This window comes from Lycium ferocissimum, chromosome 5, assembly GCF_029784015.1.
Source record: "Lycium ferocissimum isolate CSIRO_LF1 chromosome 5, AGI_CSIRO_Lferr_CH_V1, whole genome shotgun sequence".
In the NCBI taxonomy this organism is placed as follows: domain Eukaryota; kingdom Viridiplantae; phylum Streptophyta; class Magnoliopsida; order Solanales; family Solanaceae; genus Lycium; species Lycium ferocissimum.
The window spans coordinates 68,486,039-68,555,947 of NC_081346.1; the positions used below are offsets into that span (position 1 = coordinate 68,486,039).

General features: G+C 34.5%; 7 protein-coding genes across 12 annotated transcripts in view; 2 read left to right on the forward strand and 5 right to left on the reverse strand.

Annotated features, from left to right (window-relative positions):
- Positions 1-1,830, reverse strand: part of LOC132058586 (uncharacterized) — a 2,238-nt gene extending 408 nt beyond the window's left edge. Inside the window, exons 1-2 of the mRNA XM_059451046.1 lie at positions 1,560-1,830; positions 1-1,230 (exon numbers count right to left, since the gene is read on the reverse strand). The exon at positions 1-1,230 is cut by the window's left edge and continues 408 nt beyond it. Of these exons, the coding sequence (XP_059307029.1) occupies positions 806-1,230; positions 1,560-1,830 (696 nt within the window). The 3' untranslated portion in view covers positions 1-805. The remainder of the gene's footprint in view (positions 1,231-1,559) is intronic.
- Positions 1-2,832, reverse strand: part of LOC132057182 (uncharacterized) — a 4,938-nt gene extending 2,106 nt beyond the window's left edge. The window contains exon 1 of the mRNA XM_059449650.1: positions 2,116-2,832. Coding sequence (XP_059305633.1) covers positions 2,116-2,738 — 623 coding nt within the window. The 5' untranslated portion in view covers positions 2,739-2,832. The remainder of the gene's footprint in view (positions 1-2,115) is intronic.
- Positions 2,833-3,740: 908 nt separating this feature from the next.
- LOC132057183 (soluble inorganic pyrophosphatase 4) lies at positions 3,741-8,978 on the reverse strand. The gene is made up of 9 exons (XM_059449651.1): positions 8,838-8,978; positions 6,677-6,821; positions 6,549-6,577; positions 5,945-6,010; positions 5,759-5,866; positions 4,824-4,889; positions 4,633-4,753; positions 4,396-4,477; positions 3,741-4,084 (listed from the first exon to the last, which is right to left on the reverse strand). The coding sequence occupies exons 2-9, from the start codon at positions 6,810-6,812 to the stop codon at positions 4,042-4,044; spliced, it is 651 nt and encodes a 216-aa protein (XP_059305634.1). The 5' UTR covers positions 6,813-6,821; positions 8,838-8,978; the 3' UTR covers positions 3,741-4,041.
- A 21,439-nt stretch (positions 8,979-30,417) lies between these two features.
- On the forward strand, positions 30,418-39,621 carry LOC132057184 (ras-related protein RABE1c). Its single transcript, XM_059449652.1, has 9 exons — positions 30,418-30,486; positions 30,609-30,728; positions 36,997-37,069; positions 37,663-37,763; positions 37,925-37,990; positions 38,382-38,479; positions 38,586-38,648; positions 38,726-38,818; positions 39,291-39,621. Exons 2-9 carry the CDS (start codon positions 30,656-30,658, stop codon positions 39,372-39,374), a joined length of 651 nt encoding a protein of 216 aa, XP_059305635.1. The 5' UTR covers positions 30,418-30,486; positions 30,609-30,655; the 3' UTR covers positions 39,375-39,621.
- A 6,861-nt stretch (positions 39,622-46,482) lies between these two features.
- On the reverse strand, positions 46,483-58,255 carry LOC132057185 (uncharacterized). 6 transcript variants are annotated; one of them, XR_009415088.1, is made up of 7 exons: positions 58,107-58,245; positions 53,692-55,082; positions 53,544-53,612; positions 53,260-53,458; positions 53,085-53,174; positions 48,123-48,322; positions 46,483-46,840 (listed from the first exon to the last, which is right to left on the reverse strand). XR_009415088.1 is itself a non-coding variant. In XM_059449657.1 (7 exons), the coding sequence occupies exons 3-6, from the start codon at positions 55,042-55,044 to the stop codon at positions 53,104-53,106; spliced, it is 1,692 nt and encodes a 563-aa protein (XP_059305640.1). In that variant the 5' UTR covers positions 55,045-55,082; positions 56,377-56,446; positions 58,107-58,246; the 3' UTR covers positions 46,483-46,840; positions 53,085-53,103. The 6 variants fall into 6 exon arrangements, 5 of the variants coding, with proteins under 5 accessions (XP_059305640.1, XP_059305638.1, XP_059305641.1 ...); XM_059449657.1 differs by lacking the exon at positions 48,123-48,322 and adding an exon at positions 56,377-56,446 and having other exon boundaries at positions 58,107-58,246; XM_059449655.1 differs by lacking the exon at positions 48,123-48,322 and having other exon boundaries at positions 58,119-58,255.
- Positions 47,276-49,636, forward strand: LOC132057186 (WAT1-related protein At2g37460). The gene is made up of 7 exons (XM_059449659.1): positions 47,276-47,519; positions 47,661-47,723; positions 47,803-47,919; positions 48,102-48,342; positions 48,407-48,568; positions 48,911-49,062; positions 49,133-49,636. The coding sequence occupies exons 1-7, from the start codon at positions 47,326-47,328 to the stop codon at positions 49,341-49,343; spliced, it is 1,140 nt and encodes a 379-aa protein (XP_059305642.1). The 5' UTR covers positions 47,276-47,325; the 3' UTR covers positions 49,344-49,636.
- Positions 58,256-65,141: 6,886 nt separating the features above from the next.
- LOC132057973 (DNA-directed RNA polymerase III subunit RPC2-like) lies at positions 65,142-65,995 on the reverse strand. The gene is made up of 3 exons (XM_059450547.1): positions 65,724-65,995; positions 65,383-65,442; positions 65,142-65,294 (listed from the first exon to the last, which is right to left on the reverse strand). Exons 1-3 carry the CDS (start codon positions 65,817-65,819, stop codon positions 65,142-65,144), a joined length of 309 nt encoding a protein of 102 aa, XP_059306530.1. The 5' UTR covers positions 65,820-65,995.
- Between the last annotated feature and the right edge of the window lie 3,914 nt (positions 65,996-69,909).

The window sequence follows — 69,909 nt, forward strand, 5'->3', positions numbered from 1 at the left end:
CCTTAACTCCTAATTCTGCTTCTTGCAGAAAATTAACATAAGATAACAGCTTCTCCTCATTTTAATTAACAGCAAGTCAACTAGAACTAAGATACAGAACTTTTTTGAGAAACTGGTGGATTTTCATTTATAGTGTTTTGACCGTTGACGATCTTCTACTCCCAAAATATGCACCAGAATTTGACAGGGTGAATTTCATTGTCGCCCTGGCTTCTGAAGACAAAATTCATTCACCATCCAATCTTTTCTTTTGGTGCTAATGGTCACATTTTAGAGCAGTACGCTGCTAAAGATCCTAACATATAGAACATAATTCCTTCAATGGGCTTTTTGTTTCTTGATAATCCTGGTGTCCCAGCCAACATGGATGCAGCTCGATTGATTCCACGGGTACCAGGTACTGGCTACTTCTCCAGCATAGGTATCAGTTAACTGTGTCCACCAAGGTTTGGACAGATGAAATTAGAAGCTGAGACCTCATGATTCTCAACCCACTTCATTGATCACAAGGTCACGCCCTTGGGTGCTTCAACGAGTCATGTTATCAACTTTGAATCAAAAGGCTATTGATGTAGAAAAGTACAACATATCTAAGAACTTGAGGCTGCCACAGACTTTTAGATGACAAATTCTCCTAATATAAGATACAATATTTCTATTTAGAACAAGCAAACATATCTTAACAATTCCTGATATTCATGCAAAAGCTAGAAACACTAATTCAAATCGAGTATCATTTATGCAGTACTCAAGCAAAACACCATACCAACAAGATGCAAATGAACTAGTAGAAACTATAACAGAATTAAAAGATGAAAAAAGGGTGATTCGATATAAACCTTGTATCGCCAGCATTCATATTTCTCCTAAGAATCCGACCCTCCGTATTCGATTCACCCGATTCTATCAACTCTCTTAACCCCAAATTCCGAACTTTCTCGCTCTCCTCTTCTTGTTTCTTCTTCATAAGCTTACCATTAACTCTTTCAAAATAATTCCCATAAATGTACTCAGGTGTATACCCATTTTCCTCATCAAACAGCATTACATGACCGTGCCACTCCCAAACCCGATAATCCGAACCAGTATCCTCATGAAACCCAACACATATGTAGTGCTCACCAATAGGAACAGCTTGGCCCGAATTGTGTTTAAGGGATTTAATTTCTCCAGTTAAGATTATCCGGATTATCTCCTTCTTGACCCTGGATTCTCCTAATATAAGATACTCTCACCATCTCAATTTATCTGACACTCTTTCCAACAAGAATGGCACATTCCTATACTCAGTAACAACTTTAAATTCCCCGTTTTACCCTTAATGAGATGATTTATAGCCCCACAAATATTTATGGCTTACGTTGTATTCAAGATTTCAACCAAAACACCATCCAAACAAGAAAAGAGCATAAATGCAAACGAACTAGTAGATACTATAACAAAATTAAAAGACCAGAAAAGGGGTGATTCGATATAAACCTTGTAGAGCCAGCATTCATATTCCTCCTTAAAATCCGACCCTCATTATTCAATTCACCCGATTCGATCAACTTTCTCACTCTCCTCTTCTTCATTATCAATCTTCTGTTCTTGTTTGTTCTTGATAAGCTTACCATTAATTCTTTCAAAGTAATTCCCATATATATACTCAGGCGTATACCCATTTTCCTCATCAAAAAGCATAACATGACCATGCCACTCCCAAACCCGATAATCGGAACCCGTATCCTCATGAAACCCGACACATATGTAGTGGTCACCAATAGAAACAGCTTGACCCGAATTGGCTTTAAGGGATTCAATTTTTCCAGTTACGATTGCCCGGTTCATCTCTTTCTCAATCCTGGATTCTCCTAATATAAGATACTCCCTTTATCCCTTTCTCAACACTTTCCTTTTCAATCAGTCCCAAAAAGAATGACACATTTCTATATTTAGTAGTAACGACATAACTTTAAACTTCCCATTTTACTCTTAATGAAATGATTTATAGTCACACAAATATTTATGGATTCAAACACCATCCAAACAAGAAAAGAAGTGCATATATGCAAATGAACTAGTAAAAACTATAACAAAATTAAACAACGAAAAAAGGGGTGATTCGATATATACCTTTTAGCGCCAGCATTCATATTCCTCCTAAGTATCCGACCCTCGTTATTCGATTCTCCCGATTCAATCAACTCTCTCAACCCCAAATTCCCACTTTTCTCCTCTTCTTCTTCTTCTTCTTCTTCATCTTTTTCAATCTCCTGTTCTTCCTTTTCCTCTTCTTTCTTCTTCATGAGCTTAGTATTAACTCTTTCAAAGTAATTCCCATAAATGTATTCAGGTGTATACCCATTTTCCTCATCAAAAAGCATTACATGACCATGCCATTCCCAAACCCGATAATCCGAACCCGTATCCTCATGAAACCCGACACATATATGGTGTTCACCAATTGAAACAGCTTGACCCGAATTGGGTTTAAGGGAATCAATTTTTCCAGTTAGGATTGTTCGGATTATTTCTTTTTCGACCCGAGATTCTTCTTTTGCCAGCTCGAATTTCGAGGAAGAGTCGTCGTTGTTGTTATCATCATCATCGTCATCGTCGAAAGGGAGAGTGTTGAAAAGGAGATCTTCAAGGGACTGTTTGGAAGGTGGATTTGGAGGGTTAATTTGGAGGCGGTTCATTAGGGATTGGAGAAGAAGGTTGTCGAAGTTTGGGGTGTTGGTGTTGTAGGAATTCATGGTGGTTTGGTGATTGGATTGGAAGGGTTTAGGAGAGGTTTATGGGAAGAAAGAGTGGGGAAGCTAAAGCCAAATTCCACTTTTAACTCACTAGTGAAATATCTTATTTTTTTAAAGAGAATAAAAATCTTTTTTTTTTTTTAAAAAAAAAAAGATATTCTCAAACAATAGTAATTTGTATTTTATCAAGTCATTTGACATATACTTTTGTTAGTAGTTTGTGTTTGATTCATATTTTTTTAAGAGTATTTTTTAATATTAAATTACGAGAAAAATAATTAATTTGATAAAGATAAGTTTATGATAGGAAAACTTGTTCTGCCAACTTAAAACACTTATCTAAGTAAGATACTATTTTCTTCAACTTTTAAAAGATTAAAAATAACTTCAATTACTATTAAAAACACTTAATTTTTTCCTGAAAGTCTCGATAAAATCAAATCAATTAATCTGATGTTGTTTTTCCTTCTAGATCTCTTTGATTTCCACATTCTTAATTTTCTTTTGACTGTATTGTGAAGCACTTCTTTTTTGTATTGCCTATTCCACTTTGTAAGATTTCACTAGGTATGTTGTTGTTGTTATTTTTGTAGGGAAGTTCTTCACACGATATGAATTTGTCATTCTGTTCCTCTACGTTCCCTAATATGCTAGTTTTGGTCTCTCAAACTGAACTAACTTCTGTTTGCTCACATCTCTCTCTCTCTCTGTTTTTTTTTTTTTTTGTTTTTTTTCGGTTGGATCTGCCTATCTCACTATAGCTACTTCAGTGTGCTTAATTTCCTTTGATTAACCTTCATACAATTAACGCAGAATTTCATGATTTGTTTTGGACGATAAAAGCTGTTACTGAGATAAAGAAGCAGAATATTTATGCCAAACGGAAATACGAAATAAACCTTAAGATACACCTTAATAAGTTTGAACAGATCAAAATAGACAACATCTGGTCCAATATAGAAGCCAATTAAGATTAGGGAACAGAACACAAGGCATACACACTTCGTATATAATCCATTTCATAAACCGGACAATTGAGATAGTTCAAATCTTACAAAATTTGACAAGGGGAAACATGAAGTTTCCTTTTCGTCATCATCTTGTACTGTATGGAATTAATTTCCCACGCAGTAGATAATACAAGCGTATTGTATATAGCATGTAATATGCACATGCAACATCGTATAACTGTGCTTTGCAGTACAGGTAGACAAAATATTAGAGCAGTCCTATTATATGGTATATTAGTGTGAAAAATGTAATATCGACCAGCATTCACGACTTGAGGAAGATGAAAAGACTATCATCTCCTCAGGCTCTCCACGATGTAGTCCGCATATAGATCCCTGAGAAGAAAGAACATAATCAATTAAGCAGCTAGTGGAAGCAAAAAAAGATTGCAATATGACTTTATATTAGAACCTAATTCACTAATGATAGCTACTCCAGATCTTGTTATCCTATGGCCAGAGAATATCTGATCTGGTCTGGTCAGGTTAAAAATTTATGATTCTGATTTTGCATCTTTAGTAATTTGAACACAATGCCCTCTATGCTTATTATATAACATCTATGTTGTTTGTTCGGTCTTACATACCGCAGAAGGGAGAAAAGTTGTACTTATGGTAATGTTTGAGAAAGTGCTAGGTAAACTTACTGGGAATGCTCGACTGCTTCGAAGGCTTTGGCGGCTGGAAGAAAGTCATTAACAGCAACTTCCTTGTTCTCATTTTTCTTGTCTGATACATTCGTCAAGGACCAAACGATATACTCAAATTCTCCTTATTCATGCTTGCACACACCAAACAGTAAACGAACACATCATGAAAAATTCATAAACATCTGAAATTAAAATGCATGTTGTCCTAAGATTTGTGATATTAGAAAAGGATACAATCCTCAAAGAAGCGACGGATCTCAGCCAAACGATGGGGTGGCAACTCATTGATATCAGTGTAGTGCTTATACTCGGGATCATCAGCACATACAGCAATTATCTTGTCATCCTTTTCTCCCTGTGTTCTGAATAGAATTAATATATGGCAAGATTGGGGACGAAATTTTTACTTTAAAAAAGATATATACCTGATCAATCATGGGCATAAGACCAATTGCTTTGGCCCTAAGAAAGCAACCAGGAAGAATAGGTTCCTGTAAATTAGCATGATAAGAATCAAGAGAAGAAATAACTGTTGATAGGCATCCTCTTAAAACTCGAAGCACAATTCATACAGCTAAAAGCCACAATATTGATAATTTCCTTGATTTGCAAGTATATGCATTGCAAAGGCCACACAAGGTTAACTTGTGCACTTCCTTGAGACCCATGCACTGCACTGGCAAACTATTGTAGGCTTGGCTTCTTAAGAAAACTCGACAGTTTTACAACATATAGATCAAAAACATATACTCCCCCGTCCCAATTTATGTGATTGTGTTTGGATTATGCATGGAGTTTAAGAAACAAAGAATGACTTTTGACACTTGTGGTCTAAAATAAGCCATAGATATTTGTGTGGCTATAAACCATCTTATTAAGGTTTAAATGATCATTTTAAAGTTAAATTGTTACTATATATAGAAAAGTGTTACTACTCTTTTGGGACTGGCTAAAAAGAAAAAAGTTTCATCTAAATTGGGACGGAAGGAGTAATATGGAAGTCAATAGGTTATACAAGGTAACATAAAGTTGGAGAAAGTTGTTTGAAGTCAAAAATCTATCTTAAAAGCAAACATTTTTTTCCAGAGCAAATACTGAGATCACAAATGCCTATAATAAGACCTAACACCAGAACCAGTTCAGCTTTTTTGCCTCCAGCACCATTTTAGTAGTAGATATAGGTTTGGAAGTTTAAAGAGTGATTTAGGTAAGTTACAACCTACCTATATCTTGTCCCTCCCTTACACATGAAACATGTAAGTTATAACGTAAGTTCTTAAACATAAGCAGCAGTTCAACAATTAGCTAATATCCGCAGTGTGTTGTTTATCAGGACAATGGGAAAGGATCATCAGCTTACCTGCATGATGACTAAGACATCCAGAGGGTCACTGTCCTCACAGAGTGTACGAGGGATGAACCCGTAGTTGTGGGGGTATACAACTGATGAGTAAAGAACACGGTCAACCTGGAATGACAGAGTGTTTCAGGTAACTCGGCTAAAAACTTTCATAATTTTACTCATTTCAAAAGATACAACTTATACCTTGATCAGTCCAGTTTTTTTGTCAAGTTCATACTTCACCTTGCTCCCCTTACTGATCTCAACCACCTTCACCAACCAATTGGTAGGTTAACATACAGAAGATATTTCTTAACCAAGAACTAACATTACCCATATATATAAAATCAGGGAACATAATAACTTGAACCATATAGTAGCCTCTAGTAAGTCCTAAGGTACCTAGGTGAAAAGCCACCTTATATAGTGAAGCTCTTAGAGATTACAACTAGAGAAGTAAAGCACCACTAACTAGGATAGCATAAAGTCAGAGCGTGGGCTAAAGAAGACTTCTTGGAAATATTTCAGTTGATTCAGATTTTGTCAGCTGCTCCTATGTGAAATTAGAGCATTGGCCTAGAAGACCAATCATACTTGCTTGCACATTTAGAACTCAAAGATTTACAATCTGTTTTGGACTTTATATCACCTAAGCTAAATATTAAAAAGAGTTAACATGCAGATAGAGCCAGTTATTATTCAGCTTATATGTGAAACATAAATTGACTTATTCGTATGAACTGATACAACGGTGTAACCATATCAAATAACAGTTCGAAAGTTCTGAAGCAATATAAAGAATCCTTACCACATTAAAAATCTTTGGGGCATCAGGTCCTGCAGCAAAACATAAATTTTATCTCTTGAATATTCCAGGAGACATTTCTTTACACAATTGTGAGAAAGGCTGTTGCCCCTTACAGAATGTAAAAATACCTATCTCGAGATCATGCCAAGGATGAGCTGCAACTGATCTCCGTGTCATGGAAGAAAGTATTCTTTCGTTAAGAGGTGGAATGGATAACTTGTGGGGCACTGAGGCCTTGACTGCAGTTTCGATCGGTGGAACCATAATTGCTAGCTGGACATCAAGGTATTAGTAGCACGTAAGAATCTCCATAGGTATGGGAAAAGCAAATGTTAACATTCGGAGCAGAGGCATCAAACAAAGTTGTCCAACAAAAACAACAGGGAAGAAATATATGCATATTACAGACCAGTGACCCGGACTCAGAATGAAACAAACAAACTTTTAACATCCAGGAATTATCAGTCGGGATTTATATTTCTATTACATCGAAAATCATTATCTTCCCGTGGACAAAGAAAAAAGACCTTATTCTAATAGATAATGTAAACATAGGATATACATTTGATATAGAGGTTACAATTTGCAGCTCTGATATATAGGTACAACCAGGGGCGAATCCATGTGTAAAATATGGGTCACGTGAACACATGATCACCCAACTAAACTCGGTATATTATATATATAATCCTTAAAATATATCTAATATTAATTGAAGGAACACATGGTCAAACTAGATTGAGTGGAGCATTGGTTAAGTGTTGGGTTTAATCCCTTAAGGTTGTGGGATCGAACCCTACTAAGTGCACTTTTGCATCATCATTTTTTTTTAAAAAAAATTCTAAGGTGGACTCATCCTCCTGAAATCCTGGATTCGCCTCTGGGTACAACCAGCAAGGCCAGATCTATCTCATTTTATATCTAGCTATGCAATACTGGTTGCTCGAATTACAAAACTGTTGTTAATATTTAAGTAGTAACAAGGAAAAAAAGGGGAAATTTTCAAAAATATACAGCCCAACATAATATATTACGCCATGTAGCCCAATATACAATATTATACAACATTATACCGGGGTGGAAAGCATTATTTAATGTATCAACCTTGTACAAAGGTGTATAATAGTGTATAAGAGGTGTTTATACACATATATGAGTTAAACCAGATAAAAAGCTCAAAATATGGGCTATGTGGCGTAAATATTTTCTCCCAGTAGATATAGAGCGTAATTTTCCCAAAAAGAAAAAAAAAAATCCAACACTACACGAAATGCAATCTGGAAAATAAGAAATACATGAAGTATACATATGGCAAAAAACGATAAAAAGCTTCAGAAAATAAATCAAAGCCTAAAATAGAGAATCTAAGGCACTTAAACTCATTAAACCGAACATACTAAAAGCTATCTATACATGAAGAAACAAAATCGTTTTCAAACAAAAAATTCTTCAAAAATAGAAATGAATAAGGAAATTAAGTCCTTAAACCATTAACAATAAAGACATTTATCCATCAACTACGAACAAAAATCAGAGTTAAAAAAAAAAAATATATATCAGTAAAAAGTGGGAGAAAATGCCGTGAAGAAACCGATCCCTAAATGCTAAAAGCATTACTAAAAAACGAAAAAAAAAAATGAAAAACATGGAAATCAATGACTGAAACAGGTAAATGAAGATCATGAAAGTACATTTACAGAAGAATCACTCGCACATTGAAAAATAACAGAATAAAAGTAAAATCAAACCATAACGTACGGAAAAAAAAAAGCTTCAAAAATAGAAATGAATAAGGAAATTAAGTCCTTAAAGCATTGACTACAAAGATATTTGTGTATCGACGAAGAACAAAAAAAAAAAAAAAAGAGCGAAACGAAAACCAAAATTACTACAAAACGAACAAAAATGAAAAGCAAAAAAATACACGGAAATAGAATGGCTGAAACAACAAGTAAATGAAGATCATCAAAGCACATTTACCAAACAATAACTCGCGCCTTGATAAATAACAGAACAAAAGTTAATGCAAACGCCAAAAAGTACGGAAAATGCGTTGAAATAAAAAAAAAATATAAACAACAACAAAAACAGAGTGAAATATAAACCAAATATATCAGTAAAAAATGTAGGAAATGCCGTGAAGAAAACGATCCGTAAAAGCATTACTAGAAAACGACAAAAAAATATGGAAATGAATGCCTGAAACAACAAGTAAATGAAGATCATCAAAGCACATTTACCAAATAATCATTAAGTCAAATCAAACGCAAAAAGTAAAACAATCTATACCTGAAGAACGAAGTGTCGGTGGAAAACACAACTCAGATCTACAAAAGAGAAAGCGTATGAACAACGGCAAAGGGAGAAAGAGTATTTATAGAGAATAAACCCTAGAAAGCTGTTGAGTAAAGGAGAGAGTTAGTACACTTCTCTTCTCTCTTTGATGATACAGTCAGTACACACTGTAAAACGCGTTTCCCCACCCCTTCTTCCCGCTCTAATACTCTGCCATTTAAGCTGCTCAAGCTATAAAAAATAACAAAAAGAAAGAGAAAACAAAAAATGCACAATTCTTACGTTTCAATTTGATTTTTTGTTTTTTTCCTGCAGACGGAAGATTCTAACGTGGAACGGAATATTATAAATATCCGTTACAGGTAAGAATTATGATACTTGGAATTAATAATAATTTTTTCGTCTCAATTTATATGATACTAAAATTTGAAGCTAAATTGATAAGATTAATTACATATTTAAGATTAAATTTTATAAATTCGAAAACTACATTAAAAAAAATACAATGAATTTGATTTGGTGAAAAAATACATCTTAAAATATTCGTTAAAATTAATACATTTTGAATCTTTGGGAAGCGAAAAATGTTACGGGGATATAAATAGTAGTATTTGTTTACGAGTTGAAAATGTTATTTAATTTGGAGTTGTGTTTGAATATGAATACAAATCGGAGCTGTTTTTAAATATTTGTGAGTGATTCGAGATCGTGAAAATAGCTTTTTGAGCTATTCGAATTTTCAAAAATTCTAGAATTCAACTTGAATTCGGAAAAGTCATAACAATTCTATATCCAAACAAATTTTTGAAATAATATTCTGAAAAAAAGAAAAGTGAAAATTATCCATAAGCAAATGGAATCTTACATTTCTCTTTAATTTTTTTTTTTTCCTTGAAGACGGAAGATTCTATTGTGGAAGCGAATATTAGAAATATCCATTACACGTGGAGGTTGTTTATTGGGTTATGGATGTCGGAGTGGTGGGACCTAAAACGTTGAAAGTAACGTAGTTCCTAACGGTTGCCTTGACGATTTGACGGGAAATGAAGGGTGGGAAGTTACCGTTATTAAGTTTGTGCGGTGGAGGGAATATTCGTGAGAAGAAATATACTCCTCATCTAATTTCATTTTATATGACATATATATGATTTAATAATATATTAATTTAATAGTAAAAAGTATTAACATAGTTGTAGTTATAGAATAAAGTTTATAGAAACAACATCTGACTTTAAAACATTTAGATAAACGACAACAACTATTACATGGGATGAATTGAATGAAAAATCTTAATATTACTTCCTGATATGAAAAAATCTTAATAGAGAATGATTGTTTTTTTTTTAAATGAGTTTTAGACGATGTGAATTTAAATTATTCAAGACCAAAAATAGCTAATTTTGAATGAAAAATTAATATACAAATGGAAATAAGACATGACTTACTTTTTTTTGCTTATACGACAGCAAAATGGAAATCCCCTCTTATTTTTTACGGAATTATAATTTTCATTGAAGAAAAGTAATTTCTAAAAATTCTACTTACAAATTTCCTGGGATCTTTCTTATTACAATTTCAATAGTTTTCAATAAATAATTATGCATATATTGTTTCCATTACAAATAGCTAATTACCATTAGTAATTGACACTTTTAGCAAGTTTGATTAGAACTATATTCGTGATCATATTTTTTGTCATATATATATATATATATATATATATATATATATATATATATATATATATATATATATATATATATATATATATATATATATTATTCGTCATCATACTATAAAGAAATGATGGAATTAAAACGTGAATACAATAAATAGTAAGTAAAGATATAGACATTTGGTCCAACTTTAGACGTGGAAACAACTTATTTTTCTTTAACAAAAATATATCTTGTGCATGTTGTTCAATTTTGATATCCCATGTTGGTACCATAAATAGTATTATTTAAAAGTCTCATTTAAAAACTGAGTAGATTATACTTACTTTTCTTTAACAAAAAATACCTCGAGTTTGGCGAGTTATTCAAATATTCTCGTGCTCGCAAGTATGAAACATAAGATATCATTTTAAAACATCTACTTTATATTTATTTTTCTCTTATTTTTGGAAAGTCGATATGGCCATATAGGAGGAAATTATTAAGATTTAAATTTTGACATTGCTATTAAAATCAAGATTTAAATTTAATAGATTCAACCTTAAAGATTTTTAAAGTCGAACTTATTGTACTTTTAAAAAATAAGTATGGATTTCAAATTTAATTGTGTTAAAATTTTAATAATTTTTCACACACACACATATTTAAACTTTGTCTTATAAATATTGAATTCAGTTGAACCTGCAACGAGACAGTGTATACCACTATCGATAGATGTATATTTCGTGATGTTATAGATCGTGTTCGGTAGGGCGAGTTTTTTCAGGTAGGGTTGGTCAAAATATTTTGAAAATTACTTCTTCTTTTTTTAAATAGATTCTTTAAAAATTAGAAAAATGACTTCCCTAATAAGAGTAGAAAAAGTAAATTTAATGAGCGGCATTCTACATTAATTATCTCTTTCCCAACCCCAAACACCTTGCTCCCCCTCTACCCCGACATCCACCATGGCACCACCACACTCGTAGTGTTTATCATAAATTATGTATAGACGCTTTTAAGAGATTAATATGTTTTGCTTACTTATCATACATTATGAAAATAGTAAAAGAATGTGTTTTTACTAAAAATATTTTTAATGAATAGTATTCTTCGTACCAAACATATAGTATGACATACCCATAATTTATTTGTTCTCAAAAATAAAGGAGAACGTGGAATATATGAGTGGGGATAGAATAAGTAGCGTTGAAGTAACTTCTAATTCGAGATACATTCTCCCACTTTTTCTTCTTTTTTTTTTTCTTTTCTTTTTCATTTTCTGCATGCATGTGACCTGGCTTTATAACGACGATTCCACCCACCTTTCCTTTATGTTAACACATCTATTCTTCTCACCTTTTTTTCTTAAGAAAATATGAATAAAACCGGTATAAGAATTGTTCCAAATTTGAAGAAATCCAAGTTCAGTTGATACATCACAATCTTCCACTATATAGGAATATTATAAGGATTTAAGTAATATATACATTTATTTATAGTATAAGATTTCTTCTACCATTAGTACAACTTAATCGATTATAATAGGCGATTGCCCTCCTATATCATATTGACATATCAGAGTCACTATTAAAAGTTACCTATTGTTCTAGGTTCTTGAAGGTAGTCTTCAAGGTAGAGTTCAGCAGAATCCAATAATTTTTGTCTAAACCATATATATCTATTAAAAATCTTTATTAAATATGTATAGAATTAAACGAAAATGGGATTAAAATTTGCCTTAATGGTTGTGATTTGTCTTGTATTTGCTATTTGCTAGCCTATCAGATCATAAATTCCCTAAGTTATCTTTAGTCTCAAATATTCCTAGAATAATTAAAAAGGTGCAAATATGCCCCTTTCACTAATGGTGGAAACTACACTGGTGCATATTTGGAGATTTTTAATTGTTAAGAGATATATTTAGAATATTTTAATTGTGCAGTGGTATATTTAATTTGGACCTTTTTAATTACTCAAGTACATGATTCAAATGATTGTATTTGTTAGAATTCAGTTACTACACTTAAGATCGCTTTCTTAAACTTCAAAACTTATAAATTTCAAATCCTGAATTTTCTCATGCAAGAATTCACACACTATTAATGCACCCAGAGGTTAAGCTCTTATTATAATAGTTGTAGATATTTGTTTTGCACCACACGTCTTTGCTTGATTAAGGGGACCGAATCTTTGCATATACTTTTCTGGTCCTTAATTATATTATTTGTGAATGGGTCAATGCTGATATTATATGGACGACAACTAGCTAGCTAATTCTTCCCAAGAATTCTACCTGGGAATATTATGCTGTTTTAATTACCGCGTCAACATTCAAGACTTGTCAACGTTAAACATTTGTGTGGATCTGCTAATGTTCAAGACTTGTAAATAATTATAGCGTAATTTGTGGTTGTTAATTATAACTTTTTATCTATCAACTGATAACGAAATGGGAGGGGCAATGTTGAAAATATGAATAAAGAACACTAGATTTGAGGCTTGAAACACGTATGAAACGCTTTCTTAAAAACGATATTTGCTCCCTCTCCTCTGCGAGATTGCTATGAGATTTATGCAAATAGTTTTAGTAGATATGACAAGCCTTTGAATTTCTGCACTACGCAAATAGTGAAGAAATTCTATAGGAAAGCAAAAACTTAGAACTTGATCTTTTGGAATTGGAGAAGAAGAATTATTTGCAGAAGGTTTGAGAAGAAGAAAGAGTTACTTTGCAGAGAAAGAAAAGTTGTATCCGCAAAGTAACGTTTGGTTGCTTTTATAGATAAAATATTTAATAACCAATACACCCTTTAATAAAAGACACATCCTTTCATTTAGTTTTTAAATTTAAAATAATAATTAAATTTAAACAAAAATCCCAACAATCCCCCACTTCTTTAAATATAAATTAGGACACAGAGATCAAGTTATGTTCATGCATAGAGTAATGTATCTTTCAATTTGAACATTACCTTAGTATAATGCCACAAGACGAAATCGAAATCCCATGTAGCATAATAGCTTTGAACATGTTATATATTCCTTGTGATAGCATCGGTGACATTATACACATAAACATTTCATTCACCTTTCCACTTAACATGCTTAGCACTTTTATGGCCATGTGCTATCCAAAATTCATGAACATTTATGAGAATAACTCCATATCTCAATCGAAGCGGCACCACTTCTATGTTCATATAGGTGAAGTTCTTTCGGTGTCTTTGTCACATATGAGACACTTGCTCCTTGAATTGAACCTCATTAAGAGTATAAGAACTCAACTCTCTAATCAGTGACAACTAGTACTAGTATATCTCTTACTTAAGTACTGAAACATCCACGTATCACTAACTTGTTGTTACCCTTTGAACCCATAACTATTGATTTAATAGTGTCGGGTAGGATTGTCATTATTGGCGGATCTAATTAAGGAGTTTTAATCCAATTGAACTCGAAGTTGTTTTCACCAACTCCCTTGTAAGAGGTTTAGTAAATGGATCAGCTAAATTACTTTTTGACTTCACAAATGTGAGAGAGATAATTCCATCTTTAATTAATTTTCTCACATAATCATGTCGAAGACTTATGTGTCTTGACTTTCCGTTGTATATATTGATATATGCTCGAGCTAGAGTAGCTTGACTATCACAGTAAATTGAAATTGAACTCACACCTTTTGAGATCAATGGAATTTCTAAAAGAAAATCCCTTAGCCACTCAGCTTGTTTTCCTGCTTCTGCTAATGCAACAAATTTTGATTCCATGGTTGAATGTGTTATGCAAGTTTGTTTCTTAGATTTCCAAGAAATTGCACCTCCTCCTAAGGTAAACACCCAACCAGTGGTGGATTTGTTGTCTCCTAAACTCGATATCCAACTTACGTCAGTATATCCTTCTAAAATAGAAGGAAACTTTGAGTATTGAATACACATATCTTTAGTTTTCTTAAGAAAACCAAGAACTCGCTCAATGGCTTTCCAATGATCAATACTCGGATTGGTAGTAAATCTGCTTAATTTACTAACTGCAAATGCTATGTCCGGTCTTGTGCATTGTGTAGCATACATACGACTCCCAATAGCGCTTGCATACTCAAGTTGAGCCACAACTCTTCCTTCATTCTTAATTAACATGATGCTTGAATCAAACGGAGTATTGACCTCTTTTATGTTTAAGTGACTAAATTTATTTAGCACTTTTTTAATGTGAGATTGACTCAATATATATCCCCCACTATTTCTATTAATATAATCTTGATACCCTATATGGTATCAACTTGTCCAAGATCCTTCATCTTGAATGAGAAAGATAGAAACCTCTTCGTTTCTATAATTCCATTCATATCATTGCTCATGATTAACATGTCATCAACATATAAACAAACTAAGACAAAATTATTACTACACACTTTAGTATAAACACATTTATCAGCTATATTATGTCTAAAACCCAAAGATAAAATTGCTCTATCAAATTTTCCATGCCATTATTTAGGCCCTGTTTTAGTCCATACAAAGACTTGACAAGCTTACAGACTTTATGTTCATTTCCCCGTAGAACGAACCCGTTAGGTTGTTCCATATAGACCTCCTCATCGAGATCACCATTTAAGAATGTCGTTTACATCCATCTGATGAACATGTAAATCGTATATAGATGCTAAAGCAAACATAATTCTAATTGAAGTTATTCTTGTATTTGCTATTTGTTAGCCTATCGGCTCATAAATTCCCTAAGTTATCTTTTGTGTCAAATATTCCTGGAATAATTAAAAAGGTGCAAATATGCCCCTTTCACTAACGGTGGAAACTATACTGGTGCATATTTGGATCTTTTTAATTGTTAAGAGATATATTTAGAATTTTTTAATTGTGCGGTGGTACATTTAATTTGGACCTTTTTAATTACTTAAGTACATGATTCAAATGATTTTATTTGTTAGAATTCAGTTACTACACTTAATAAGATCGCTTTCTTAAACTTCAAAACTTATAAATTTCAAATCCTGAATTTTCTCATGCAAAAATTGACACACTATTAATGCACCCAGAGGTTAAGCTCTTATTATAATAGTTATAGATATTTGTTTTGCACCACACGTCTTTGCTTGATTAAGGGGACCGAATCTTTGCATATACTTTTCTGGTCCTCTTTGTGAATGGGTCAATGTTGATATTATATGGACGACAACTAGCTAGCAAATTCTTCCCAAGAATTCTACCTGGGAATATGCTGTTTTAATTACCACGTCAACATTCAAGACTTGTCAACGTTAAACATTTGTGTGTGGATCTGCTAATGTTCAAGACTTGTATATAATAATAGAGTAATTTGTGGTTGCTAATTATAACTTTTTATCTATCAACTTGAACGTCTGATAACGAAATGGGAAGGGCAACGTAGGCAGTTAGGCTCCGTTTGGAAATTCAACAACTTGTAATCTTTTATCAAGTGGTACTATAGATTTCTAACATAATTAATCAGGACGTGAAAAAACTTTACATAGCGTTCAAGTCAGTTAATGGGTAATTGCAAGTAATTTTATTAAATAACATTTATTGATAGCTTAGAATAACTGGTAGGTAACCTACTATACAAGTTAAACTATATATAATGATTAGGTTAAATCTCATTACTGTATCAGTGTATATAGCTTAAATCCTAAATAAATGATGTATGCATAAGTTTTTACTGAAGTGTTTTGTAAACCGCTTTAATTTTCCACTTGGCTGTCTTTCCTTGTCCTTAAGGCTTTATGGAACTTTAACGAATAGACTTATAACATCGACATTAGTAGGGATTCCTTTAATGGAAAAAATTATTTGGCATAGCTATTTCTAAGAGGTATTTATGGATAACAATTACTCTTTATTTTATTTACTTTTCGTAACTATAATCTTTTTCTTATTTACACCTCGTAACTACTAACTAGTGCTATTATATTTTGTTGTTAAATCCATTTTAATATAATAACAAAAACTGTCATGTTATGTAACGACTGATTTGGTATGATCGAGTTATTACTTTTTCTTCTCATCTTGTTCTTAGTTATTATTTTATTGATACAATCAATTCAAACAATACAATGCAATACAATATAATATACTATGAAACGGTTTGCAAAAAACATCCAAACAAGTTGTTAATGGAAAGAGGAGAAGGACCAACTGAAAATCAAACCTTATCCCTCCAGAATGTGAGGCAACAGCTCCCACCACACTTTTAAGCTTTCAGCTAGATGGTTCTATTCAAATAATCATGCGCATGTTTGGAATTAAATTTAGAGCAAATTTACATTATGTACTCAGTACTCCTATAGCATGAGTTAGTTATAGGTAGCCTTGCAGGTATAATTCTTGCAAATTTAAACCAACCATTTAATATACCCTTAAAATATGAAAATCTACACAATTATTAAATGTTGATACTCATTATAATCTTTTCATATAATAGTTAGGAATTTGGAGTTTGAACTACCACAATTTAAACCAACCATGAAATTTTCTCTAAGTTTAACTGCAATTTGGGATTCTGGGGATTTTTCATAGCACATTGTGCCTGAGTTTCACTTATCAAAACTTCAAACTCTAGCATCCTATGTTGAAACCCTTCCGTATTTTAGCTATGGGTAATATTTATCCAAATTTTATTTTCCACCTAAAAAAAAATTATTCTCAATTATATTTCAAATAATAACTAAATATTATAAGCGGTCCAAAAACCAGTCATCTAGCTTAATTTTCATTTTTTTGCGCGGGATTGTCCTTCATTTGGGGTGGTCTTTAATTTTTTTCCTTCAAATTGGTAGTCTTTAAGTTTTGCCCTTTGGCTAATACTCCGAGGTGTGGGTTCGAACCCAGCTCAGGTAAAAAAAAAAAAAATCGCAAGGCAGAATTTGCAAAACTTTGCCTTGCGATTTTTTTAAAATTTTTTGACTGAGTGGGAGTTCGAACCCGAAATCAAAAAAATTTTAGCGAAGGACAAAAGTTAAAGATCACCAATTTGAGGGACAAAAATTGAAGACCACCCCAGCGAAGGATAGTCCTGCAAACTGCCCCTTGATTTTTACGAAAATATACGGTCCCAAGTCCCAAGTCCCAAGTCCCAACCCCAATATCTTGGCTAAGATATGAATTATGATGGGCTTGCCCAACCCAAACTCCATTTTCGGGAATATTGTGGGCCTTGATTCATGAACTTGTTTGGGCCTTCTGGATTTGACTGCTTTGAACGGAAACTCTTCACAGTTAACTCATCAACCACGAATAACAAAGACACCTGTGCTATGATTTTTGGGAAACTTACATAAATAGCTATCTTTTAATAGCTTCTAACTAGTTATAGCTATAAGTTGAAGATTTACAATTCGCAGCTGCTTTTGGTTGTATTCAGTTGTATCTCGCATTTTTGAAATACAGTGAAATAAAGAGAAATACAAAACACGTTAGATTAAGTTTAGCTCTATTTTTGGAACATATTTTAAAAAAAAAAAAAAAAAACTGAGAGAAAAAATAGGCTATATTTTTGGAATATAATATTCTTTTCCTTTTAAATAGTAAGTCAAATTAAATCAACCATATTTCACACAAATCACTGAAGAGTAAAATCAGGCCCTATTTATGGAACAGTTTTTAAAAAAATAAAATAATGGGATTCAATTTAAAACTTTCCATAAATCACGCAAAATGGTTGTTCTTCCATAAAAGCTTACGAATCTCTCTCAACTTTTATCACAAACAAAACTTTTTGAATTCAAAAACCACTAAAGGTCTAAAAACTTCCAAATACAAAAAAATATACACTGAAATATGGTTAATTGTTTAAGAAATATAAAGTTGTAGTATGTGTATATACAATGGAATACAATGAAATATATCAGAAACTGTTTCATAAATTAGAAATACAAAATGCAGAAATACATTGAAATACAACGAAATACAAAAGTCGTGAAAACAAAGTGTAGTAAAAATAGGCTCTATATTTGGAACATTCACTATATTTACACCCAAAAAAAATATATATATTGAAATACAGCGAAATAATATGCTGAAATACACTGAAATATACTGAAAATTAAGTATACTGTTTGTTAATACACATAAATACATTGAAATATACTGAAACATTTTATCAAACACTTGGTGGGCATGAAGCTCCACAACTCTCATCAATGGTGTTCTCATGGGAAAGAAGCGAGTCGTCTCAGATTGCTACAAAAAGGACGTTATCCGGAGATAAAGACTTTCAATTGGACTAGTTAATAAAGCTTCACTCCGTCGTCCTTCACCATTGTTAGAGCTCTTTTTTTCACTCTGCCGTCGATCATGGCTTTACTCCGTCGTCGACCATGGCTCTTTTTAATAAAGCTTCACTCCGTCGTCGACCATGGCTGTTGCTACTACTACTGTAGGATTCTTCTGATTTGTAAGAGAAAATGAGATCTAGGGTAGGTGATGGAACAGAGAGAGAAAGAAGGGTGAGGGAGAAAATAAATTTGGTAGGTGGGAGAAAATCAATTTAAAAGACTAGGAGATGGAACAGAGAGAGAAAGAGGGGTGAGGGAGAAAATAAATTTGATAGGTGAGAGAAAAATATTTGAAAAAAATAAAAAGATTGTGGGTAAGTGGGAGAGAGCTACCTTATTTTTAGAGAAATACACTGCAGTTACAAAAACAAGTTATAGATGGTAATTTGATAAATAATTAAGCTTTCAAATATAATTTAAAAAAAAGGTAGTTATTACTAATAAATAAGTCTTAGAGGTAGTTATAGGCTTACATTTTCCATGATTTTTCTGGTTGGCTTATGTCAAGTTCAACAGGTCCATATGATGGAAATAATTGGATACAAGAGGGATTTCAAATTTATAAATTTCAAAAGCACATTTTTAAGTATATAAAGTTGACATAAATAGAAGTGAGTTGTGTTATTTGTTTTTATTTCAACTTTAAAGTTTCTTTTGTATCCCGTGTGCAAATAATTCCAGCTTATAAATTTGAAATGCATGAGACGAGATTCTCCATCCAAATGTGCGCGTGTGATAGTTCAAGTTACATATTGTTTAATTGCAAGTTTGCAACTGAAATACTTTTAGATGGAACTTTTAAAAACAGTATAATTGTTGACCGGAGAAGATTCAACATTTGAATTGGCAACAATGAAGAATTGTGACAATGACCATCTATTGAGACAAGTAGTTTCGTTATTGATTTACGCCACGTCTAACTTAATCCAACCTTATTTGGTTACTGTTCTCGTTGTATTTTTTTTGTTTTTTTTTTGGTCATAACTAGACTAGTGTTGGTTTTGCCTTAGGCCTCATTTGTTTGCGCTTAATGGAGGTCTTTACATTAAGATTTAAGCACTTATTCAATCATTAAAATTTTGAACAAAGTCTTAGGCCTCATTTGTTTGCACTTAATGGTGGTCTAAATCTGAATGGTTCATCGCTTATGTCATTAAATGCATTTGTTTATATTTAGATTTAAACACTTATTTAGTCTGAATAGGTCTTAATTATTATGATCTTGAAGAAAGTCTTAATATCATTACGAATTATTTTTGTATGGATAGTTTTCGCCACCACTAACCATCTCTGCCTTCACAACTATCAACACCATCACCATCGCCAACCAATAGCCACCACGACCAACCGCTTATGTCACTAGTAACCACCAATTAGGGGTGTTCACAGTTCGGTTTGGGTTGTTTTTTGGTCAAAACTGTTACTTCCCGTATTTTCGTACATTAAGTGTCATCCTAAGTTAGTTGACGTAAGCTTGGAGTACAAGCTTATCCTTGAGGTTATAAGTGCTTAAGACCATGTTCAATAAGTGTGAAGTAAGTATCGTGAAGATTAGAGGTCGAACGAATCGAAGAAAACGCGTTTCAGCGAATGCCAAGTAGAATGTGGCCGTACTGAGTATGTTCCACTACATTTAGGCCGCATTTGGGTGATTTCTGCTGAGGTTTATGGTGTGGGAAATGCTACTAGTTTGCGGTGGCATTTGGAGAATGCTAGACCGCATTTCGAAGCAGTAGGGCGGTGAACTTGTTTTTTAAGACGTTTTAAGCTTCATTTCCTATCCATGTCACTCCAAATAATTCCCTAAGTTCCATATGAGCTCTTAAGAGGTTTCCTTATCACCCAAGTGAAGATTTACAAGATTATAACGCGAGTTAACCCTCGAAAAGTTCATAGAGATTGTGTAGTCTCTTTCTTTCATCTTGATGTTGTTAGGAAGTTATTTCAGGTTGAAGTAAGCTACAATCAAGTGTTGGTCTTGCTGAATTGAGGTAAGGATTAACCTTATCCTACGTAAGTTTGAGTTTATCTATGTTATAGCTAGTTTATTTGATGAAGAACTTGTGAGATAAAGGTTGGAAATCATAGTCGAATTGTTGTAGTTTGTTGAGCTGTTTTGGGTTGTTCCTAAGTAATCTTGTGGCTGGAAATCATGAAAAATGACTTGATTATGTTGTTTTTGTTGCTATGCGAAAAGAGGGAAGTTACAAAAAAGTGTTGTTTATCTACATGAGACGATTTTGTCACTCGATATACCGTATTCTAGTTTTCTGTTTGTTGACAATGGTTCTATTATCGTTTTGTCGGGTGCCATACGACTTGCGTGCGTGATTGTTGTCGGATAGATCGACATAAGTTATGTAAAGGCTATTTCTCAATCTCTTGTTGACATGAGTCCGAACCTAAATGAGTTCTGAACGAGCATACAAAGAAAAGTCTTTCATAAGATCTCTTAGTCATATTATTCATGCTATAATGATCCCATGTCGGGAGTTTATGTTTAGTCTAGCATCGTCCCATGTCTAGTTAAGAAGTAGAGCATATATGTATGTGTGTGTGTGTATGTGTCATTTACAGTATTAACTAGTTGCCTTCGGGCCATACAAACATATAGTTGCCTTCGGGCCATACAAATATACAGTTGCCTAAGGGCTATACAAATATACAATTGCCTTCGGTGCTATAAAAATTAAAGTTTCCTTCGGGCTATTCAGATATACAGTTGCCTACGGGCTATACAGATACACAGTTGCTTTCGGGACTATGCACTTTGCCTTCGGGCTATTCAATAGCCTCTGGGGATATGCACTTACACACCGAGCCTTATATGAGGCTGGACAGTTTATTTTAATGTTATCTATTTGATATGAGTCAGAGACAGGTAAGCATACTTCCAGATTTTTATTGACCCCTTAGTTCACATTCTGTATATCATGTATATTAGTTTAGTTTCAGTTATTCAGTTGTCTTACATGCTCGGTGCATTATTTCGTACTGCTCTCCCCTTTGTTGGGGTGCTGCATTTCATGCATTTAGGTCCTGACAGTCAGATAGATAGGCCTCCACAGTAGACGAGCCGAGTATCAGCTTGATTGGTAAGCTCCACTTCATTTAGAGTTACCATGTCCAGAATTTGGAAGTCATTTAAGTACTTGTAGACATGATGAGTAGGTCGGGGCTTTGTCCCGATCGCAGTACAGTTATGTCCTTTTAGAGGCTTGTAGATAGGTCTTGTATATTCAGTCTATCAACATGGTGTGTGTATATATATATATATCTTGTTTTAGGTTGCTGTTTGTAGACAGACATGGTTGCCTCGTCAAGCCATTTAGATATATTTATATATGCTGGGGTGATCCCATTTCCATGAGATAGTTGCCATTTACATATTATTCAGAATGCGGTCTTATCGGCCTAGGATGGCATGCTGATGTTACAGGTTGGCTTTGTCGGCCCAAATTTGTTGTACAGTCAAACCCCTCTATAACAGCATCATCGGATCCGAAATTTTTCAGCTGTTATACACCTATAACAGTATTAACATTTAAATAATACTTTGCTGTTATAGACAAAAAAGATGCATAAAATCTAATTTTCATATTTAGTTGTGAGATTCTAAGCTTCATCACACTTTGTATAACGAAGGAAGATAGTTTAATGATGAAAATATATATATTCATATGATATTTTTTGTCATAAATAGTGTATTAAATGATCTAATATTTGGTCAAAATCTCTACATTTATTATTGGTAATCATAGGTATTATATTTGTATAGAGATGGTTAATTATTATATTACCAAAAAAAGAATATAGCTGTTATATGGGAGGTAATTTTACAAAGTGCGTACTGTTATAAAGTTAGCTACTGCTGTTATAGGTGAAATGTTGTTATAGAGAAGTAAGATATAACATAAAAAATCGGTTCCGAAAAAAATTGGTTGTTATAAAGAGGTGTTGTTATATGCGAGTGCCGTTATAGAGAGGTTTGGCTGTATATGTTCAGGTTATACGAGTTACAGTTGGTACACCCGGGGTCAAGTAAGGTACCGGGTGCCGGCCACGCCTCCCCAGGCTTGGGGAATGAAAAAAATCAAAACCAAACCAACTTAGTCGGTTTTTAAATATTGAAACCAAACCAAATGTAATATACATTTATCGTTTTGATTATTATCGGTTTTGGTTCGGTTATTCGATTTTTAACCATACATAAGTATATACTCTTTCCTTCTTTTCCTACTATTATTTCTTCACATTAAATTTAAAAAAAAATAAGGTGGCAAAATTTTTATTAGGTGAATATAATAGCATTTCATTAAAATATACTCAGAACAAGTCAAATATATTAACTATACAATGTCTTACGATATGTTCAAAGTAAGTTAGAATACTCGAAAGCTAAAGATTCTTGAAACATTATCTTCTTCTGGCACAAGAAAGATTGACTAATCAAACTTTGTGAATTTCATCGTAATTTCATTCTAATTTAATATATATGTGTGTATATAAATATATATATATATATATATATATATATATATATAAAAAAAAAATTATGTATATAATTTTTCTGTTCGGTTCAATTTTTTCTTCGATTTTATTTTAATAAAACCAAACCAAATACTATCGATTTTTTAAATTTTAAAATCAAACCATACCAACCCAAAAAAGTGTTTGTTTATTTAATCGTTTGGTACGGTTTTTGGTTTGGATCGATTTTTAACTATACCATGAACACCACTACCGCCAACCACTAATGGCAGTCGCTACCACACCAAGCACCTCCATCGTCATAATTATATTTATTGTCACCACCACCGCCTCTGCTGCCACTATCAACCACTACCACCACTGCCGTCAATCACTACTGCCAATTACCTCCACCATCACAACCGGTACCATTTCCAACCACCATCACACATTCTTCGGCCACCAACACCTTCAACAACTAACAGCTACCAACTATGGCGGCTAAATGGTAATAAATGAGTAATTGGGCCTGGTAAATTAGTTGGCCGATAGATATGGGCTTTAATTTTCCCGATGCAATAAGTAGGGTAAACGAATAACAAACATATTCTTTTTTTCTAATTTCAGTCCGGATCTTTAACTTCAGTCTTTCTTAAATTAATCTTGAAGCAGCTAAACATTAAGTATTTTGTAATTTTTTGTTATGTCTTAAATAGTGGTCCTCCAAGTGGCAATTTGTACACTTGCCCTTTTTCAACCTTAATAGTCGAGAAATAGACATTGTCTAAAGTTTCAAAATCTACAAGTGAAACTCAATATCATAAAGTTTCACTTATGAAATTTAAAACTTCAAAGCTATGTCTATTTTTGAAAGACATCAAAAAGTATTCGTTGGACGTTCAATCTTGTCACAAGGATTATCATGTCTTAGGACTTTCGTTGTTGCATCATTTATGAAAAAATGAGTATTGAGCCTAAATAAGGACATCGTAGCTAAAAAAATGTAAAATTCTGTTCTGGTAAAAAATTAGGTGTTCACACATATACTCATTCAAAGTCAATTAGGTGTTCACATATATACTCATTCAAAGTCAAAATTATATTATTGAAAAGCTTACCAAAAATATTATCAACTTACTTTCGCAAGCGTTCATATTATAAGTTCTTCTACAAGTGCTTTTATTAATAAAAGTGTTATGATGTAGATGTCTAAATTATCAAAATCATGTGCAATCTAGGTAGACTTTTAATTGCAAAAATAAAAGTCACATTCGTTTATTAATTAATTTATCAACACAATTGACCATGTTAGTAATGGTGAGTTGTTACAAGGATTTTAGTTCAGATCATCTATAGATAAATTACATAAATCTAATTAATAACCCCATCAATACAATCAAATATGTAAAATTGGATGGTAAAGAATTATTCAAATGTGGAGAAAGACATTGTTTTCTTTCTAAAAAGAGGTAGTCCTCATAATTTCACACACATTTGTTAAGATATTTTTTCTGGCCAATTTAGTTATATATACATCTTCCCATCTAGCCTTCAAACAACACTGCTAGTTTCAACATATCTCATTTGTTACACTTCTTCCTAGCTGCTTGGCTTGTGGTAAGTATCTGATTTATTGCTTCAAGTATGAGCACTATGATTTTCTACGTAAATGATTTCAATTTCAACCAATTCGTTCCTCAATTTTCTTTTGAGTAAAATTTCTCTCTTACTCTTGCTTGTACGGAAAAAACGGATTCTTCTTTTGAAATTAACAACTGTCATGAAATAATATCTTACGTGTCTCCAATTGATATTGTTCGAATAGTGGTATGTTATCTTTCCATAGTGAAATTTTCATCTTAATTCTTTTTATACAAAACACTAAAAAATAAAAAATTCACTATTGAAAGACAACATACCGCAATTTGAACAATATCCGTTGGGACTGTACAATATTATTTCACGACAATTGTTAATTTCAGAAGAAGAATTCATTTCTTTCTCCATAGCAAGATGAAAGAAAGAAATTTTACTCAAAAGAATATTGAGAAACAATTTGGTTTGAGGGCTAAATAGAGAGATGTATAACTAAATTATAACAACAACAACATACTCAGTGTAATCTCACAAATGGGTATGAGGATGGTACGATCTACACAGACCTTATCCCTACCTTTCTGGGGCTAGAGAGACTATTCCGGATAGATCCTCGGCTAAAAAAAATAAAATGTAATCAAAACAAGATAAATATAGCTAAATTGTGAAGAAAAAAATATCTTATCTGATGTGTGCATTATGAGGTTTAGTTGACATATTTACCTCTTTTGGTATGAAATAATGTTGTTCACCATATTTGGACAATTCTTTACAAGCCAATTTTGAATATTTGTTTGTAATGATGTGGTAATCAATTAGATTCTTGCAATTTTCCTATAGATGAGATGTAATTAAAATTCCAGTAACAGCTGATCATTACTAACATGGTTAATTGGGTTGATAAATTAATTATTAAATAAATATGACTTCTTAGTTTTGCAATTGAAATCCTTCCTAGATTGCACATTATTCTGATATTTTAGACATTTTCATCATAAAAAGTTTATTAATAGAAGCATATGTAGAAGAAACTTATAATAATGTGAATGCTTGGGAAAATAAATCCATAACGGAAAAGGAAAACAATGCCTTTAACGTGCTAGAACTGACTAAAAAATGTCCTCCTTCCACCTAGGGGTGCTTATCAGTCTGTTCGGTTCGGTTTTGTGAATTACCCCTTGGGTTTATCGGTTTTCGATTTGTAAATATGCTAAACCAAACCGATAAGATATTCATTGTCGGTTTTCAATTTTTGGTCCTTAATGGTTCGATGTTCGATTTAACCAATAAGAAAATGCTCCGCTAGATTTTTTTGCTTTCTCCTGTTTTCATATGTTCATATGTGCACTACCTTCATGCATAAGGTCTATACAAATTACAAGACAGAAAATCACAAATTATAAAATGCATTGTAGCAATCTTTTAATAATAATAAAAAAAAGGTCAGTTCACAGTTCATAAAACAAGGTCAATCCCATTTGTTTATTTGAGAAATGAAGGAGAGAGGTAGACATAGTGAGGCATCGAAAGCCCTAATTTCGTATGAGAATTGAGACTTGAGAGAATAAGCGTGCCTGCAGTAAACCCTAGTTTCGTATGAGAATAGAGACTTTGACAGAACAAGCGTGCCTGCGATAAGTGTCACGACCCAACCCCGTAGGCCGTGACTAGCGCCCGAACTGGGCACCCGTACGTACCAAAAGCCACAAACAATAACTCAGATATTTAGAAAAATTTGGGCAGAGTTTCCTTTGTTTTTCTTACTAACCAAAATTTACTGCGCACAAGAAAATACCAACGAGAGAGGCCACACGGGGCCAATGTAGCCATATACATATATATAGGCGGGCGACAAGGGGGCCGCGGTGGATAAACCGCCCGAACATACCATACGTGCATATAAGCGTACGGACATAACCACACCCGGAACATGTCCTGGGGCCTCTAACATACGAACGAGAATCGAGAAGACGGGACGGGGCCCCGCCGTGCCCAAATGATCATATATACGGAACAACGAGACAAAGAAGATATATACCAAAAGTATCGACTCTCCAGGATCGAAAGGAGCTCTCCGGACGACGGACCAATATCCTAAGCGGCGGCGTACCGTGCGCGCGCGTGCGTACCGTGGGCATGTAACACGACCCCAGAAGACGGGGGGTCGATGCGAAAGTGTGCCGAGTATGTAAGCGGAAACATAACATACATAATTAAAATAACCGAGAATCGGATATGTAAAATCGTAACGGACGGAAATACGAAAATAGAGCGGACGGAAGCCGGATTCGTAGCGAGTCGGACTTACGAGAATGTACGAAGGAACCATAAGCGAATCGGACTTACGGAGCGTGCGGACGGTTCTCGGACGAAACGAATCTCCATGTATAGCGGACGAGAATCGAATACGGATCGAGACGTACGTAAATGCGACGGACGGGAATCGAGTCCAAATCGGACATACGGGCGCGTAACCGTACGGAGATCACGTGCGCAGTCATAATCATACGCGTACGTACATACGTAAATCGATCCCGGGCGGCGCGCGCGTACGTATCCCCGCCCTTTCGCGTGGGACGCGGTAACGAACCCGGCCTCGTAAGGTACGGACGCGGTGGATGTACGTATAATCGGATCAAATGCCATCCCGCCGCCATCCCCATAATATCACATAATCGTATCATAATCATAATCGATCCGAATCGATACGTACAGTATCTCGCCCGCACAATCCGATGACGCGGTGAATAATGCGAGGCGTGCACGAATCACGAGAACTCCGGCCCGGCGCGCGGTGAAGGAAGCATTGAGGCATCCACGAACAGATCCATGAGAAACCATATACATACGGATCGACACACGTACTTAATGAAACGAAATAGTTCGTAGAAAACGGATCGATCGAATAGTCGGATTATATCTAACAGTAATGTCCGCAGTCGTTACGAATGTCGAATAATGTTCGATTCGAAAGATAGTTACAATACTTATTAATTAGCGAATACGAACATAATTAAGAGTTACCTATGAAGAAAGGACGTAAACGATCAATTTGAGTCATACGGGAGTATCGGGGTGTTGTGGACCCACCTCGGCCCGATCACGACGATATACATAGATAATAGATAATAATCTTAGGGAGTCGTCCAATAATCATTGTAGGTGTTCCAACTCCATTTATGGAAGTTACATACATATAATGCGTTTTATCGACAAAAAGGTGAAGAAACGTTTCAATCTTCTTCGAATGGTTTAGAGCTATTTTCAATCTTGAATTCGAGAAACGGCAAGTACAATCGAGGCTCGCTTCCAAGCCTCGTTAGACTCGGAACATGCCAAAGAATAAAGGGCAAGGCTTTACATACCTCAATTCCGCCTTATGCTCGCTTGGCTTCACTTCCAATTTTGTCGAAATCCGCAAATGGTCACTCTTACCGATTACTATTCATGAAAGCTAACATTTTGATCTTTGGCTATACTTGGCTACCACCGAAATTTCGCAGACTTCCCCTATGAATCCAACGCCCCCCGAGACGTAGCTCGCTAATATATCAACAACAACAACCCAACAATCCAACGACAACAACAATGTATCACAAAATACGCAATATGGCACAATTAGCCATTTTTCCAACATAACACGATAAGTTCAGTTCTAACTTCACACTTTGCAACCAAAAGCTATCAAATTACATTATTTTCCTCCCAAACTCATTAACGATACCCATAATTCATATTTAAACCTTACTTCCATACTTATACAAAAATCATATAAAATTCACCAAATTCGCCATAACAACATAAAACCATTTTCGATGCCGTCTCAATTCATTAAACCTTTATTTACGTCGTAAGAATCATAACAACACAACTAGCATATCAAGCAAAACAATTTATTTTCATTTCAAGTTTTCCATAAGTCACCGCCACATCCATTATTTCCAAATCCATCCGAATTCATTCAACTTTCACTTTCAACTCATATCCCACAATAACCACAACTAAAATATAACACAAAATTCAACACCAAATCCATGCATAACCATGCACACACACACACTCCATATATACACACACACACGGCTTATACACTATAACTCACAATTCCATGTTTTTCATTCAATTCCACACACCATAACATACATATAACCTTCCATAACATAATAAAAACATGAAATCCTTACCTTTCCTACAAATTCTCACTTGCCACTAGAGTTGTCTCCTTGCCAAGATAATTATACCAAGTTGTAGAGCACCTTGAACTTAGTAAGAATTCAAGAAGAACCAAGTTTTTGAACCAAGAACCAAGCTCCAAGGATTTTTTTTTCCTTCTTTTCTCTCTTCTTTTCTATTCGGCCGAGAGGCCCTTCTTTTGTGTTTTCTTGATTTCTTTTGATTTGTCTTGAAATTTCTAGGAAAGATATATATATTTATCCCCTTAATATGTCACATGCATGGCACATGGAATATTTTCATTAATTGGGTGGACTTGGGCCTATACATGGCCGGCCACCTTCACCACTGGGCCTTGATTTTTCTTATTTTTTTTTTTTGGCCCAATTCTTCACGAATCATATTTTTGAAATTAAAAACAAATTTCCAAAATTTCAATTTTGCCCCTTAGCCTCGCTCCAGTGTTTCCACATTCAAACTTCCATAACCGGCATACCAACATCAAGAAAAATCCAAACATAACCTTATTCCTTGTAAGTCAAGGTTACTTCCAAACTTTCGAATACGCAAAAATGCCGGATGTAACAATAAGTAATTTAGAAATAGGATTGTATTTAAAAATTAAAATTTAAAGCCACTAAATATAATTAGGGATAAAAAGGCAATTTTAATATAAGCTTATTGGGTTTTTGGTTTAACCCTTGATTAAATCCTTAAAACCGAAAATCGAAAACCGAACCCATAACCCAATAATTTTTTTACAAAACCGTTAACCCAATAACCCGATATTGATCAACCAATAATGTTTTTATTGATTCGGTTTATCAGTTAAACGGTTTTTTGCACACCCCTACTTCCACCAATTGGATTAAATTTGTCCTCCTTCCACCAATTGGATCAAAAATGGCCTTAACGTATTAAAAAAGACTCAAAAATGCCTCTTTCCATTTATTAGATCAAATTTGCCCATAATGTTATTTTAGGCTAAGAATTACTCCTTTATTAACAACACACTTATATAATATTTAATTTAATTTCAATTAAACATGTGACCTTTATTTATCGGTCCCATATAAAATTTTGAATCGACCATCCATATAACCCAAAAATCCACCACACTGCACTAATAGACTTTCAATCAATCATTATATTAACTCATACGTAAGTGCAATTATTAAAAAATATATTTTAACTGTAAAAAGAAACTCAAAATAGCAGTAAATAAAAATCAACGGCCGACCGGTGCCTACGTGACTAACGTTGCAAAACACGCTTCCCTCCTATAATAATAATAATAATAATAATAATAATAATAATAATAATAATAATAATAATATTCATTTACATTTTATTTTATTTACAGTGTCCCTATTTATTAGATCTCAAACATATTTTCATTTCTTTCTTCTCTCTTCCCCTTTCACTCTTTTCCGATCCGGTACGTACACAAAATCTTCCTATAAATATATATATATACACACACATGAAAAAATTCAGTTAATTACATTCAAATTTGATTTGATTGTTAATGTGTTTTTTTATTTTTGTGTATATATCTAGGGTTGGAGTTCCCCTTCATAATTTAATCTGAGAAAAATTAAATTCAAATGGCTGCTCCACCCGCTAGAGCTCGAGCTGATTACGATTATCTCATTAAGCTCCTTTTGATCGGTGATAGCGGTAATTTTTTATTTTAAATAATTTTTTTTAATGTCTAATATATTGTTTATGCATTTGATTTGTTTGTTTTTATACTTTTGTTACGTTTGATTGATTTGAACTTTTGTAGAGTTATTTGTATATGAGACGTTGTGATATTTTTCGCTTCCCGAGATTCAAATCTGCATGAACTTTGACCTAACATTTTAAAATGTATCTTTCACCAAATTGACATGTGAAAGTTGTAACTTATGGTACTTTTCATGTAGTTTTCGAATGTATAAATTTTAATTTTAAAAATATTGAGTTAATCTAATCCAATTTAGCTTCAAAGTTTAGTGAAATTGACTCTCTACAAGCGAAAAGTTTCACATATGTAGCCATGCGATCTCGGTGTAGAACTGTGCTCTTAGCTTATTTTTCTCAGTTCTAAGTTGCAGTTTTATAGGTAATAATAAAAATTTGTGCAATGATGATGCTACGTAAGTTTTGTCGGTCGAAGAATGTAATGAAGATTTGGTGTTTATAGGGATTTTTGCTTACTTGAGACATGAAACACCGTTAGAGTTTGAGGAATTTACTGTTATCATTGTCATATTGTTCTTGCGCTTGAAACGGTGCTTTAATTTTGCAGAGCTATTGTAATTAGTTTCGTCGTCTGTAGTCCTGCCATCTCGGTGTAGAACTGTGATGTTAGCTTATTTTCTCAGTTCTTTTGTGATATTTAAATTAAAGGCTTATTCCTCATTTCTAAGTTCGAGTTTTATAGGTAATAATAACTTTGTGTGCAATGATGCTAGAGAACTTTTGTCGGTCGAAGAATGTAATGGGGAGTTGTTTATAAGAGTTTATTTTTGCTTACTTGAGACATAGTTGGTGATAGTTCAGGTGTGTTTTGATAAATTGTTGGTGAAAGTTAAACACTTGATAGTTTAGATAGGGAACTCGCAAAAAAGTGATGCTTCAGGTGTGTTTTTAACCATTATCTCAAATTTTTATGTATGATATCATCTACGCATTTGATTTGTTTGTATTTCTTATTTTACTACGTAGATTGATTTAAATTCTGGAGAGTTAATTGCATATTTTAGCTTATTTTCTCAGTTCTAAGTTGGAGTTTTATAGTTTAAAATGTGTGCAATGATGCTGGAGAAATGTAATGGAGAGTTGGTGTTTATAGGATTTTTGTTGCTTCATTGAGACATGAAATGCCAATAGAGCTTGAAGAATTTACAGTTAGCATTGTTAGTACTCCATCAGTTTCAATTTGTTTGTCCTAGTTTGACTGAGCTCGACGTTTAAGAAAGTAAAGAGAACTTTTGAATCTTGTGGTCTTAAACTAAAAATATGTATAATATACCAGCATGCCCTTGGTCTTGTGATCTTAAACATGTCATATGGGATGTTGCAATTAAAGAGTTGCCACATTAAGAAAGAGGCATTTTTTTTTTGAAATAGACTAAAAAGGAAGGTATGACAAACTAATTAAATTAGAGGGAGTATTGCATTTTGCACTTGAAACTGTGCTTCATTTGCTGGTATGTGTTGCATTTTTATGTAAATAGGAAGGGAAATGTTATATGGATTCTTATTAGAGTAAAAAATCGACGTTATGCTTATTAGGTCGGGCTTTGAATTCCCTATTTTTTTCTTAGTTCTGTTCATTTCTTGTCTGATCTATTTTTTTACATTTCATAAGGTGGGGTTGTTGTGGTTCTGTTACATTTATTTTGTTAAATGATAGAGAGCAAAGTTGAAAAAAGTTATGTTACCATTATCAAAAAAAAAAAAGAAAAAAAAAGGGAGGTTGGTAAAAGAAATACTAGTGAGGGAAACATAATATAAACCTAATTAATCATCTATGGGAATTTTATTAGATGCATGCATGATATTTAGATCATAATTCAGAAGTGAACTAGCTCAATTTTTAGATGCAAACTGTCTGAACTGGTAAAACATGAAGAAATAAGAAACAAAAGCTAGTAATCAACTGTTCAATATATATATATATATATAGATGTAAAGCTACTTGATTTTTTTTATTTTAAAAAAAAAAAAAGATATATGTAAAGCTCCCCTTCAAGATGGAGAGTGTTGATCATAGCCCCGAGTTTGTTGCACATTTAATCTTGACCTTGAAGTGAACGTGTCATCTGGGTTCAAAATCTGGTAGATATAAGTTGGACCATTTTATTTATAACCGTGGTGTCCGGGTCAGCTTGCGCGCACCTCGACTAATTCCACGGGATACTTGCCACCTACCACCAGTAACAGGTACCACATAACCGTGTCCACCAAGGTTAGGACAGATGGAAAGAAATCACATGTGTTTTTGCCTCTCCTAGGATTTGAATCTGAGACCTCATGGTCCTTAACCCACTTCATCCACACCCTGGGGTGCGATATAAGTTCAGACTATATTCTTGCACTAATAGACTATCAATCAATCTCATCGTATTTGGACTTCTCATGTAATACCGGATTAGATACAAGATATATTGCAGTTTGATTATCACAAAGAACTTTGATTTTCATCACTTCTCCCAGCATTTCTTTTGATAGTCAAGGAAAGTTTTATGTACTTCAAACTTTGACTCCTCAAGCAATTGTTTTAACCACTTAAGTGCATAATGTGTGAAGGCCATAGCTATTTTCTTAACTTTTGCACATGATATCTCAACCAAATCTGATTTCTTATTTTTCCAAGACATCAGGTTTATACCAGCAAGGGTGGCTCAGTTGGTTGAGCATGGGGCTTCCATAATGGAGGTCTCAGGTTCGAAACCCCCTGCTTACGACAACAGGGGATTTGCCTTCTGGGTCGAGCTCGTCGCACTAGGCAAGCCTAGTGCGGGTTATCTCTCCTATGTGGTTTGCGGGCTATTGCACAGGAGCGGGGTTTACCTGTGCGCACCCGAAGGGTAGCGGCTGCGGGTTCCCTTGTCATTAAAAAAAGAAAAAGAAAAAGAAAAAAAGACATCAGGTTTATACTAATCATTATACAGTACTTGGATTACACATTGCCTTATTAGATGGATGTCGGATGTCCTAAATCTGATCTGCATGCTTGATAACTCTAGCATTTCCTCTTATTTTGGTATAAAAGTCCCTGATACATAATATTCTTGATATATCTAAGATGCGGACCATTGCATTTGGTGAATATTATGAGGATATTGCTAAAATTGTCTAACAATATTAAGTGTCTACAATTGATAATAAGTTAATTTGACTAACCTGACTAATTTCCTTTCTATAACAGTGTTGATTTACTAAAGGCTCCCATGTTGTGGGAACATGTTGATGTTAGGGTTAATTGGTGAGTCAGTTTGTCACATATATCCTTTGTGAGATGACTATGGCCGAGCTTGACTAGCGACCTTTATACCAAAAAAGATAAAAAGGAAATACTTAGGCTGTCCCATGTTTTGGTCTAGATGTAAGGACAGGGTGCCTCCTTTAGTGCCTCAATCTATTGTTGCTCATCTTCAGTAATAACATTATTATTCAAAATGAATTTCATACTATGTATAGTTGGCCCATTTTTTTTTTATAAAGTAAATAATTTTATTGACAATTGGGGAAACTCTGTATACAAGCTATATACCAAAAGAAAAGAACCTACATCAAAATATGGTTCTCACCAAACGAGATCCAATCCTCTATACAAATAGGGACCTCGAAAGTACACCAAAAAGCAACTAGAGACAAAACACTCCTATGCAATTTTACAAAATCTTGTTCCACCCCATCAAATGCCCATGCCCTCCGATTTCTTTTTTTCCAAATGACCCACATGATTGCTAAGGGGACAACACTCCATACTCTTAGGCTTTTCTTTCCCTGCGGTATGAGTCCAAAAAATAAAGACAGCATATAGTTGTGTGTTTCTCTGACACTGAATGGCATTTACTTCTTAGAAGAAGACAAAATGACTGGGAAACAAAGGAATTCAGCCTTCTAATGGAGCTGTTACAATCTGTCTCTGTAGACTCAGGCAGGAAGTATTCACTTGTCTGGTTTGTAAGCAAGAAGGGGGATTTCTTAAAGTTGTTACATTAATATACAAAAGCAAACAGGCTGCTGGCGTTTTAGCTGGCCTTACGAAATGATCTGGAAGACCTATGTACCTCCTAAAGTTGCTTGCTTTGGTTGGATAGCAGCTAAGGATGACTGTTTGACTCAGATAGACACCAAAAGAGAATTTTATCTCTATGTAATAGGTGCTTCTTCTGTAAGAACTCGACAGAAAATATTAGTCATCTGTTCCTTCATTGCAGCCAAATTTGGAAAATATGGTCACTGTTTCTGAACATTTTGGGAGTTAGTTAGGTCATGCCAATGGATGTTAAAAACATGCTGAGTTGCATGCTGTCAGGGACAGGGTATATGCAGGAGTTTGAAGACGCTTTGAAAAGCTATCCCATTATGCATAATGGACTGTTTGGCTTGAAAGAAACAAAAGATATTTTGAGGGGAAGAAAGACCATATTTCCTAAAACATAATTGTTCACAAAATTTATACTTGTGGTGTAAGGGCTGTAAGGTTGAGAATATGACATACTTTTTAGATTTTCTAGATGGTATGAGGAAATAGTGTTGGGATTGTGATACTCTATGGTTTTTTATTCCTCAAAGTACCATCTTGGTAAAGATTCTAATTATATTTTGCTTCACCTGATTAAAAACAAAAACTTCAAGGCCCCTTTGGACTGTCCGACAAATTTTATTGACTGTTGCCTTTCTCCATCCTAGATTGGACAATGCTATATTAGTAGATGTTGGAATAAACATATAAAATTGAAAAAATAAATGCTAAGTACCGTGAAAGCAAGCGATGACAACTCAATATATATGAGGTGTTGTCCAGACGGATTATTTTGGAATTTGCATAGTAAAGGGAGCCTTCACAGTTAAGCCTAGCTACTGGAAAATGAACAGTGATCAGTCACTGACAGTGATTTGGCCCCTTGGAAATTAATATGAAAGATTAAATTTCCTCATAAAGTTGAGAGGTGAATTCCTCTATGAGCTCAATCATTGAGGCTTATTGATATTCTGACTTGCCTGTAAAATAGAATTTAAAAATAACAAAAAAAGAAACAAAAAATTTCCTCATAGAGTCTCTTGTTTTGTATGTTTGGTGATTAGAAGGGCTTGTCTAACTCATGAAGTGTTACAGAGAAGAGGTATGCAGATTAGCTCACGATGGTCTCTGTGTGGCCAAGAAGAAGAGAGCATGATCATTTGTTCTTGCACTGCAAAACAACTATAAGTCTGTGGAACATGTTCTTGTGTATCCTAGGAATGAGTTGGGTTATGCCCAGGACTACTTTTGAGAGTTGGAAGAAGAGAGGCAAAGGAGGACTGGTGGAAGAGCATCCCAACGTGCTTATGGTGGGCAATATAGAAGCAAAGAAAATGCAAGATGTTTTGAAGATAAAAGCAATTTCATCCAATAGATCAAGATGAATTGCCTCAACCTTTTTTATTTTTGGTGTAAACAGAATATGTTGGGGAAGTAGAAGATTCAGTAGATTTCATAGGAAAAGTGTAAAGCTTTTAGCAATCTGAGCTTTTCCTCTGCCCCATGTGGGTTGTAAATCCCCAACTCATCATCATTTGATTGATGAGTTCCCTGTGATATATATATATAGTTACCTTTACCGCAAATAAAAGATAATTGTTTGTCAATGGGATGACCATGTCTGAATGTGGTGCTGGCGAAGGAGGTGAGACGAAATCTTTGGCAAGTTGTAATCAGGTCAACCTGTATAGTTTCCGCTCAGTCTGCCCTGCCCCTGCCATGGGGGAAGAGTAGAATGGAAGATGCATGCATGGTTATACATGGATTCTATAGTGAGAACTGCTAACAGTCCAGATTTAATTACAAGTTGAATAAGGATCTATGAAATTATGGATAGTAGTTAGAATCTAGGAATGCATTTTAGTACGCTGTAGCAGAATTGCTGGAAAGGAGATGGTCGTGTCAATCCTTGTGCCAGCATGCTCAGCAGTTTGAGGATGGACACATCGACAAAATTGACGAAATTTTCGGCACTATTCATTTGCTTTCACTTTCAAATTTTCTCTCACTACAGTATCATGAGTGTTACCATGTCCTTGTATATATCAGTTACCTTCCAATGAAACTGAAGTTCGATTGCTGTTTAATTTTTTTTTCTTAACAGATTGTTGTTCATTTTTCCCCACTAATATGTCGAACTTCCCCTATTAATTGTTTAGTCCTTCTGATTGATGATATAATAGCATCTTTTTGAATTTTCAGGTGTGGGTAAGAGTTGCCTTCTTTTACGTTTCTCAGATGGCTCCTTTACAACCAGTTTTATCACAACTATTGGGTAATCATCTCCTACTTTTTAAGGACATCATCTTCTTCTTCTTCTTCTGGCATTGTTCATAAAGCACTCGTGCCTCAAATGTTATCAAAAGGTATATTAACGTGGAACTTCATTAGAAAATAAGTTCTTATGGAAAAGTAGCACGCAACCTCTTAACTTGAGTTTACATTATGAAAATATGAATAAAATGCTGCTGCTACTACCACTACCACCACACTGCTACTGCTAATACTACAATTTATGTTATCATTATGCCCTTAGCACTTGTAACTCAAAGGTGATCAAGTTATGCGAATATAGATTAATCAAAATGAGGAAAATGTGTTGAATACTTGATCAGAAAGGTTTCTTGTTTTATCAAATACGAAGGTAAGCTTTCTTATATTTACCAACTGAAAAAAAAAATGGTAAGGTTTCTTATGTAAAGTACATAACCTCTTAACTAGGAGTGTAGATTATGAAAGTTAACTACAGTGGTTTCATTGAAGAGTAGTTAGTAAAGACATGGATGGACTGTTGCAAGAACAAATGATTATTTACCTATGTACTTATTTTTTGGGAGACCTACTCTGATTCAAAGTTTTCTTTCACAGTATTGACTTCAAGATAAGGACCATAGAGCTTGATGGTAAACGAATCAAACTGCAAATCTGGGATACTGCTGGTCAGGAGCGGTTCCGAACTATTACAACTGGTAAGCTTGTGGGTGAAACATGCTGTGCTTTATTTCTTCTTGTTATCTTGTCATCTTGTCATTTGGTTTTTCTTTTGAGCAAACATAGCCAAATCAATACTACTCCGTGCTGCTACAGTAATATGTCTACTTCACATTCTAGTAATTCTACTGCCTTGCAGCTTACTACCGTGGAGCCATGGGTATATTGCTGGTGTACGACGTAACTGATGAGTCGTCTTTTAACAGTAAGTTCCCACATTGTACTGGGGAAGCTATCTTTATACTTTTTGTTATGTCAATTTAGGAGTGGTTCCTTTTACTTTGTAGATTTTTTAAGCACTGAGGGTTTGACTTACTTGTAGGGGTATATATACCCGCTTGTTGGACGTCTTGACAGGGGATCTGCCTCCTCCAATCCCTTCTAATCAGGCATTTGCCGAAGAAACTATATTTGTTCTTCTTTTATGACTTGTAGTCTGCCCTCCTCTTTATAATGAATCAGTTGTGTTATGGATGAAGCAGGGCTTCAAGAATATGAAGAAGCTATTCATTTTCTCATTGTTGGACTTTCTCTAAGCTAGAGTAATGTATATTTCTGTTGGGTCAGCTCAAAACTAACTTAGTGCGCATGTTTAGACATCAGGAACTGGATTCGCAACATAGAGCAGCATGCTTCCGACAATGTCAACAAAATTCTGGTCGGCAACAAGGCTGACATGGACGAAAGCAAAAGGGTTCTCTCTCCTCCCTAGCTCCTTTTATCTGCTTATCTTTGTATGTTGTTGTATACATGCTATGTACAGCTATTGGACGACTGAGTTGATTAAACCTTTTCTCTAGGCTGTTCCTACATCCAAGGGTCAAGCACTAGCTGATGAATATGGCATTAAATTCTTTGAAACTGTAAGTAGAACTGTTTGCCAGCATTGGAATTTTTCGCAATACCAATTCTCCTTAGATCCTAGTGATATTTCATGCAGAGTGCCAAGACAAATATGAATGTTGAGGAGGTTTTCTTTTCCATTGGTCGGGATATAAAGCAAAGGCTTTCCGAATCTGACTCAAAGGCTGAGGTATTATTTTCCAGACCAAGTTAATTTAAAGTAGTGCATACTTGGTGCTGGCTGACAAGTTTGAATGCTGAAAATTTAGTGGAAGTGTAAGGTGATTGATATCTCTATTGATTAACTTTTCACAAGACACAGCTTTAGGGTGAAATTTTGGTGTATGGATACGTCGGGCAAATGTTATTTCCTCCTAAAAAACTAAGCGAAAAGATGGGAAGAGCACACTAATTTGTTAAATTTCTGTTTGTCCTGTTTCCCTAATACAAAATAATTTCCTGTCAGGTTCCTATTGGTGTGCATGATTCGGTCTTTCTTGCATCCTTCTTTGCACTTTGAATCTTTCGTTTCTCCCACTCTTTTGCATGAGTTATAAAAAGATACTCTGTTGCATGATGAATATCAGCACAATGTTCTCTTCTTCCACTTCCTAGACATGGATTATTTGGTGCACTAACTTGTGCATTTCCGAATTTTGCAGCCCCAGACCATCAGGATAAATCAACCGGACCAGGGAGCAGGATCTTCTCAAGGCGCCCAAAAATCAGCTTGCTGTGGTTCTTGAAATATTGATATCAAATGAAGGGGAATACATCCTCAAAGTGACCATTTTAGTGGGAGGGGTGAAACTAATCTTTGTTATAACATTCTCACAGTTGATTGTATTTTTCTCTTTACAGTTATTCTCTTCCAATATCTATTTGTATTTGGTGGCAGCTCTTAGTATTGCAAAATTTGATCAGTGTATGCTCACTACTTTTTGGCTTATATAAAGTGAAGGGACAGACTGCCTTCTGATGTTTTTGTACAAACTTTTGGGGTTGCTATTAGTTTTCTGATATTTGATGAGCTTTTGCAGGGGAAGTAAATTCTTCCAATGGGGGTATGGAGTTATTATGTGGTTAAAAAGTATTGCTTAATGAGGTAGATTTTGTCATCAGATCGAAAACAAAATGATGTCACAAATCTAATACAGGCACCACTGTTTGAAATGTAGTTGGAAATAGTCACGTTTCGAATTGTTGGACAAAAATACGCGTAACATGAGCTGCAGAGATATGCTTTTTCATCTTCTATTTTTTTTTTAAAAATATTCCAGACACAACGTTATGAAGTTTTACTTGTAGAAGTTTAAACTGAAGGAAACTGTTCTGGAGTGAAAATTCAAGAATATTGTACTAAAAAATCTGGACAACGTTCTCACATGGAATTCTAAGTTTGAAGCTGTATTTGTTTGTAGAGAAGAAGAATCTTTCCCAGGTACCATGAGTGAGATAATGTTAAAGTTATATAGTTATTACCAAGATTTAAATACAACAACCATGAATGAATTCACTACGTCAACAAATTATTTTAGTCATGCCACTTCGTGATAATATATTCAAGTTCGAAATGGTCTTTGCCTTTGTTTTTTTTTTTTTTTTTTTTTTTGTTATGTTAAAATGAGACACGATACGGTGTTCCTTCTAAGTGACAGAAATCGTGCTGTAATCAAACGGAACTTACCTTTAATTATGTGATTTTTTTTGTTTTTTTTTTGGTAATTCCAGTCAGCAAACTAAATTCCTCTCATTCATGATGACGAAACTCAAATGACTAATCATGATACCAAGGGTCCAGCATTTTCTAGTGGACAACTAGTATCACTATATTCTGATTTCATCTAGATAAATATAGTCTGTCGCGTACGTTTACTCATTGTTTGATATGTTATATATAGTCGTAATAATATTTAAAAATTCTATTAGGTAATTAAACAAATTATAAAGAAACAAATAAATAAATTAGATCTTGGTAAGACTTGGGCATGTTGGATCATTGTGTAGACCATCATAACCCAACCAATTTCAACTCAAGTAGTCTTTGGATGGGTATGAGCAGTATTAATCACCAGAAGCGGATTTACGGAGGCGGGAGTGTTTACCGAAATATCCTCGGCAAAAAATTACACTATATATAATGTAGATTTTCTATGTTTGTGTAGTAATATTAGTTTTGAATACCTAGAACAATGTGCAAAAGGCTAGCTCAATGGTTTAGGTTGTTCAAAATATGCCCAACGTCTATGGTTTGATTCTCAGCGGCTGCATTATTTTTTAAATTTATTCTAGATTGATCCATTGTAAAGGGCTAACACGTTTACATCTTTTATTTTCCTAACTCCTAAGTGAATTCTGGATCTGTCACTGATATTAACTCAACCATTTTGGTCTATCCAAATTCAGTCCAACTGCTACATTTGATACCTCTAACACCTCGCAATGCCTATTAAAAGAAAAAGCATCTCCTACCAACATTTATTTTTAACTTGAATAAAAAACCCCTAACGGGTCGTTTGGTTAGAAACAAGTTATCCCAGGATAACTTATCCTGGGATTAGTTATTTCACCCTCCCACGGGGATAAAATAGCATTACAATCCGAGATAGCTAATCCCGAGATTAGTTATACCACCATTTTATCCCAACCAAACATGGGATAAATTCATCTCAAATATAATCCTGAGATTATTTATCCTTATCCCTTATACCAAACGAGCCCTAAATAGAGAAGATATCTCCAACGTTAACTAGCTCAAGAGTTATTAAATTGTTCACGATGGATTAAATTCATACAAATTTCTTAAATATTCTTATAATATTAGGATGTCATCCTTTTTTTATTTAACTTCCATTTCTCATCAACAGATCTTTGTTTGTATACGCAACACAATCTTTAAAATATTAATCAAAATGTTAGGAAACTATAGCCCACTTGCCCCATGTGGGTTAATTAAGTTATTGCTGGGGTCTCACTTCCTTTCGTCTAAGTGCAATATCTTGACTTTAGCTCTTGCTTTTCTCATTTTTATCAAAAAGTAGTGGTTATTACTGTTTGATATTCTAATTATAGAGATCTTTTAATGCTATCTTTATTTCAAATTATTTGTCATGATTCCTAAAGATAGTTATCTAGAGATATCTGACAAGAAGTGTGGTTCAAAAAACATCTTTCTTGCAACTCATTCGTGCAGGAGATAAGGTGATAAAAAAAGTTCTCTCAACGTCATATCTATGGGTTAAAAGAACGATAACTTTGTCAATCTTTATAACCTCAAAAAAGAAAAATTGAAAAAGTTTCAAGAGGCTTAACATAAGGAACTAATAGAAATTCCTTCTCTAACTTGTCTATGGATTCAATATGTATGCATTATTGGAGTAATTCAACGTAGAGTACGTAAAAGGTTAACTTATTTAATTTTCAGGTTACTTATTAGGCTTGTTTTCAGGTTACTAATTAGGCTTGTTATGAGCAATTAACTATTTGAAATTACCTCTCAAGTAACCTGATAATATAGTGCAAAAAACAAAAGTAAAATTAAGCTATCAATATAAAGAAAATAAATAACAAAAATGGAAACAAACTTGTTTCAACTTAGAGTACGTGTTAGAGGCAAAGCCAAAATTTTAAATTTATGGATTCAGATTTAGTTATGTTAAGTTACTAGGTTCTAAGTTACTCCCTCCATTTCAAAATGAATAATGTTTGGATGCGACGCACCCCTTAAGAAAGTTAATTAAAGTCATTAATTAAAGGATAATTTGTTAATATTACCCTTTTGTGTCTTCCTAAACTTTTCTTAGGTGCCGTTTGGCCATAAATACCAAAAAAAAATCACTTTTTTTTTGGAATTTTGGAGTTGGAGTTGTGTTTGGCCATAGTTTTTGAAATTGTAGTTTTTGGTGAAATGTAGTTGTAACAAAGTGAAAAAAGTGATTTTTTTTTGAAAAACAAGTTTTTTGAGTTTTTGGTATTAGGAATACAACTTCAAGTTGTATTCGGAATTTTCATGGCCAAACACTGATTCCGGAAAAAAATGAAAAAAATTTCCGAAAAAAAGTGAATAATTTTTATGGCCAAACGGCACCTTAATAAAAGATAGTCCATGTTAGGATTTTGGAAGATCCATAAAGAGAAGGGTAATCTTAGAAAAAAATTAGTTAATACATCTTTGAATTTTGAAAAGTTCATTCATTTTGACCATAAAAAAAGTATCAGAAAGTCATTTATATTGAAATGGAGGGAGTAATAATTTGTGCACAATTAATGAATTTCTTAAGACAAATACGACATTAAAATTTTGGACCAGAACTACAAGGTTAGGCGGAACCGTAAAGTATAGTACTAGCTAAGGTAGGAATTAAAGTGTTGGAACTCACTTTCTTGCTTTTGCAAAATGAATATATGATGAGCTACCAGCTTAGGCAAAAAAAAAAAAAAAAATGTGGTCTCAAAAAAACTTGCCTTAGTCACGTCCACATTCCAAAAAAGAGTAAAAACTGGAAAAACTTTCTTTTCTACTAATCTTCCATTATCTTAAAAAGAACTATGATAGAACACAAGGAAGAAGAAGAAACGAATCTCAATATAGTAATTTAGTCAGTACCAACACTAAATTTGGCTTTGGGATTTTGTGCACTCAAAGGGTTTTTACTTTCTTAATGCAATACATAAATAAATTAATTGACGTAAAATGATGGATTGGCTTCTAAATAAACATAAATTAACAAAATCATAACTTTTGTGACTATGTCTCTTAAATTGGTGTTTGATTACTTGAAGAGTAGATAAATATATTATGAATCAAAACAAGAAAAGTAACATTGATGAAATAGAAATTCTCGCACATTCGGCGAAGAAATAAGGTGATCAAGACTTATGTGGGTATAATGATTTGTCATCTAATGATAGTGTTTATAATACCGATTTTTAAGGTACACAATCAAGGCAAAGCCAGAAATTTTTCAAAGAAATTCAAAATTAGCAATTTTATTTACTTCTTTTTGCCGCTTCACTAGAATTTCTCTTATGTCAAGGATTGAATAACTTATATATAACCATAAAGAATCATTTTGCCTTATCCGCCCACTATATCTTTTTAACGAAGGGATTCAATTGAATCCTTCTTTAACCTAGCTTCGACATTAGACACCAAGGGCAGAGTTGGGTGGCACAAGAGGGTCTATCTGAATCACTTTTGCTAAAAAGATCACACTAAAATCTAAATTATTTTTGATGTATCTAATAGATGATGAATCTTCTCAACTTATTTTGTGTATTTACTTTTTTATATTTTGAATTTCATTATTAAATCTCCACTGAAAGGACAGGGTCAGTCGTTCTCAAGAAATATTAATGTGGCTTTGTAGAGGTTTGAATTTTTTTTGCAGTGAACCTGTAAGTTTTCCTCATTGTTAGAGTTGGTAAACTTGTAAAATATCGTTTTGGTTGAGGGGACAAAAAGGTAGCCGTCGCTTTATTACACAATTTATAGTTACTTGTTTGTTTCACGTGGTGCGAATATGCCGCATGAAGTAAAAATGGTAGAAAGGGACTCCATCTAAATGTTTGTTTGTTTGTTTGTTTGTTTGTTTTTTTTTTTTTTTTTTCTGTTTTTTTTTTTTTTGTTTTAAAATATATATATATTTTTTTACTAACTGATAAATTCATCCATAGTCAATCTTTTGGGCCAATCGTGGTTTTTGAAACCTGGGATAATGAATTTGTTCCGCTATCATTCTCCACCTAAATACTGAACTTAATTCACTTGACACTGAGCTCAAACTTGTCACTTAATACACAAGCATCTCAACTAGGGGTGGATCTACACACAAGTGAGGGTGTTCACCCGAACACCCTGGACAAAAAATTACACTATATATATATAAGGTATTTTTGTATTTTTATGTACATATATAGATTTTGAACACCCTGAACACAAGAGTAAGGGTTGGTTCAGTGGTTTTCGAACCCCCTTAATGAAATTTCTAGATCCGCCACTGTTCTCAACCTCAGCAAATTGAGCTAACCCCCGAGACAAAGTGACTACACATATTGCAATGCCAATTGGCATTAGTTAAATAGTTTAGTATCAATTTTTCATCTAAATTATTAAAGAAAATATACCTTTTTATTATTGTTTAGATATTTAACAAAATGAATAAGAGTTTTACTGCACAAACACATGGAAAAATGGTAGTATTCATCAGGACCATTAAAATTTACGAAACAAATAGTAGAGTGAAATCTGTTAGGAGGTATTGGTCGAGGAAGTGGTACACTAGAAAATAAAAAGGAAGAGCGAAAAGGTATTGAGCTATTGGTCGAGAAAGGGCAAATCTTGCTCGTACCAAATATTTATATCAGACCAATATAGCCGTTATTTAATCGTGATTAATTGATAGCTTTTTATTTCACTAAATTATTTAACTATAGTAAGTCAAAATAATTTAAGGTGCGTTCAATATGGTCAATTTTCACATGTTTGATTGGTCAAATATTTTGAAAAACAATTATTTTAGGAAAACGAATTTTTTAAAAATGAAGAAAATGACTATCCTAGTGAAAGTAAAGAAAACAAGTTCCACAAAAGACATTCAACATTGATTGTCTTCTCCATACCTTCCAACACACCCCACCCTCACCACCACCCACCATAACACCCATCCGCACCACCCCACACCCCTCCCATAGTATATGCCTATACTATATACAAATTCTTTTGGAACAATATTTTCTGCTTACATATCAAACATAAGAAAATTAGTTAGAAAATATTTATTATCCAAAAAAATATTTTCAATGAATAACATTTTCCCACTCAATGCGGATAAGTATTTGCCTACCGTCGAGGAAGTGGAATACTAGAAATGACGTATCAGATCATAAAGTACAAAAATATTAGTTGGTGCCATGGCAATAATGGAAGCCCTATCTCTTATGGAAGACACAACAGCCCATATTGGCAACAATTGCAGTCAGACGTTACTTCCACTCTCTCGTTTCGTTTTTCTTCTTTTGTCCTTCTAAGAAAATTGCTTTACATATAATTCAAAGTTACTTCATGTTTTTACAATAATTCAATCTTTATATATGTGGAGATTGGATACTCATCAAAAGAACCCACCTTTTACCTACTACTTTCTTTTAAGTTTGACCACTTTTTCAGCATAATAGTACTCACTATATAGATTTCCAAAGGACTTAATTAGCCAATAGATCACCCCTTCTGGTGCTACAATCCATGTCAATCAAATATAAAGATGACAATAATGTCAAAAACAAATTCAAGTGGTTAATTTGAATGAACATATCACATTCGATGTTAGGAACTCGGATTTTTCAAGTGGGACGTAAGAAAGCACTATGGCGTATATGCATATTTCTTTCATAAAGAAGATTCTTACTAGCACCTAGACAATCTTTTGATCCCTGCTAATCATTCTATACATAAAAATAAAAAATGGAAAAGGTTACCAACACAACATGCAACATCAAAAAGGTTGGCAATTTGGCACGTAAACAGTTAAACCCCTATGCTTTTTGATGCAGAAGATTTTTTTATGCAAAAGATATTGGCAATGTGATTGGTCTAACCATAAAGAAATCAATATAGTCAGATCAATCATGATACGAATTTAAAAAGACTAATGCCCTGTGAACATTTACTGGAACCTTTTGTAACTTTAAGATCATGTACCTCATAATATTCATGTGCCTAACCTAGGCACTTGGAACAAAGGTTTTGCCCACAGCTAGGTATCAGACGTTATAATACTTAAAATCCACAAGAATATTCAATTCAGAAGTGGCAAGTTCGGTGTACTGCCATGGGGGCTAAAGAACAAATCAACAGAGAAGTAAAAGAAAATGTAGGATACCTGACTGCATTGCCAATGGTCTAGGCATAAAACTATGATACCAACTCATCATCGCTCAGTTGGGGAAATTTCTAACACATAGATTCTCATTTAACCGGCGTGCAAAAACTTATGTACTTCTAATTTACATATATCTGTTAACAAAAATTTAGAACCAAAGGAAATATATAATTTACAGCCATGACTATCTGACAGGAAGTATTACCAAGGATCAAGGCAGTAACGGAGTCATCAACTATGAGGACCAATAGCAAAAGGAGAAACACAGTTTCTTTGAGCACGCAACCAACGCACCTTGGTTGTCAATCTGTTGTATATAACCATAGAAGTTCCTGCAAAGGAATTAATATCCATGAATATGAGTATAGACGGGGTACAAGTATTATCTCAAAGAATAAGATACAATTTTGAATATTCAAAATATTAAGATATATGAGAACGTATTAAACCAATATAAGACCATTTGAGCTCATAAAAAGCAGGCAACTAACAGAAAGTATAGCAACAAAATAAAAGGGTGCTTAGTCCCAGTTTACTTTTCCTAGAAGCAAGTGACAAGTAGGTCCAGATGACTAAGCCACTTCATTTAAAAAATGGAAGGCTTTCCGAGTAATTAATTAACAAATTATGTACACAAATGAAAATCCAACAGATTTTGTCCACATCTGCTGATCAGATACTGGGCAGAGAGAACGAAAATTGTGTGAGAGGATTTGTCTATATATACAGAAAAGCAGCAGTTACTTGTGCTGTACTTGTGACCTTACAACAATAGTAGTGCTTTCTCAAAGAGGTTGAGCTTTGTTGCAAGTAAACAATGGAGGCAATACTTGAACTATACAACAGAGCAAAACCCTTTCTTGCTGTAATTTTTCTCCAATTTGGGCTAGCGGGCATGGATATCCTCACCAAAATGGCCTTGAATGAAGGAATGAGCAACTATGTATTTGTTGTGTACCGCCACGCAGTTGCCACTCTGGTTATTGCTCCCTTTGCAATAATTCTAGATAAGTATGTCTCTCCCTCCCTCCCTATGTTCAGTTAACGTGTTTGCAATTTCAGTTCTAGTCTACTGCCCAGTAGAAGAAAGACAAATAAGAAAAGCCTTTCTTAATATCCCCCCTAGATGACAAGCTGAATATCTCTTAACAGGAAAGTAAGACCAAAGATGACTCGCTCAATATTTGCTAAGTTGGTACTTCTTAGCATACTGGAGTAAGTCTTAAAACACTCAATTTCGTTTTTTCTCCAAGCAATCAGTATCTAACATAAACATGACTCTCTTGACCAACAGGCCAGTCATAGACCAGAATCTCTACTCTATTGGCCTGAAATACACAACAGCCACTTTTGGAGCTGCAATGTCCAATGTTCTTCCTGCCATTACTTTTATAATGGCCTGGATATTCAGGTAAATTATATGCTTTGTCTCATTCTACATATATAATTGCACACATGATCACCAGCAACAACAACAACATACCCAGTACAGTGATCATCAGCAAACATGAATTAACAAGAAAACCCCAACATGGATTTAAAATTCCCAAATTATGATGTTAATTCTTTTTGCTCATATTTTGTTTATTCTAGGCTTGAGAAGATGAAGCTTACAAGCATCCGCAGCCAAGCAAAAATAATTGGCACTCTTGCCACAGTTGCAGGAGCTATGATCATGACACTGGTACGAGGGCCAATACTTGAACTATTTTGGACAAAAGGAATTGCCAGTCATGAATCTCAAAGTGGTGGGTTAGATCTAAGCCATGCTATCAAAGGTTCCATCATGATAACAATTGGGTGCTTCAGTTGGGCTGCATTCATGATTTTGCAGGTAAAGATAGAACTTAGTAATTAGAAAGTAAGCAGTATATCTGATTCTAGTACTCTATGCGCAGGCAATCACATTACGGACTTATCCCGCTGAGCTCTCGCTCACTGCTTGGATATGCTTGTTGGGAACAGCTGAGGGAGCCATAGTAGCAATGGTAATGGAGAGAGGAAAAACTGCAGTGTGGGCCATAAACTGGGACTCTAAGTTTCTTGCAGCTGTATACAGTGTAAGTTAAGCTTGTACACAAAACCCGATGCGGTTAAATCTTCTTAGAATACAAGCATACAAAAAAATTAGAAGTATCCGTTCTTTAGATGTTTATCCGACGAATGCACCAAATTTCCCAGTTCTGTACAACTATATGTGATCGAACATCTTATCTGGAAGCTGCTGATGCTTCGTCAAATTTTAGACATTAATTTAAAGATCAATCCCTAACCATTGTAGCGAGCAACTTATCTCTGTAACATGAGAGAAGTGAGAAAAAAATAATCTAGAAGCATAGTTTTTCCCGATCTCATAAAGTTAAGCCTATTAAAAGCTGCTCACTTTCCATGTCACAATCCAGGGAATATTCTGTTCAGGACTTGCGTATTACATCCAAGGAATCATAATGAAAGACAGAGGCCCTGTTTTCGTCACAGCTTTCAATCCATTAAGCATGGTTATTGTAGCTATAATGAGTACCATCATTCTACGTGAACAACTGAACCTGGGAAGGTAATTCTTATAACCCCTAAAGCTCTTATAAGTTACGACCAACACTAAACTAATGTGATGCTTTTTGCAGGGTACTTGGTGCTGTTGTGATTGTTGTCGGTCTTTACATTGTCCTGTGGGGTAAAAGCAAGGATCACAAATCTCCATCACTCGATGAACAAACAATACCAACACAGGAAATGACGCATGAAACCAAAATTGACAGGGAAAATCTAAGTCAGACAGTTATCCACATCAATCCATCGACAGGAACAACTGCTACCAAAGATGAGAGCACGTAATGATTTTCTATTCGAGGCTTTATCTTCCAAATTCCAAAAGGAGGTCCGGCTATAGAGCAGCCTCTTCATCTAAGAAATGAGCTCCTCTTCAGCTGCATCTTGAATTAGTAATTATTAGTTAAAGATGGTTTATGTATAAAGAGGAGTTTCTTTCTGGTCTAAGGAAATAGAAAAAGAATCTCAAGTTGTCAACCAAATTTCACACAGCATGTGCCCAAAATTTAGGCCAGTTAAACCACCACTTTTGGAAACTCCTTTCTGAACTATAGAATGACTAAACTATGTTAAGCCAATAGGCTTTTTCTTTTGGTCTGTTGAATAGATATTAAAAGGGCAGCTCGGTGCACTAAGCTCCCGCTATGCGCGGGGTCCGGGGAAGGGCCGGACCACAAGGGTCTATTGTACGCAGCCTTACCTTGCATTTTACGCAAGAGGCTGTTTCCACGGCTCGAACCCGTGGCCTCCTGGTCACATGGCAGCAACTTTACCAGTTACACCAAGGCTCCCCTTCTAACCATGTATAAATTATAATCATGCCCAGACATGTAGATAAGTTGGTTCTTGAACTTCAGATCTAGAATAACGAAGTTCTATCTGAAAAAAATTCCTGTGATAAAGATCAGTGCCCAAAAAGTTTGGATCAGTCAGTCTTAGCAGTTATTCCGTTGTATGGCTCAGACCAATATGAATCAATTGACATCACGCGACATTACAAATACTACTCGATCGCCGATCATTTACCTATCAATGATGACCATAGATGTCTTCCCCAAAAGAGAAAAATAATGGAACTAAAAAAAGGGACCTAAAGGCCTTTAGACGGACACACTAGTGTATCAAAATTAGAAGCATATAATCAATAGCACCATAGCTTGATTACTATAGTATGAGAAACTTTGTGGTCTCCTTCCATATTCTTCCTTGTGGAAAAAGAAGGTAAAATCATTCTTGTCCTTGGTCCATTCTATGTTAACCATCTGTGCAAGGACTTGTTACAGATTTCCTTTGATAAGCAGGCCTTTTCACAAAGTGGGGGGGAGGGGGTGTGATGAAGTTGAATGTGGGACAACTCAAATTACTGCACGTCTGCAACAGAGATGTCAAGATAATAGAGTCTGAAACTAGCTCAAGTTAGGCTCCTCGCTGATTTTTGACCAGTTTTCGACCTTCCTCAGGTTACTAGAGAACCATGAACCTAAAACTAACATCAATGTGAATGTGGGCAACTAAAATTACTGCAACAGAGATGTTAAGATAATAGAGTCTGAAACTTGCTCAATTTAGGCTCCTCACCAATTTTTGACAAGTTCTCAACCTTCCTCATGTTACTAGAGAGCCATGGAACCTAAGACAAATATCTCGCATGTTTAACGAGACAAAGCTATTTCATCCCTTCCGGACATCACAGTTGGTTACGGGAACGAACACATATATCATCAAATTATGTGTCAGACTGCTGAGCAAGTTGAAATGAGGAATTTTTTTTTTCTTTTTTGAAGAGGTAACAACTTTGTATTATAGACCAGTACTTAGGTAGTACTGAAAACCCCTTTGAAATGAGGAATTATTCAAAAATCAAAACCATATCAAGCATACTATTGGCATTCTTGAAATAAAACATTGCAATTTGAGGATTGAAGCTTACACCACAAAGCACCCAAGCCACCAAATTTCAAGTACTAACAACTAAGCTTAGTTTCACTTTTATCAATAAAAAAATATTGAGTTGTCTATTATTCATCAATATATGTGACAAACTTCAACATGTTTGGACGTCTCAAAAAACTGACTCATTTGTAACAAGAACTGATAACACGCATGATATTCACCAAATTAAAGATTCAAATGAGTGAACTAATGTACTCTAAATTTTAATGCCATATTTTTCCTATAAAACAAAATTTTCGACCTTCAAGAAAAAAATGCTTCAATCCAAACTAGTTGGGTTCAACTATATAATCCTCAATACTCATTTCGCTTCATTTGAAAAACTTTTGAACTTCTATTTTAACATTTTTCTTAGTTCCTTCCAATATCATATACACATCAAACACGCATATTTAAATTCCATGCCAAATAAATGGGAGGAGGGAGTGCCATTTTTATATGAAGTGAAAAGGTGTTTGAACTTTTTACTTCAATGTGTATATGCACTTGCCTAAATCCTTATGTTCCACATTTATACTATTAGCCTAATCTCATCACCAGCTATCCATTTTTTTTGATAAAGTGAATCATCAGGTTTCCTTTTTAATTTGTCCTAGCTTAATTGATTATTTCTCGTATGTTCAAAAGTTTTACCATCTCTAAGAGTACTTGATTTATGGTGTCTTAGCCTAAGCATGACATCTATTTAGCGGGGCATACAGTTTAAACAATTGAATACTTTTTTCATAAGGACAGTTTTACTCCCTCCGTTCAAATAAAGCTTATGTGACAGTATTTCCTAGTTAATCCATATCCGTTTGAAAAAGAATGACACATTTTTATATTTAGAAACATCTAGCAATAAACTTCTCATTTTACCCTTAATGAGAAGCTTTCATAGCAAAAGTGCTATGTCATGTTTAAGACCACAAGTTTGAAACGTCTCCAATTTTAACTTAAATTACATGCTGAGTCAAACTATGTCGTATAAATTGAAACGGTGGGAGTACCAATTATTTTAAACATGTCTCTAGCTAACCCCGGTAAGAGCACATTCAAATGTTATTTTTTTCGTTTGCTTCTCCCTCTCTGTATAGCATTTTTGAAAGACAAGTATAATTTTCTAATTTTCCTTGCCTTTCAAATATGGTTAGGGTGAAGGGAAAATAAATGTTAATGCATACGGAGAAACATGAAGACAAAACATAGGCAGAGAACACAGTTCATTGAATAATGTCAAACTTGTCTATTTTTTCAATTAAGAAACTAAAATCATAAGCATCGTATACATTATCAATGTTTTTAATCATTTTCACTGAACCATTGTCGACTTTGTAGTTTGAAATTTGCATTTTAAGGGGCACCTTAACAGATGATATAGAGCCCGTTTGGCTTAGCTTATAAGTTGTTGAAAATAGCTTATAAGTTGTTTTCAGCTTTTTTGAGTGTTTGGCTGGCCAGCTTATAAGCCATTTTGTGCTTAAAATAAGCCCAAAAAAGAAGTTGGCCCGTTTGCTTAGCTTAAAAAAAGCAGCTTATTATAAGCCAAAAAAAATAAGTTGCGTAATAAGTTGTGCTACCCCAACTAATTTTTTTTTGGCTTATAAGCTGTTTCAGCTTATAAGCTGCTTTTTTTAAGCCCATCCAAACAGGCTCATAATCTCTTCTCAACATATTGTATATCTCTAACGACATAACCAATTTAAATTAGGTCAAAATCTTACTGCCAGAATGTCTCCATTGCAGTCACTGACTTGGAACCACTCCCAACTTTGCCCACAAAATTTATAGCTTCCATAGACAAGACAAATTAATTTGATTCAACTAATAAATCTGGTGAAAATTCACTTTGAGATCTTTAAATTAGCAATGCATGGATGAGCCTGTTCTTGCTTCAATACACAGGTTTGAGGAGAGTTATAATTATGAAATAACAGGTTGTGCAGGATTAGTATCATGAATTCTTGCTGTTAGTTTATGCCAACGGACTCCCAAAAATACCGTTCTGGATCAACCATGATTTATAGGGCAGCACAGTATTAAAGAATACACACTTATATGGTACCGCAGATGCAGGCGCGTTTTGCATCATACCTTGCATATGGATTCCTCTTTATGACAGTCGTCTGACCTCATCCTTCCCGTATATACGCTGAAGTTCACGTGTCGCAGCTAGAAAAGATTCTGAAGACAGAAGAAAAGATGCCAACATGAGGAGAAAAAAAAAATACACATTCTAGAATATTAACAGCTCAGTTAATTAAGACACCTTTCCAGATGCGAAATGATTTTTGGTTAATGGATGATCCAGTAATTGTCTGAATAACTTCAAATAATAGATCCTGAGGTGTGTTCCTGAGCTCCTGAACAATCCCATAGATTGTCTTCCCATTCTCAAAGTATATATGATTATTAGGGTGTTTTGTCTTACAAGCAGCATGGCGCTCAAACTCATAAGCATTAATTGCCTACACGTAGAAGTTACACCACATGTGATCAGTAAATTGTACAACAAGCTTGTCCTGCAATAACGAAAATTGACATCAAATGTACCTTGGAAAAATTACATGACTGACAGCCACAGAGGTAACCAGAGCCTTTTATAATACCACGAAGCTCCTTCTACCATGCAAAGGAAGAATAGTGTCATCTAATGAACATCACAGTTGCAAAGATGAAACCCATAAAATGTAAAGTATACCTCTCTGGACCAAGCTATATACTTGACAGGTACTCCATCTAACATGCCAGTTGAGAGCAAGCTTCTCACATTTGAAGGGAAACTGTTCGAAGGAGGCTTTTTAGTTGCTTTCTGTTCCTCCTTTTTAGAAATAACTTCCTTACTGCCAGCCATTTGAGCAGCACTTGTAATTGTATCGGCATTTGACTCGACCAGCCGCTTTCCGGTCACAATATCCGATTGTTGGCCCGAAGACTGACTCATTAATAACTCATAACTGCAAATCAGCCTTCCAGAAGAATTTATATCATCATCGTCATTGAATCCACCAAAAGATATGATATTGCTTTCTCCCCTGCCAAAAGATTGGCTCATTGACAAATTATTGTTTTCAACTTTGCTATAGGTCTGACTCACTGATAGTGTATTGTCATTGACTTTGCTGTAGCAGTGGCTCATAGGTGGATTGTTGTCACCGATCTTATTAAGAGTTTGGCCAATTGATGTAATAGTGCTATCATCATTACTGAATTGCTGACCAATTGCTATGGCAGTATTGTTGTCATTGAATGAGTGACTCACTGATATAGTGCTATCATCCTCTCTACTAAAACTTTGATTCAGCATAGTAATATTGTTTTCATCTTTACAAAAAGGGTGACTCATTGACAGTGAGTTGCTCTCCTTGAAGCTATGACCCGCTGATATTTCATTGCTATCCACTTTGTTAAAAGGTTGACCCATAGATATGAAGTTGTTATCCTCCCTATTAAATGTGTCACCTAATGACATCAAATTATCATCACCTCCATTGAAAGAGAGTCCCATAGCTATGCAATTTTCCTCAGCCTTACTAAAAGCATGATCTGTTGGCATCGCATTGCTTGACATTGCATTGCTGATCCCTCTGGTATAGGTATCACCCATTGACACAGGCATGAAATTCTCAGCCTCCTTCACCTGGCTGACTTTGACCTTTCTGATACCACTAAAGTTAAGACCTGATCTAGGATCCTCCAGTGTATGGGATATGGATAAACCAAATGAGGAATCACTTCCAAATGAATCTTCCATCACCTTTCTAGCCATATTCATGTTGCCTATGCCAACGGATGGAACACTGCTGTCATCAAAGCTGAGCGATCTTGCACTTTCATTGTCAAAGTGCCTTTCTGCATATTGGCCTGGAACTGAGTGGAAACCAGGAGTGTTCATCCAGGGAGCAATATTTGAACTTAAAAGTCCAGAGAACGAACTATGATTAGGTACTTCGATGGCTTGTTTCTTGTTCGGAAACAATTCAGGCTCGACACCATCCATGAACCATTGATGGGAACGTTTGGGCTCAAGCGTGGAAGAGTTATCATAAGCCATTTCATATGGACTCACTTAGCCACTCAGATCTTGCAGATCTGCAAAGAGTAAAACAAAAAGAGTGAATTTGAGATTTTTATGAGGAAAGGAGTCTTATTAAGACTCTAAGCTAGTTACTATAGGGGAAATGCAAGGTTAAACAACTGTGAATGACACTCCTTCAACATTACTTTTCTTATTCAACTTCTATCTGAGATTAAGGTGGGTGTGGCTCCCGTGGAGGATAAGTTGCGTGAACGGAGGTTGCGTTGGTTCGGACATGTGCAGAGGAGATGCGCAGAGGCTCCAGCGACGAGGTGTGAGAGGTTGGCCTTGGTGGGCCTGAGCAGAGGGAGAGGTAGGCCTAAGAAGTCTTGGGGGGCGGTGATACTTCATCTTACCGAGGACATGACCCTTGATAGGAGGGTGTGGAGGTCGAGTATCAGGGTAGACCGCTTGGATCTCTATACCGTACCAGGAGTAGTAGTAGTCTTGTACATCTGTTTAATCTTAGTTCTCTAGAGCTACCTGTTTGTTTCTTTCAGTTTGTTTATCTTATTATCTGGTTGGTGTTACTGCCTTATATTACTACTACCTTTCATTATTGTTGCCTTTGACTACTGCTACCTTTCATCTTTCCTTGAGCCGAGGGTCTATTGGAAACAACCTCTCTACCTTTCAAGATAGGGGTAAGGTCTGTGTACACTCTATCCTCCCCAGACCCCACCTAGTGGGATTACACTGCGTATGTTGTTGTAACAGAGAAAAGTTTAAGGAACCCATAACTTAATTCAGAAATGTGTTGAATCACCAATAAATCTTAAAAAGCAGTCTCAATACTATTAGCTTATCAAGTACCTACCTCTCTAAACTTGAGACGAGGCCGAGTTGTAAACCATAATACTAGCTTATTGATCTACTTAATATCTGTTTGAGACAAGTTGTAAACTGTAATACTAGCTTATCAAGTATCTACTCTTCAGGTTTGATTTTCCGAATCAATCTCTTTCACTCTAAAGTGTTACTCTGTTCATCAGCTGCAGGAGATTAGAATTCCAAGAATTTGGTATTAGCTCTGAAGGTCTTAACATAGTGCTTAAAATTCAAGTCCTCCCCCACCCACCCACCCCAAAAGATCTTGGTTCTAGTCCCATATAAGCATTACCATGACCAACCTAAGCTTGTTAAAGAGAAAAGAACTGCAAACACTTTTTTTATTAAGAAATTATGAACATTATGATTCGACAAAAGGAGTTCCAAGTTTACAGATGATCTAATCTGATGATACTTCCTGAGATCAATCTGATTAGAATATTCGTAGTCAATCAAGTATGTGGAGAAGGGGATAATGACCTAAGTTGCTCCACATAGACTAGACCAACCCAATGTTGTCTTTTGTGCTGTTGCATGACATTCATTTGACCTAAATTGGCATCAAATTCCGAATATGAATGGCAGTTAATTCAGAAGGGAGGATGAAAGACGAAATGCATCCGATAAAAGTTTGTGTTTTAGCTTCACATTACAAACAGCAATGTAGTCATTGGTAGAGATATCAATAGAAACAAGCAAATATAGTATCAGTATCTCTAAAATGCACAAGCATGTTGTTGAACCAGGTGTCTTTATTTTGATGGAGATTCGGACATACAATCTTTAAGTTTTTTGAAAACATATTTAGAAACTAAAGAAAAGGTACTATAACTCACAATAATTAACAAGTGAAAATATTTAAAGGGCATACGAAAAAATCGTGGTTAAAGACTTTCTTGTTTGACTCTCGAAATCCGAATTGTATCACATAAATTGGGAAGAGTACTAAGTAAGCAACTTTCACATATTCAAAACACTCATTGCAACTGCACTGCAAAAACGTCAAAGCACCAGATATTACACTCATTCACTTAGAGCTAAGATTCATTAAGCTTTTCAATATCCTTCATAGTCAAGCTAAAATTAAACCCTAAGTTGCAACCAATGCTCCTACAATTCTGCATCAGTCCTAGAAACACCAAATAATGTGAACATTTCAATTCAAAGCATATCAGTTCAATGAGTTTGTTTACATAAATGAAACATTGATGATCCAACAGAAATAGTATAAAACCCTAAACCTAACACTCAACATGCAGTGGCGATAGATACATATATATAAGCATAATGGCGAGTATTACAATAAGGGTAAAAAAAAATCCTTCTAATAAAAAAAACAATAAGGATAAAATAGGTATAAGATGGTATTGGTTTTCCAAACTGGACAAGTAAAAGTGGAAACCTATTTTTAGCATAGAGGACGAGTAAAAATGTACGGAGGGAATACCAAATAAGCAACTTTCACATAGTCAAACCACTCATTACAACTGCTAAGATTCATTAAGCTTTTCCAATGTCCTTTACAGTCAAGCTAAAATTAAACTTTAATTTGCAACCAATGCTCATGCAATTCTGCATCAATTTCTCAGAAACCACAAAAAAATGTGAACATTTTCGATTCAACGCACGTCAGTTTGACTCAACGCACATAAATGAAACATTGATGATCCAACAGAAATTGTCTAAAACCTAACCCTAACACTCCGACGAAGATACACATATAACCATAATAGCAACAAAAACGTTGTGCATTGATTCTCCTATATCACATAAATTCATAACACATGCTCCTGCCCAAGGATGACACGCACAAATCGAGAAATGGTCCAGAAAAAATAAAGCATGATAAAACTATTGTATGCACTTTTACTCTCTGCACTAAATAAGCAGTTTCACATAGTCAAACCACTCATTGGAACTAAAATTAAACTTTTAAATTCACAAAACATGATAAAACTATTTTATGCATACTTTTAACTGCAAAAATGTTAAAAGCACCAGATGTTACACTCATTCACTTACAGTCAAGCTAAAATTAAACTTCAATTTGCAACCAATGCTTATACAATTGTCAACATTTTCAATTCAACGCACTTCAGTGACGATCGTATCAATGAGACATTTGCATAAATAGTACTATAAAACCTAACCCTAACACTCCAACGTGCATTGGCGATGATATTAAATATAAGCATAATGGTGATTATTACATAAATAAGTACCGATCGAAGTATTTCCAGTGATCGCAAAATTAGAAATTGTATTTCACCGGCGAGTGTACGGAAAGCGAGATCTATAGAGGTGAAGAGTAGTAGAAATATCTGGCATTGGGGGGCGGGGTCATTTGCACTTTTAACCAAATTTTGTGCTGGTCTTTAATTTTTGGCAAATAAAATTTTCACGGAACATGAATTTATATTTTCGCATCATAATATTTCACAAGTTATAGGATGTTCGTACAAATGCCCCTATTCCAAGGTGATCTTTAATCCTCCCCCCTCCCCCTCGAAATAAATTAAATTTCGGGAGCATAGCTAGCGTTTAAGTTCGGCATATGTATTATAACGTCCCACAAGTTATGCGAGATAAGGTAAAACTTTCAATATTTAACATAATCTGAAAAAAGCCTAAGTTTAGATTTTACTCGGCATAGTTAGCGTGTAGCTTCGGCATATATGTCATCACATCGACATAAGTAATACCAGAAAAGGTAAAACTTTTAACACTCAACATAATTTGAAAAATATTACACAATAGGCGCATATCATGCAAAATTTATACCGAGCGAGACAAAAGTTCAATTTCCAAAGATGAAAATATTACAGAACTTATGTTGAGAAGCATATCTGGGTAGTTTCATTAAATAAGCATCAGAGACAAAAATTAAAGGCCACAGATATGAGGGCCAAAAAGTAAAGACCGGTGCGTTTGAAGGGACCGCAAAAATTTGTAAGTTATGCTATGCATCCTTAAAGAACGGATGTCTCGCTAGGCGTGAGTTCGATTTTGAAGAGCAAACCTTAAAAACCAGCTCATTTGAAGGTCAAAAATTAAAGACTAGCCCATTTGAAGGACAAACCGTGCAATTTCTTCATGGTGGGATGCACGATTGAGGATGACTGTCGAGAGATCTGGACCGTATACGTCGACCTTGTCAGAATTAACGGTTAAGATTTGATAGGTCGAAAAGAACGGAGTGCTGTATTGAAGAGATGAGCAACAAGGAAGAATTGCCTACTTGGAGGCTTACGTGGCATTCTAAAGGGTGGGCCTGATAATGGACCCACATTATAATTTTAACTTTTAAAAGAAGTTTTGAGTTTTTCGCCAAAATTAGTTGAGGTTAATCATTTTCCCTTAAAATTAAAGGAAATATTCAGAATCATGGTCTTCGTATTCAATAAGTATTATTTTCCTTCAATTATGATTTAGAAGGTGTTTGAATTGACTTTTTAAAATTAACTTATAAGCTAAAAATTATAAGTTGAGAATACCCAACTTTTGATTTTTGGCTTATTTTTATACTTTTTTAGCCTAAAAATAAGTGCTTAAAAATATTTTTTATATTTTCCCAACACCACAAAAAGTAAAAAAGAACTTAAAGCCAATAAACACTTAAAATAAGCCAATCCAAACACCCTCTTATTATCGTTACTATAAACCTGTTTCTATGAAAAAATTCAAAGAATTACCTGAGGCCTGAGAGGTTCGTTTTCGTACTTCTTCGTAAGAAAAGAGTTATTATCTTCTTTATAGAAAAAGAGTTTGTTATTATTTGGATATTCATTCTGAATAATTATTTATTTTTTCTAAATTGTTGTAAGTTAAGAGTGATTAATGGAAAAAGCTCAGTCGGCCTCATCTTGCTTTGGGTCTGGATCCTATGCAAGTGGTCGGCCCATTCGAAAGTTTCAGTCCCAAAATTAGCGCTTTAAAATAGAAAATTCAAACTTTTTCACAAATCATTATCATTCTTAAGTGGCTGTCTTAAGTAGAGTTTTTGACCACGACCATCCTTAATGTTTCATCATGACTTTACCTACATTCAGAGTATTTTGCAAAGCAATTTTTTTGTTACATTGATACAGTAGTGCGATTTTTATGCAACAAAGTAAATTATGTGACTTTAGATAAGAACGAGTCAATTTAGTTACCGTTTTTAAAATTCACCCCGCTTAATTCATGTCCAAACGCCTATTAAGTACATTATGCATACATCTTTCACTTAATCATAAAGTAAATATGATGGACATGTAAGTATCAGTTTATTCTCCTAAATTTTGGCTTGTTCGGGCAACTCAAGTTTTCAGTATTAAACATCAAATCAATTTAGAAAATTTCTACAAGGAAATTTATATAAACAAACTCGAATTTATCACGTTTGTTTCCGCTACTCATGTTTTACTCATTATGGTCGGTCAAAGGATTGGTCCAAAACCACTTGAACTCATTCAATTACTTTGTTAGGACAAAATTAAAAAAGACTGTCCTGGCACATTCAGGGACCTCACTATGTATTTTAGGTGAATTTTTAGCAGAAGGTTGTGTGGAGTATGGTTATAATTCATTTTAGATGATATAATGTATTTTTACTCTTTATAATTATTCATTGGTTCTTGCTATTTATATGTTGTCAATATACATGTATGTTTAATTCAAGAGAAGCTAGCAAAGAACCAGATTATGATTGATATCGACAAAAGAAGCTGGTGAGTGGCATTTTTGCTTGCTTTTGTTTTTGATTCGGGTGATGGCTTAAATTCATCTTTTCCAAATGGTCTGAAAGGACTGTAATAGTGCTCGTATCACCATTTTTTTTTTTTTGTTTGTTTTGGGAACTTCTATGGTAATTTTTACCTTATTAAAAAAAGAAAATAAAAAAGTTGCATTCTCTTGCTTGGAGGATCTCCAATACCATTTCATCAACGTTATTATTATTGTTTGTATTCTCAATACATTATCTTGTATTTTGTTGTAAAAAAATTACTTATCAATATGAATTCTTGAGTAGTCTAATTCAAAGTTCTAACTAATTTATGTTGAGGCAGTTTTCTTTCTTTCCTTTTAATATAAATTTTGTACTTTTTTTTTTTTTTAATAAATTATAATCTTCTATATTATCTATGATTAAGTGATTTAATGAGGTGGAAATGCATATTAATCAACCATGCATAACTCTAACCAACTACCAAATGACCCCTTGTGGTACTTGATGCAACATTCAACTACTAGGAAAAGAGCATTTTAAGGGTATATTGTTACATACCGTATTTTCATACATTGGGTTGTGTCATAAGTAAATCGGTGTAAGCTCGGGAATAAGATCATCTTTGAGGTTATAAGTGATTCAATCATGTTAATCCTAAAGGCTACAAGGGTTGTGATCATGTTGAGTAGGTGTCGGAAGGTTTAGAAGTTAAGCTAATCGAAGAGAACACATTTTGTCGAAGTTCGACAAGATTCATGTTTTACGATGGGAAGCACGGTCTGTAGAAGTGATGTACGGACTGTATATTTTGTCTGAGTGACCATAGAAGTATTCAGAGAGTTGGGCATGATATACGGTGGGAAGTATAGACTGTGTATCATTTTTCGGTCCGTATATTCCACCGTCTATCAGAGGACCATGTCCAGATTTTGGGAGTCATTTTGAGTATTTATAGACATGATGGGTAGGTCGGGATCTGTCACACACACATATATATATATATATATATATATATATATATATATATTAAATAAATATATAAGATCGGTACAATTGTGTTCTCTTAGAGGTTTGTAGACATGTCCTGTATATTCAGTATATCAGCATGGTGCCCTTGTGTATGTTCTTTTGGGTTTGGTGTTTGTATGTGTATTGGGATGATCCCACTTCAATTTAGACGTACATTATTTGCAGATTGTACTGAGCATGGCCTTGTCGGCCTAAGATAGTATTGATTGTCTTACAGATTGGCCTTGTCGGCCTAGATTGTTTGCTTGTACTCAGGGTTTACGAGTTGCAGATTGGTAAGCTCGGGGTCAAGTAAGGCATCGGATACCGGCCATGCCTTTCCAAGTTTGGTACGTGACATATATACTCACCTGTACCAGATTAAATTTACTATAATAAGTGATTTAATGAGGTAAAAATGCATGTTAATCAACCATGATTAAGTGTTAAAAGTCTATTAATATGTCATGTATCTACTAATTTAGCGTGAACATCGGATGCGAGTAGTCCATTTGAAGATCAAGATTCTCTGAAAAATCAAAGAAAATTCAGTGCGAAGGCTAAACTACAACTTTCTTCAAAGTACTATTAAAAGGTGAGAAGGTGTCAATCAAACAAATGCAACATTCATATTTGGAATGAAATCGAACACGATTCTATGTGTTTGTGGCCGATGTGTGGCTTTCTCACAACAAATTAACGAGAAAACAGGAGTTTCAGTGTACAATTTACCAAAAAATTGAGATTAACACAATATATTATTTAAATAATTGATAATGAATTATTTGAATATTTTCCTATTACCTAACCCCTCCAACCCCCCCCCCCCCAGGGTATGGTTCTGGTGTAGTTCACATTTATGGAGAACCATCTTAATTAAATAACTAATGATTGAGAGAATTGAGAAGAGAAAATTGGTGTGGATGAAAATAAAATGGAGAGGGATTTATATAGCAGTGAGGGAGAGGTTAAAGTGTTAAAAATAAAAGTTTGGGGGGTCAAATACCTTAATTTTGGCCATTGCCAACAGTCAAAAATGCAAATTGGATAGTTGGTTAACAGTCCTTCAACGGCTATTTTTTTTTTTTAAAAAAAATTTCACCGGTGAACCGCTTGGCCAACCGGCCTGGCCGGCTAACCGGTTCACCGATCGATATTTTTAGAAATCGTAAGCCGACCGTCGATGACGGGTAACCATCAACCGAGAACTGGTGATACGGGTCCGGGACGGGGACCGGTTAAGCCGGTTCCGATCAATAGTTGCAACCGATTCAACCCGCCGGTCGACAGGTTTACTCTAGGCATTGCTATAAAATAGTAAAAGCTACTTTTAATATGCACAACCTTACAAAGGGTTTCTCTGGTGTCCTCTGCATCATTTTTACGAAAATGCTCAATTATAACTCACTCTCTCTGAGTTAGAAAAGTTACCTTATATGACATAGACTCAATAGAGTAGGTCAGTAGGACGCATAACTTTATACTTGAGTTCATACATATTAGGGGCAAATTTAGGCCTTAAAATAAGGTCACGTGAACATATGGTCACCCGATTAAATTCAATATATATGTGTATAATTCTTAAAATATATCTAGTATTACCATTTGGAACCCATGCTACAAAAGGCTTAGTGGTGCACTTAATTGAAAGTTGAGTTATTTACCTAGAGAATTAAGGATCAATCCCCACTTAATGCATTTTTTTCATCCTTTTTTTAGTAGTGAATCCATCTTCTAGAAATCCTAGATTTGCCTCTGCATGTAGAGATATAAAGTGTAGAAAATCAAGAAAAAAATTCCAACCAAAACATTTTTCCTTCGTATTAGACACACCCTAATTGTTAGCTTTGTCTGTTGATAAATAGAAAGCTTGTTGTTATCTACATTTTCATGTTGATTTTTGAGTTGTTGAAATTGGGTATAGCACATTTCTAGTTTCTTGGTCATTTTGTGCCACTTTTATGCTATTTTGTGTCTTTTAACTTCTGGGTTTTCCTTATAATACAGTAAAACTTGTAGCTTTTGTGTGTCGAGGAATAAATTAAAGAAAGTTAATTATTAGCTTAAGCTTGTTGATTTTTACATTTTCATGTTGATTCTTGAATTGTTGAAATTGCGTATTGCACATTTCTAGTTTCTTATTGAATTTATGCAATTGTGTGTTGAGGAAACAAAACTTAATTATGATCTGCTCCCCTTCTTTACATACCAGGTAAATTTAGCTACTTGGTTCAGTTGTTAGGTATCATGAGGTGACAAAATGTATAAGGGATCATGAGTACGACCAGATCTTGATAGGAGGAAAGTTATGTGTATTCCTTTTGTCCTGGAATATATAGTGTTACTCTATTTCAGGCGCGGAGCTATAGTGTTAAAGTGGGGTTCGGGTGAACCCAATAGTTTTTGCGTAGACCCTATATTTTTACTATAGAAAAACAGTAAAGGTTGATATTATTTACTTGCGAACCCATATACACAACTAAGCGGACGGTTCAGTGGTAATGCAGGGCTAGAGAAGCTCTCTCTTTCCAGAGATGTGAATTCGAAGCACCACCACTACCTATGTTTTTTCGTTTTTTTTTTTTTTTGTTATAATAAGCAAGATTCTCTTTTAATTCACTTTTTAATATTAGAAGAACGTATAAATTAAACTCATGCAGTTCTTTTCCTTTGGGGGTAACTTTTTCCCTTTTTGCTATCATACAGAATATTATACAGAATTTCTTTTAACACTTTATATTTTAAAGACAAAATATAAAATTGACAAATCAATAAGCAGAAAGCAAACCATATTCTCCTGATACTTGCTGCTACCATTCTTTTTCACAAACCTGAACCCAAAATTCGATTTTCAAAATATACTAAATACTGATATACTTGTTCGTTAGTTTGATGGTTGTTATCAGGGGTGGCTCCAGGGTGAAGCTAGTAAAACCTTTGCGTTAGTCCCTCAAACTTTTGAGGCCCCAAAATTTTTACGGATGAATTTTATGATTTTTTTTTCTTAGACAACATTGAAGAAGTACAAAATTTATAAAATAAAAGAAGGGAAAAAACTATCTACTTTTTAAGAGAAATATTTTAGAACTTTGAACTAAATTACTTAAAATCTTGATATTATTAAATCAAGTTTTTACAACAACATCTAAGGTAATATATTTAAAACACATGACTAACATCTTATTAACTTGAATTAATCCTCACTATTATAAATATTAATAATAATGTTATGACATGTTTAAGATCACAAATTTCATAAGTCTCATAGCCACACATGTTACGGCATGTGTAAGACCACAAGTTTCAAAAGTATTCCTTTCGTTCTTAAACTTCACACCTAGTCATATAGGTTCACATAAATTGAATTAGATGGAGTATTAAGAGTTTACTTCAAAATGTGTGAATCGTCTTGTGTTTTAAATTACCTTAGGAGAAACATTAAAGCTAGTAAAGGGAAATTATAGACAAGCTGGTAAAGGATTTGAAACGTCCACCGTGTCACTCTCCATTTCTATCGTAAGTGGTTGAATTATTTAAAATTATGCTTTATCACAGTAATAATAGCTTTGCTATCAAACTCCAAAGTGCATACTTGTAAGAAGCTGACATCCTTCCTTGTTCTTTTTGCTAAACTAGCATCAACAGTCTTCCTAGCTTCATCATTCATTCTCTTGAGCAAATCCTGCATTAAAAATTTCAATGGAACACATTAGAATTAAGATTAATGAGATAAGCAATAAGTCATCAGAAAGCAAGCCGCTGATATGCACCTCAAAAAGGAGGGATAGTAGGTGACCGGAGAGCTCATATCGTTTATTCCCCAAGTAGTCCTATAATGTCAATTGGACGTACAACAAACATTAACGGGAAGGAAATATTCACAAATTCATTCAGTACCTTTTCTGTACAAAATAAACAAGAAGCATTATTTCTTGGAAACATTTGACTTTGCCGAAATCAAGGGGAATCAAGGAAGAAGGCGGAACAATTTTAACACCAGATCAAATATTAAAAAGAAACAGATGGAGAGCACAAGGTAGATGTTAAAAACAGAAACCTAGAAAAATAAAGTACAGTTTTTTAAACAAGGGAGCTTGAAAGGACACCAAACCTGTTGAACTTTCCTGGTAAACAAGAAATCAGGTCCATTTATGCATGTATAAACAACGGTGTGTTTGTTTTCTCCCCTTGAAATCCAAATATCCATGTACTCAAATATAATTTTATTAGTTCTTCCTATCGTTTTGCTTCCACTTCGTTGTTTTCTACATGTTTACTCAAGAAAAGTTGAAAAATCAAATGAACAGCACATAGTAGCAAGCATTTTTTCCTAGTTTCCGGTTGAAAACAAGACCAATAAACTTACCTAAAAACCTTGCACTTATTTTTACTAGTGCTATTCCCCAGTGTGTGACATCATTTGATAAAACTTTACCTTATAAAAGACAAAGGAGTTACATTTTTTGATAAGTTCGTCAGAGTCTAAATATAAACACGAAAAGTGCAAGGAGTTTAAACAAAAAGCAAGAAATGAAGTGCACACTTCTTCGAAATAAAGTGCAGAATTTACCGAAATTACCTGAACACATATAACAATATAAATTCTTGTTGCTGGAAATCAATGAAGTTACTTACTATGGATAAAATTTTAGCATCATGAAAACTTATTTCGGTGAGGCTACAGAAGAAAAAGAGAAGTTTAGAACCAAAAGTAGCAGAAGATAAAAACTAGCATGCTAGACCAAGAATGATGCATTGTTTGAAGATGAAAAGAAGAATATATAGGTGATTCAAAAGAAAAGAAGAAATAGAAGAAGTACAAGGAAAGGGGTACTGAAAGGAAGAAAATAAACAATGATCGAGAATGCTCGTGTACATCAAGAGGAGTCATAGTACTCAAAAGGTAAACAGGGTTTTCTTGTTGAGGTGATAACCCCTCGTTTTGCTTTGCTTTGTATCGATAAAGTATGGACTTTGGGCCTAACTCAACCCAAAAGCTAGCTCATGAGGTGATATAAGGAGACAAATATCCCTTCTCGCAGCGATGTGGGACTCTAACACCCTCCCCGCATCCCCCGCCCCCCCCCCTCCAATGATTGGACATGTGGAATGTGGACAATGTAACATGGAGGCCCAACATTGGGTAAACCAAGAATTGGGTTGGGCCTATCTCTGATGCCATGATAAAATGGACCTTGGGCCTAATTCAACCTTAAAACATGAGGTGGGACTCCAACTGCCGCTTTAAATGACTAAGCGATGGCTTTACTGCCAGAGTCTAAATTTTTCCCCTAAGACATATTGGTACATGATAATTCCATCAATTTTGTTAGACGATTAGTCGGTTTACTACTTCCCATGTGCAGGCGACCTATTAGAAATAGAAGAATTAATTACTTATTAATTGTGTTAGCATCTTCTATGTAACAATGACTTCCACCGTTGTACACTTGTAAAACCATATTGACCGGCTAAACACAAAAGTAATTCTCAAAACCGGAGCATCTCACATCACGGATGATCATTAGAATTAAGGCAGTAAACAATACATTGGCTTTGACAGTAGTACTTCCAAAGCTAAAAAATATGTAAGGAACCACCAAGTTTGAAGCCGCGCGCCGCGGGCCTTCGGGGATTTCTTGGCTATCCAAGAAAAAACAAGGTATGGGAAAGAAGACCAAAAAGCAAGACAAAACTGTAGATGTACTCCAGAATCCAAACTAAATGATGAATAAAGATAAATATACCAGTTGCCTACTTGGGCGATCTCTCTCTCTCTCTATCTATCTATCTATCCATCTATACATATATATATATATATATATATATATATATATATATATATATATATATATATATACACACACACTCTGCTGGAACGCGCATATATATATATATATACCTTGTCATCCAGTGCATCCTTGTTTAAGGTTGCTTCCATCATGCGCCTCAACATTACCGCAACATACATGCATTTTTTGTGGAAATTATTTGAATGGGCCTACATGTTTAAGTATATGGTTGAAATGAAGTGGAAGAAAATAGGCATTAAAATGGTGGAGAGTGCTCAATTGTTTTTCTTTTTTTTGATGTGTTAGAAATTCTACACATGGGAGAAAACTTACTGGAACATGTGCAAGAAATATGTCCCGAAGAAAACTTAAAGCATGTCCTCCCTGACCATAAAATAAAGCAAGGTTTACTGAGAATTCATTCTATTGCATAAACCTTGAAACTAACAGCAAAACAATGCAAACCTTCTCAAGTGGACCATCAACATATGAAGACACCTTAAGCTGCAACAAGAAGAAAAGAAGTAGGAACTTAAGAAACAAGCGTGTCACAAAAACACGCCGAAGTATTGCCTGAAGAAAGTCCTAAGGACAAAATTAGGCCTACCATATTACTCCAACACATTGCTTTTGAATCCCGTCCAACCAGACATATAGGCTTTCATGTCATCTTTTTGTTTACAACACCAGCCAAAGGAAAGAAAATGGATAGGCGGGTAGATCCCCAAGGAGCATTAACCTAGGCACATCACCTAGTTATCCAACTCAGCTATGTCCCTGTTAACTTAGAGGTCCTTCGCGAGAGCTTAAAAGTTAAGTTTTAAGACAGTACAACTTTGAGATGGTTCTCCATGAAATTATGCTCAAGCTTGTTTTATTTTTATCTTAATTTTTCTTTCCATTACATTCAACTGAGATTGTCTGTAATCATAAAAAAAAAATTACAAAACAAAGTGAATCATTTATACATCACAGAAATATGTGGTTTTCTAATAATACCAATTTGAAAGCGTATAATGCCAGCTATTTGTATATCGTAGCCTAAGAAACATGCAAGGCTGGCTTAGGGTGAAGAATGCATCCAATTGCTAGTTTTCATTTTAGTACAGAACCAAAACAAAAAAGATGAATGATCTTCAAGATAATCAGTGAAGAAGTTAACCATCTTATCAAGGAACTCCAATGCTTGCTGTTGCGTAAACACCTTAAATTCTGTATTACACTCCTGCAAAATACAACAACAACAACCCAGTGAGTACAAATAACCATAGGAGACAGGCGAATAGTCCCAGAAATTTACAGTCTAAGGTCCTTGAAACAGTAACAGGCAACGAAAACCTTTCCTTATCAAGGCGATACATCGGAATACGATCCTTAAGATCAAGACAGGTGACCCTAACTTTGATGCAACAACCTATGCAAGTGTACTAGTTTCTAGGAAATAGAAACACAAGCTTCAACATGGAAAGTGTGAAGTACCATTGATAAAGCAAAATATGGAAGGCTGAGGGATTTACCAGTGCGCGATAATATATCAATTCTTGTAAAGAGAAAACAAAAGATGCTTGTACTTGCAATAACAAATAATAAGTTGTTATCGCCTGGCGGAAATTCTAGATAAAACCAACTTCACTTAACCATCGAGTGGTTATTTATGAGCACTTTTGGATGATTTAAGTTTGATATAGTACAAACACAACGAACTTGACAGCATAAGATTGGACAATTCAAGGTTGACTGCCTAGACGGCTTCTTTCTCTCTATTCTGCTCCCTCCATCTTTGTATAAATCCCTCACTTTTGGCTGGTTTAAGTTTGATATTGTATAAAACATAGCGAGCCTCGCAGCTTAAATTGATAATTCGAGGTTTAAGTTTGATCTATGTGTGTGCATGCATGCTTGTATCTGTCAACTCCATCTTACCCTCTTTCCCTACATCAATTTGTTCAATCATCTGCATAAAAACATTTTCTGGAAGGAAGGAAAGAAAACATGTAGATGAACAAAATATGCCAACAGTCACAACATAGACGTAGAAGGGGATTTCAGTTGTGCATGTATTCTTTGTCAATAATGATGACGTGAGACATTTGCAACTAAAACGCAAGGAGGCCTGTTGCTATGACTCAAGTATAAGGCTAATTCTATTCAGCTATGTTATTCCTCCTTGCTGGAATGACGTATGCAAAATGTTGGATGGAAAAATATTTGAGAATCTAAGTTTCCTCTTGGATAATGAAGTCAAGTGAGTTCTCTCCCACAATGAATAAGAAGAGAAAAATGTAAAAGGTGCTTTCTTTTTTGCTTGAAAGCGGTTTTAGCAGACCGCCCTGAAATGCAAAGTGATTACATATACATTATAATATAACGTTGTTCCATAGTTGCTTAGTTGTAACATAATGCATTTCCATTGGGTCCTTAATTAAGTGTTTGGAGCCAGTGAAAAAAGCAAAAAGAAAGTGGAGAATAAATAGTCTTACCCCAATTGATGGCAAAAGCAGAGCA

Bases quoted from the DNA above. Each gene is read 5' to 3' on its own strand.
- LOC132057183 (XM_059449651.1), bottom strand. From the start codon at position 6,812: ATGGTTCCACCGATCGAAACTGCAGTCAAGGCCTCAGTGCCCCACAAG. The intron at 6,011-6,548 runs GTAAGGATTCTT...TGGTTGGTGAAG, and splicing joins CCCCAAAGATTTTTAATGTG to GTGGTTGAGATCAGTAAGGG. The intron at 4,754-4,823 runs GTATATATCTTT...TTCAGAACACAG, and splicing joins TTATGCCCATGATTGATCAG to GGAGAAAAGGATGACAAGAT.
- LOC132057184 (XM_059449652.1), top strand. From the start codon at position 30,656: ATGGCTGCTCCACCCGCTAGAGCTCGAGCTGATTACGATTATCTCATT. The intron at 30,729-36,996 runs GTAATTTTTTAT...TTGAATTTTCAG, and splicing joins CCTTTTGATCGGTGATAGCG to GTGTGGGTAAGAGTTGCCTT. The intron at 38,649-38,725 runs GTAAGTAGAACT...TATTTCATGCAG, and splicing joins GCATTAAATTCTTTGAAACT to AGTGCCAAGACAAATATGAA.
- LOC132057186 (XM_059449659.1), top strand. From the start codon at position 47,326: ATGGAGGCAATACTTGAACTATACAACAGAGCAAAACCCTTTCTTGCT. The intron at 47,920-48,101 runs GTAAATTATATG...TGTTTATTCTAG, and splicing joins ATAATGGCCTGGATATTCAG to GCTTGAGAAGATGAAGCTTA. The intron at 48,343-48,406 runs GTAAAGATAGAA...CTCTATGCGCAG, and splicing joins CTGCATTCATGATTTTGCAG to GCAATCACATTACGGACTTA.
- LOC132057185 (XM_059449655.1), bottom strand. From the start codon at position 55,044: ATGGCTTATGATAACTCTTCCACGCTTGAGCCCAAACGTTCCCATCAA. The intron at 53,459-53,543 runs GTACATTTGATG...TTCTACGTGTAG, and splicing joins AGTCATGTAATTTTTCCAAG to GCAATTAATGCTTATGAGTT. The intron at 53,175-53,259 runs GTGTCTTAATTA...TTCTGTCTTCAG, and splicing joins ATCATTTCGCATCTGGAAAG to AATCTTTTCTAGCTGCGACA.
- LOC132057973 (XM_059450547.1), bottom strand. From the start codon at position 65,819: ATGGATATTTGGATTTCAAGGGGAGAAAACAAACACACCGTTGTTTAT. The intron at 65,443-65,723 runs GTTTGGTGTCCT...TTGACATTATAG, and splicing joins TTACCAGGAAAGTTCAACAG to GACTACTTGGGGAATAAACG. The intron at 65,295-65,382 runs GTGCATATCAGC...TTTTTAATGCAG, and splicing joins TACTATCCCTCCTTTTTGAG to GATTTGCTCAAGAGAATGAA.